At 37.7% G+C, this 60,000-nt stretch overlaps 2 protein-coding genes across 2 annotated transcripts; one reads left to right on the top strand and one right to left on the bottom strand.

Moving 5' to 3' along the window:
* Nucleotides 1–15,491: 15,491 nt before the first annotated feature.
* On the bottom strand, nucleotides 15,492–44,481 carry LOC144970532 (vacuolar protein sorting-associated protein 37A-like). The gene is made up of 10 exons (XM_078910274.1): nucleotides 44,248–44,481; nucleotides 29,047–29,121; nucleotides 25,747–25,861; nucleotides 25,346–25,434; nucleotides 24,558–24,830; nucleotides 23,487–23,614; nucleotides 22,911–22,969; nucleotides 22,137–22,299; nucleotides 21,262–21,311; nucleotides 15,492–20,379 (listed from the first exon to the last, which is right to left on the bottom strand). Exons 1-10 carry the CDS (start codon nucleotides 44,343–44,345, stop codon nucleotides 20,308–20,310), a joined length of 1,122 nt encoding a protein of 373 aa, XP_078766400.1. The 5' UTR covers nucleotides 44,346–44,481; the 3' UTR covers nucleotides 15,492–20,307.
* Nucleotides 44,482–44,542: 61 nt separating this feature from the next.
* On the top strand, nucleotides 44,543–51,156 carry LOC144970533 (uncharacterized). Its single transcript, XM_078910275.1, has 3 exons — nucleotides 44,543–44,789; nucleotides 49,554–49,697; nucleotides 50,926–51,156. The coding sequence occupies exons 1-3, from the start codon at nucleotides 44,558–44,560 to the stop codon at nucleotides 50,973–50,975; spliced, it is 426 nt and encodes a 141-aa protein (XP_078766401.1). The 5' UTR covers nucleotides 44,543–44,557; the 3' UTR covers nucleotides 50,976–51,156.
* Nucleotides 51,157–60,000: the final 8,844 nt, after the last annotated feature.

Genomic DNA, 60,000 nt, shown 5'->3' with positions numbered 1-60,000 from the left:
AGACTCTCGCAGACCGGTGATAAATCATTTTTTTTTTGGCCGCAAATGCTACAGTAAACTTCTTTCTCTATCTTATTTTTGCTAAAAATATTTCAGAGTGGGTATATAGGCAGCAGCTTCTTATGGTTCACACTATTATGTTATGACGATCGACCCAATCAGCAAAGTCCGGTCCGCATTCGTGCACCGTCGCGAACCCGCCTGGTAGCATCGTCACAACACACCTTTCGACTAGATGCTCTGCCGTTTCGGGTTCTTGCCCACAGCGTGGACATATTGGACAGGAAGTTAGACCCCACTGATGTAACGCACCGGCCGTTAGGCAGCTCCTCGACCGAAGCCGATTCGCAGCTACCCAGTGTCTCCTCTTACTGGTATCAAAGCCTGGCAACTTCTCACCAAGCTTAGAGGAGTGTAGGTCCCCGCCCCCACGAGGGATTGAATTCGTCCAAACCGACTTCCATCTCGTATGTGCAGCTCTGTCCGTAGTCAGGGATTCTGCGTACAAGGGTTGCCGGGACTTATTTCGGCTCGAAACGGGGGCACCGTTCATTATGCGCATGAGAGGGGTAACCCCATTCCCTCTCTCTTTGATCTTACTCAGCCAGTTTCCCGTAATGGTCTCCCTCCGGACGTCGGGGGGCTGGATCGCTGCCATTATCGGGCCCCATTCTCTAGGGGTTGTTGCTAGCGTTCCCGACACTATGTGCATCGACTTGCGAAGTTTTACATCCACCTTCTCAACGTTTCTGCTTCTACCCCACACTGGAGCGCAATACTCCGCGGTGGAATAGCATAGTGCCAGGGCGGATATTCTCAGGAGCGCTTGGCTAGCGCCCCAAGTCGATCCCGCCAGCTTCCTCAGAAGACTGTTGCGTTTCTCTATCTTCCGGGCAACCCCTTCGAGATGAACCCGATAGGTAAGGCTGCGATCCAACGTCACCCCTAAATATTTTGGACGCGGCTCATATGGGAGTGGCTGGTCCCCGACTAGGACATTCAGTTTACGGGTGTGCCAACCACTACATAAGTGAAATGCAGTGGCCACGGTTTTTGAAGTGTTCATCTTCAGGTACCACTTGTCAAAGTAGGATTTGAGTCTGGTGACGTCCTCGCTGAGTACGCTCTCGAGACGGGTCCACACTTTACTCTGAGTAACGAGTGCCCAGTCGTCTGCGTATCCCAGCCTCAGGGAGGAAGTGTTCGGCATATCGCTAATGTAAACGTTAAACAACAATGGCGCAAGTACCGACCCCTGAGGGACCCCATTCTTCAATTTCCTTACTTTGCTCGTGACGTCTCACAGCGCGACGTGGAATTGCCTTTCCCCTAAGATCGAAGAGAACAACTTCAAGGTCTTTTTGTACCTTATGATTTTTGCAAGTTTGAGCATTAACCCATCGCACCAGACCGTATCGTACGCCGCTGATAGGTCTATAAACACAGCACCTGTTTGCTGTTTTCTCTCGAACCCGTGCTCAATATGCTCTGTAAGGGCAATGACCTGCTCCGTGGTGCACCTCCCCTCCCTGAAGCCTGCCTGCTCAGGTGGCAGGCAGCGTCTAGGACCGGCCCCCATCGGTTTAATAGAACACGCTCCAACAATTTGTAAAGACAGCTCAGCAGCGATATGGGTCTGTAACTGTCTGCCTCCTTCGCCGGCTTCCCTGGCTTCAGGATGGCAACTATCTTCGCGTGCTTCCACACTTGTGGAAGCTTTCCTTTTGCAAGGATGTCAGACATTGCCTCTGCTAGCCAGGCCTTGCCCTGGGGCCCAGATGCGTCACCATATCGGGATATACACCATCTATCCCTGCTGCTTTGCCGTTCTTTACTTCGCTAATGGCTGCACCCACTTCTCGGGGACTGAACGGGGCCGTCCAGTCCGACTCCTCCGCAGGTAGCGAGTCCAAAATCGTACGGTACGCCTTGCGGACACCGCGCTCAAAAGCCTGATTAGGGACCCGCTTACTACGGTTCTTAATATTCTTGGCAATTGTGTCTGCCTCGCATTCCGGTGCAGCCTTCGCGAAATTCCGATCTGGGTCCAATTTCTTTATCAAACGCCAAGTGTGGCGGCTGGAGTGTGTAAAGTCGAGACTTTCCACGGTCTCCTGCCACCGTTGCTTCCTTCCCTCTGCCAGAGACTGAAGTAGTCTATCGGCTGTGTCCTGGGACTGGGTCTGCTGGTACTCTCGGTACAGCTCTTCCGACTCTGCTGTCCAGCAAGGGGTGTAGAATTTCCGTTTGCCCCGTGGAATAGAGCGTTGAGCGCTCTTAACCAGTAGCCTACTAAATCTGGTTATATTCTTGGACTTGGGAGGAATGGCAGGGCAGACCTGCTCGATATAGGAACTGAATTCCTCCCAGTCAGCCTTCCTGAAATTCCATCTGCAAAGTGGGAGAGACTGCACCCTCGGTATTGTCACCCCAGCTGTGACAAGAACCGGCCTGTGCTGGCTATGCGGAAAGTCCTCGAGGACTGTCCGCTTCACCTGCAGCGGTTCACCGTTCGCGCCTTTCGTTACGAGGGTGAGGTCTGGAGTATACTCCTTCTTATGGCGGGTACCCCGGAAGGTACCCTTGGCTGTAGGATCGTACACTAGGTGTAGATCATTACAGTCCATCCATGAGCGGAGTTGTCTTCCTGCCTCGTTGCAGTCTCGGTAGCCCCATTCGTGATGGTGGCTATTAAAGTCTCCCAGACAGACGGAAGGATGGCTGACCACCGGTACCGGTGGTGTAGTCCAAGTCGCTCTAGGTGGTTTGTAAATATTATGCAAACACAGTACACCTACTTCCACGGAAATTCGGTTCACCCCATTGCTGTCCGTTACGCTCTCAATAACCCTTACCTTCGATGGCTCTTTAGCGTAAACGCTAACCCCTCCTTTGAGCCTGGAAGTGTCCTCGCGTTGGACCACCGTATAGCCTGGGATCTGGAATCGGGAAGATTGCGCTCCTGAATAAAGGTGGGTCTCCTGTAATAGGAGGATATCTACGCAGTGAACGGCCAATAGCTTTGATAAAAGCTCATTTTTTTGCCATACTCTGGCTCTCGACGTTCAGGGACAATATACGCGTCAGTTCGCCATCCCCGCCGTCGCATTTTCCGATCGGCAGGCCGCGAATCGATTGATGCATGGGACGTTTGCTTTTTTCTCGGACGTGCCGACGACCCTGGCGACACGAACGCGGTATTATTTGGCTAGGCGGCAGACCGCTTCGCCATTGACGGGGGTATATAGGCGGATTCCATTTTGAATAACGGGCATTTCGAACTATATTTTAAAGGAAAATTATTACGTTATTATTATTAGCAGGCATCTAGGCGATCACTATCGTATTATTACTAACAATCAATAATATTATTATAACTCTTATAATTACAATTATTATTATTATTCATTCATCATCATCATCATCTCATCATCATCATCATCATCAATATCAATAATAACTAAGATTTTTTTTCTTTACTCAGATGAATGGTCATACTGAAAACAAGCATTGTCTCAATGCAAATGGCTAATGGACTCTGCCCAGCGACATCTATAGTTATTATTATTATTATTATTATTATTATTATTATTATTATTATTATTATTATTATTATTATTATTATTATTATTATTATTATTATTAACAGTGCTGATCAAGAGTAAGATAAATACACTGATATTTTATGATTATTACTAGTATTAGTATTACATCGATATCACGTGTTTCAACTGATTCACAATGATCATTTCTGTTATCCACGATGCTTCAGTTGTTCAATAAGCAGACCATTTTCAACAAATTTCCATTTTAAATAGTATTAGCTATCTGGTCGGCGTCCTTTTTTTTGTCGCAGCACTGGAGAGAGAGAGAGAGAGAGAGAGAGAGAGAGAGAGAGAGAGAGAGAGAGAGAGAGAGAGAGAGAGAGAGAGAGAGAGAGAGAGTGTGTGTAAGTGTGTGTGTGTGTGTTTTGGTGTACATAAAACTAATTTATGCAACGTTTTACCACGAAACAATTTTCATTTTACCACCTCAGTTTAATCTCTCATCAGTTCTCTCTGACAATTGAACTTTGAACCTATAACTTTAAAGAGTTAACACAGCTACGTCATTCCATCTCCACGATTCGCACCTCACCGCGATATTCTTTTATGTTGACTCGTGGTACAGTCAACGGGGTTGAGAGAAGAAGATAGATATTGAGTGACATCATCAAAAGCGACGTGATCAAAGTTGGCGGATGGTTGTGTAACATCAAAGACCAGTGACTGGTCTACAAGGCCTATCATATTCGTGGGTATGTGTGATTTGAGTAGGAGGAGCTTTCTTGACTTTGCTGATGACCGAGTGGTGGACAATTGAAATTAGAATTGTCCTTATTCAGTAGCCAATTGGAAATGGGCAATTGTAAAAAGCTGATTGGACGCTCAATGAAAAGAAAGCAGTTTGAGGGACATGAAAGGATTTGCCGGAGAGCGTGGAGTGGGGAGGAGTAAATTATATTGAATGAATTGATAGTAATTTGGGGCGTTGGGAAGTTAAATAAAACTCTCGGAAACAGGTGATGAGTCAATTCTTTGGCCGCAAATGATTCAGTAAAATTCTTTATTCTTTCTTTCTGTCTTTTTTTAAAATTTCCTTTCTGTCAGAGTGGACATATAAAAGCGAATTCCAATTTTTTTAAACGGGCATTTAGAACGATATTTTAAAGAGAAATTATTGCGTTTTACCAAAATTGGCAGGCGTTTAGGTGATAGCCACTATATTATTTTCATGAAAATGATCATGATCATCATCATATATTATTATTATTATTATTATTATTATTATTATTATTATTATTATTATTATTATTATTATTATTATTATTATTATATAGTTTAGATCTATACAAACGTCAAAGGAATGTATATAACATATATTTCCCTGAGAATTGTCAATTGCCATTACTAAAATCAGTTCGTTTTGATCATTTGATCAACAAACCCCTACAATTCGGTGATTACGCATTTTTTTATTGCTGTCAAAAAAGGATATTGCTGTACAGGTGAGCGGATATCTCAACAATGCTTCATTCCAAAACAACTTTGATTATATATTTCTACTCTGTGAATATTGATGATTATTGCAGTATTTCTCATTTATTTGTATAAACTCAGATAACTGTAATTATTGATTATATCGGTTGAAGTAATTAAAATTTCTGACCCATTTTTATGGTTATTTCCTATAAAATCTAATCCCAAATGATCTACTAAAATTATATCAAATAAAAGTATGTTATGACTCTAAAATATCTTATTGCAACATCTAATAGCATCTTTACTACGCCACTTTGAACTTGAGAAAAAAATCATCAAAATAGGAAAAATTGCTCAGTCGCCCTTTCGGCACAGGCCGTGACTCACCATCTGTTATGAACTAGCGTCCGGCAAAATTTACCTGTCGAACTAAAGTGAAAGCAGTAAACGGCTGTGTGCTGTTGACCAGGGACCCCTTGTAAAGCGCTTTGAGCACATTTAGTGGATATTCTCTATATAAAGTTCATTTTTTTATAGCTTTATCATTTAAAGTTTAAATCGGGGTCGTGGATAGCTCATCCGGTAGAGTCACATTCACCCCAGCCATGTGGAGTTGTAATACCAGTAAGGTCGTGGGTTTAGCCCCCATCACCAGCGGGAAGTTTTTATTCTCTGTTGTCTTCTGGAACTTTCCTACTCACTTCATTTCTTGTTATTATCAACATAAGTGCCAGCTCCACTCACTTTTCTGAATTAAAGAATATGCAGGGGGATAGAAGACACAGCAATTACCTCCCTGTCCATTATGGGAGGCCGGGAACCCCAACCAGACGTCAGTCCTTGGTGTCAATCGCTCTGACAGAACCAGCATAAAGATTATGCTAAAGTGCCTTACCATAGTGGACAGGAGGTCAATTGCTGCCTTCTACCCCCCCTATATGTTTCCCAACTTGCTTTCCGTCTTTGTCTTGGAATGACATTTCTTGGTTTTGTCCTGGCCGGAGACCTTGGTTGGGAGGGAAACAAATGCATTGTAATTGCATTAGTTTTGGAGGATGACTTTTTTTTTCCTTTGTAAATCATTTCTCTGTTATGTATTGCTGGTTTTTTTTTTTTTTGGTTTGAATATATTAATGGGTTCTAAACGTTTATTTCTCTAAGTGGGATCTCGTGCTTATATCTGGATGAGACTTAGTGATCTCAAACTAAGTACACTGATAGTATGCTCTTGGAATCTACATCTGGTCCCTATTTGAACGATTTCCCCTTTTGTCTTACTTGTGTGCTTTTAATTGTAAATCTAGAATTTTTGGACTATCCGATCTTCTTCCTTTTAACTGGCGCTGAAATGACTAATGTGTAGCAAGTGCCGAAAAACCTTTAAAAACAAACAAAAAAACAAAACGCCTTAACTGATTTCTCATCAACCTGACCTTACCTCAAATCTCTCAACTCCAGGAGGTGCATAAGACCTGAACATTTTCCTTCCATTTCATCCGGCTACATTCCTGGGCCTCTAGTCAAGGACAGAATGGACTGTGAAATAGGCATTCTCTGATAAATTGCTTCAAAATACCAGATCATCTTCATATACTTATATTTCAGAAGTGGGTGTTCCAATGTCTAATATATCCAAATTCAGTAGTTTAGATCTCAATATCCATCTACGAATTTCTAAAACAGACAAACATTATGGTGATTGGGCTTTTAAAAAAATAGGACAATAGACTGTAGAATTCACTTCCCTGACATTGCAATCTCTAAGTGGGCTTGAAAAATAAAAAAAACAACAAAACAAACAACTTGAGACCATAGAATTAAACGAATGAGAATACGTACGAAGCCTAAAAAGTGTCCACCAATGAAAGCATTCAGCGCCATTATATCTTGGGCTGGAAATGTAAGCATTACCATTCATCCGGTCTCTATGTCAACATAACGACACAAGAAAAACAACAAACAATATCAAAATCCACAATAAAATGATTCAGAACTGTTGCGTATATATACGGCACAATGAAGCTGTCAAAAAATGAATGTGTGTAATCATGTAGGCCTATTATAATAACCTATAATGTGTTTTCCAACCACCACATCATCACTGTCACTACTACTACAACCACCATTACCACTTCATCACTACCGCAATTACTACAACCACCACCACTGCATCATTATCACTACCACTACACCACCACCACATCATCATCACCACTACAACGACCACCACTCCATCATCATCACTACCACCACTATTACAACCACCACCACCACATCATCATCACGACCACTACAACTGCAACAACCACCACCACATCATCATCACTACCTCTACTACTACAACCACCACCACAATATCATCACTAACACTACTACTACAACCACCAGTACCACATCATTATCACTACCACTACTACTACACCACCACCAGCACATCATCATCACTACCACAACCACCACAACCACATCGTCATCACTACCACTACTACTGCAACCACCGCCACCATATAATTACCATTACCACTACTACTACAACCACCACCACCACTACTACTACAACCACCACCACATCATCATCACTACCTCAACTACTACAACCACCACCACAATATCATCACTACCACTACTACCACAACCACTAGCACCACATCATTATCACTACCACTACTACTACACCACCACCAGCACATCATCATCACTACAACTACTACTACAACCACCACAACCACATCGTCATCACGACCACTACTACTACAACCACCACCACCATATCATTACCACTACTACTACAACCACCACAACCACATCGTCATCACTACCACTACTACTGCAACCACCACCACCACCATATCATCACCACTACAACTACTACTACAACCACAACCACCACATCATCATCACTACCACCACTACTACTACAATAACCACCACATCATCATCACTATCACTACTACTACAACTACCACCACATTATCATCACTACCACTACTACTGCAACCACCACCACCATATCATCATCATTGAAATATTTTTTTTTTAATTGAGCTTTATATAGTGCAATATCTACTAAATGTGCTCAAAGTGCTTTACAAGGGGTCCCTGGTCAACATTTAACATGTAGGACGGGACATGACGCCTGTTAGGCGATATTACATTTTTTCGGACAATGACAACTCTGTTAACGACCAGGTACTCATTTTACACCTGAGTACGGTGAGAGAATGTGAATAAAGAGCCTTTTCCTAGGACTCAACTATGCGCCGAGCGCGAGGCTCGAACCCAGGACCTTCAGATCCGAAAGCGAGTGTCATACTACTAGACCACATAGCCGCATCATTACCACTACTACTACAACCACCACCACCACATCATCATCACGACCACTACTACTACAACCACCACCACCACCACCACCATATCATTACCATTACCACTACAACTACAACCGCCACCACATCATCATCACTACCACTACAACTACAATCATCACCACCACCACATCATGGTCTGACCTTATTGCCTAGGACGTATTCATTAATAGAATTAGAATGTTGTGTGGTTTTGACCGTGAAGAAAACCTTAAGAAGTCATATTTATATCATTTTAGAGACATCGTTTTGAATAATTTTGAGTTAAACGAGCGAGCAGAAAGTTATTTTCTTAGATTTCATGAACGGCCGATCAGCGCTTGTTTACTATAGTAACGCGATTCACAGCCAATGTCTCAATGGCGGATATTTTTCTCATCGAGGCCGCTGGTTGGTTAGCCAATAAGAGCACCGTACGGTTTCCATTGGGTAAATTCCTTGCTTGAGACACACCTTTTAACTAATTTGCCTTGTTTGTTTTTAAGGGTTTTCCCGGACGCTTGTAACACATTAAAGTCATGTCAGCTCTTGTAAAAAGGAAGAAAATGGGATAGTAAAAAGTTCTAGAATTACAATATAAGCATCCAAGAATAAGGCAGACAAAGGGGAATTGGTTCAAATAAGGAACAGATGTAGATTCCAAGAGCACATTATCAGTGTACTTAGTTTGAGATCACCTAAAAGTCTCAACCAGACACAAGCACAAGTCCCCACTAAGAGGGATACACTCAAATGTTTACAAATCATATATAATACATAAACAAAACAATACAGTGCATAACAGAGAGATGATTTACAAGGAAAAAAATATCTCCCAAAACTAACTATACATTTGAATGTTTCCCTCCCAGCCAGGGTATCTGGCCAGGGCCAGGACAAAACCAAGTAATCTCATTCCAAGACAAAGACAGAAAGCATGTTGGAAAACAGACATAGGGGATAGAAGACACAGTATGTACCTCCCTGCCCACTATGGCAAGAAAAGGTAAGACAAATGACAAAGGCCACTCCGGTAGGTCAGAAAACCCCGTCCAGAAATTTGCCTTAATGGGTCATGTTTGTAATTAACTGATTTTGCCAGTGGCGTACAAATGGGGTAAAAACAAAAATATAAAAACAAAATATGTATCATAGAAGTTTGCAACACATCTTTATGATCAATACTCGAACATTTCTCGTTCTTTTAGATTCTCACTTAGTCATCTTTAAATAACGTTTAGAAAAATTTCATTAGACAATATATTAGTTACACTGTAACTTACAGACATTCAACAACAATGAATGGACAAACGAGCCATAGACAAATGAGCCGATAAAATCATGAAGCGTGAATAGATGGATCGGCAGAATAGTGTCTCATCTTGTCAAAAGATTAAACTGATGTTAACCAGTTAACTGCCATATTGTGGAAAAACTCGAATTAAAAATAAGACCTTGTGGGGTCCCAGGTTTGAGAGTTTTTGTCCAGATGAGGGTCATTGAAAATTGAATGATATTTGAAAAAATGAATTTTCAGGTCAAATTTTTTTATCAAGTTTTTCTACAGTCCAGCAAATAACGGATTAGGTGAGGTTCATATTTATAATAAATAGTGATAAAACAACACAAAATAGAACAGAAAAAGGAACAAAGCAATGAAATCAATAGAGAATAAAATATATAACTCAGACATGACACAAACCAATCCTCTCCCTGCGACTAAGCTTTCAATAAAGAGTGGCCAATAAGTATTTCAATAGATTAAGCACTGTTTAAAATTACGTACGTAAATCTTGTTTTGTTTTTAAGGATTTTATGGCGCTTGCAACACTTTTAGGTCATATCAGCGCCAGTAAAAATATTATAGATGTACAATTGAAAGGACTGAAGGAAAAAGTAAGACAAATGGGAATGGTCGAAATAGGGAACAGATGTAGATTCCAAGAGCACATGATTAGTGTACTTAGTTTGAGATCATCTAAATGTCTCACCCAGACACCAGCACAAGATCCCACTAAGAGGAAAAAATAAGTACATAACAGAGAGATGCTTTACAAGGAAAAAATTATCTCCCAAAACTATAGCCATACATTCGACTGTTTCCCTCTCAGCCAGAGCCAGGGCAAAACTAAGTACAATCCAGTCCAGATAATTCGAAATCTGATTAACCGAATTTCTTTTAAATCGAAGAAAATACGATGTAATGAATTATTTTCTTCTTTTTCTATATAAAATATTCATGGTTTAATTCGAATTCGAACAGTCGTTATTCTCTTTATTCGAAGTGCAAGTGCTTGCCCATCACTAAAAAAAAAAAAAACTCTGGAAGGTCGTAACGAACTGCCTGTTCCCCGTATCCACCCTCCCACGCGTTTTAATGACTGAGCTGACTAATAATAATAATAATAATAATAATAATAATAATAATAATAATAATAATAATAATAATAATAATAATAATAATAATAATAATAATAATAATAATAACTAGACCCCTGAGGCATGTAATGGCGTGTTGTTCCCTCTCCGTCCCACCCGCCCTCTCTCTTCTTTCTCCAAATTGACCAGCTGTCTCGCGTCATCCCTCTCTCCTTCTCGCGCTCTCATCACTAAGACTAACTTGTGGTCTGCTGGCTGCTGGCTAACAAAGGGGGTTGGTTATAAATAGATCTAACACACAGTGATAACATAAAACTCATCAATCTAATCAGTGTACCGTAAGTGTAAATGGTAAGAGGGAAACCCCCTTTTGTCAGGGGAGGTAACTGAGTAATATAACCCTGATACCTGGAGTCAGGTTTAGTTATTTCCCTTGTTTGGAGACAAATCGAATTCTGATAAATAGAAGTCATTTGCTTTTCCCACCCAATTCGAATTATCAGGACTGCACTGTAATCTCATTCCAAGACAAAGACAGAAACCAATTAGAAAACAGATACAGGGGGATAGAAGACACAATAAGTACCTCCCTGCCCACTTTGGGAGTATCATTAGTTTAAGCACTGTTTAAAATTACGTACTTCAAAAATCAAACGAATTAGGTTAAAATGGTAGGAGACAGGGAAGCTTGGTTTCTTGAGCACAACCTTTATTCAGCATGGGAGAGTTTTTGTTGTTCTTTTTAATGGTTTTACAGCGCTTGTGATTCATTTAGGTCATATCAGTACCGGTAAAAAAGAAAGAAAAAGGGATAGTAAAACATTCCAGTTTTACAATTAATGTTTGTTTGTTTTAAAGGGTTTTTACAGCATTTGCAACGCATTTTGGTCATTTCAGCGCCAGTAAAAAGGAAGAAAATGGGATAGTTGAAAAAGTTATAGATTACAATTGAAAGTACAAGAGAAAAGTACGACAAATGGGGCATTGGTTCAAGTAGGAAACATGTAGATTCCAAGAGCATACCATCAATGCTGTCAATGCATTTATTGACCTGACAAAGGCATTTGACCTTGTTAGCAGGAAGGGCCTTTTCCAGCTGCTAAAGAAGATTGGCTGTCCTCCTCAGCAGCTTAGCATCATTGCCTCCTTCCACGACGACATGAAGGGCACCATTAGCTACGACGGTGGAGCCTCTGAACCCTTCCCCATGTGCAGCGGCGTGAAACAAGGCTGTGTCCTCGCACCGACTTTGTTTGGTATATTTTTCTCCTTACTGCTGAAGTTCGCATTCAAAGAGTCCCCAGAAGGAGTCCACTTACACACCAGAAGTGATGGGAAGCTGTTCAATCTGGCACGGCTGAGAGCAAAGACCAAGGTCCGCACAGTCCTCATAAGGGAAATGCTATTTGCAGATGATGCAGCTCTATGCGCGCATACCGAGGAAGACCTTCAGCGGCTGATGGACAGGTTTTCCCACGCATGCAGGGAATTCGGGCTGACGATCAGCATCAAGAAAACAAATGTAATGTGTCAGGATGTCCCCTCTATACCAGCAATTTACATTGACAACGAGGAGCTAGAAGTCAAGGATCACTTCACATACCTGGGCACAACCATCACCAGCAACCTCTCACTTGATGCAGAATTAGACAAGCGCATCGCCAAAGCTGCCGCTGTCATGGCACAACTGAGCAAGAGAGTGTGGACCAACAACCAACTCACTTTGAACACCAAACTCAGAGTATACCAGGCATGTGTACTCAGTAGCCTACTGTATGGCAGTGAATCCTGGACAACATATGCCAGACAGGAGAACCGCCTGGAAAACTTCCACATTCGCTGTCTACGACGAATTCTCGGCATCAGGTGGCAGGACAGACTCACTAACAATGCAGTGCTAGAAAGAGCTAACTCCCTCAGTATGCATCTCATGCTCTGCCAGCGACGTTTGCGATGGCTTGGTCACGTACACAGGATGGACAATGGACGCATACCCAAAGACATCATGTACGGTGAACTAGCTTCTGGACGGCGACCAACTGGCCGTCCAGCTCTGCGCTTCTATGATGTCTGCAAACGAGACATGAAATTGACAGGCATCGACTCAAACACCTGGGAGTCGCTTGCTGACGACCGCAGCGGCTGGAGATATGCGGTGATGGAGGGAGTGAAGAGAGGTGAGGAGAGGAGAAAGACGAAGTTTAAGGAGAGGAGAGCAAGGAGGAAAGAGAGGCAGCAGATCCAAATACCAAACGCACAGTCAAACTATGTGTGCAACAACTGCGGTAGAGACTGCCATGCAAGGATTGGTCTGCTGAGTCACACCCGTCGTTGCTCTCAACAAGACTGATGAGACTAAAGTCATACAGGGCGCAAACCATCGTCTCTCGAGACGGAAGGATGCCTACTACTACTACTACCATCAATGCACTTAGTTTGAGATCACCTGAAAGTCTCATCCAGATACCCACCAACGCAGAATCCCACAAAATACACGCAAAACAAAAACGATAGCAGTACACATTGAAAGGAAACAAAAATTAATCTTTCAAACAATAACAAAGGAACTTGGCTTTCAGAAAAAGTAAGACAAAAACAGGTAGATCCGTGCAACAACAACAATAAAAAAACCCCAATCTTGTGCACAATTAAAAAAAAAAAAGAGAGAAAGAGAGAGAGAGAGAGAGAGAGAGAGAGAGAGAGAGAGAGAGAGAGAGAGAGAGAGAGAGAGAGAGAGAGAGATGTTTATGTTATGCCAAAATACACATATTGGTGGGACTAATAACCGAATGCGCTCTTGGGCTTGATATTCATTGTTGTATTGGACAATATTTTGCATTGATTTGAGAGTATTTCCATTACAACAACGTGACCATAATAGTCCTGCAAATAGGTAGCACTCGTCGGTTATGCTTTTAAAAAAATCATTCAACTGTGACACTAGTCCCTATGGTGGATAATATTAAAACAATATTTGAAACGAGTGTGAAAAAGCAAACAAAATAAAAATGAAATAATTTTGATTTTAGGAGTTATATATAGCAATCACAACACACCTAGGTCATAAAGCTGTCATCTGCATTTTTTGCCAAATTGGGACCTAAAATTTGCCAAAATTTGCCAAAAAACCCCCCAAAATTTGCCAAGAAATTTGCCAAAAAGACCAAAATTTGTGGAGGAAAACTAAGCGTTTCAGTAAAAATTAACACGCGATACAGAAAAAAATTATATAAAAGACAATTTATTACATTTAAGGGCTTGAGAAATGAAATGACTGTGATTAGCGTTGTTACAAAGATTTTAAAGGATCATTATCCGTAGAGAGTAGCTTCCCTTGGTTTGGGCCCAGGCAAAGCTGCAACATTTCTCAAGTTTCGCACTTTTTTTTTCGTTATTTTGTTTCCGCTTCTTTTTTTTTCCCCAAAATTTGCACGCGATTTGCCAATATTCCCAAAATTTGCCACGATTTGCCAATTTTCCCAAAATTTGCCACGATTTGCCAATTTTGGGAAATTTGCCAAAATTTGCGGATCGCCCTGATATTTGCGGCCACAAAAAATGCAGATGACAGATAAAGGTGTCAATCAAAAGAAATGCCCTTCAGCTTGTCAAAATGTCTCAAGCCAAAGGGACAGAACTCCCAGGTTCAGGAAGTGGCAGATATACACCTATACAGTTTTTAATTTGTTTAAGTTTTCGTTGTTTGTTTGTTTGTTTGTTGTTTTTAAGGGTTTTTCAGCGCTTGCAACACATTTAGGTCATATCAGCGCCAATAAACAGAAGAAAATGGGATAGTCAAAATATTCTAGAGTTGCAATCAAAGCACCCAAGAAAAAGTAAGACAAGTGGGAATTGGGTTCAAACAGGGAACAGATGCAGATTCCAAGAAATCATATAGATTGGCATGCCTGATAATAACCCACCAGCCAAGGCAATTGACATTCCTGAGAGGGATTTATACCCATCTCTCATCTATTCTGAGATCTCCACTGTATCAACCACAAGTGTTTGAAGGTTCAATCTAATATAGTACTCATGCCTAAAAGGATAAAAGTTCTAGCATGTCTCGTTAATATCATTAGTCAATTCATTTTTATATAAACAAGTTTGAGCAAATATTGCTGCATGAAGTTTGAAGAAATAAATATCGATAGTGCAGCTATGTGGTGTTGTGGTATACCACTCGCTTTCGGATCGGAATATCCTGGGTTCTAGTCTTGGAAACGACTCTTTACTCACATTCTCTTACCATACTCAGGTGTAAAATGAGTACCTAGCCATTAACAGCATTGTCCCCGTCAGAAAGAAAAATGTAATATCGCCTAACAGGCATCATGCCTCGTTCTACATATTTTGTGTTGCTGTTGGTCAGGGAGACTTTGTAAAGCACTTTGAGCATGTTTTGTGGATATTGCACTATGTAAAAGCTCAAATTTCTTTTTTTCTAGTTAAATGAACTGGAAGCTTTGACCTGTTTTCATTGATTAAATTGAAGTCTCCATTCCATTTAACTTTCGTTAAAGACAAGTTTACAATGTAAAATGACTTCAAAATAATATCGAGGATAAAAAACATTTTAAAAAAACAAACAAAAAATGAAAATAAAAATTTCTTTTAAAATCACCAAAAAACAAAAAAAAAAAAAAAAAACCACTTCCCACATGGACTTGCGATTACCTGGACATCGATGACCACTTTCATTCATCAGCTTGTGTAATTTGTGAAATAAATGAACATGATTTCATTTATGATTATGGCAAAAAGCTTGCAGATTATTCACAGAAAAATAATCAAGGTGCATGGAATGAATTCAAAATACAATAATGACAATAAATTGATCAAAACAGAAACATGAATTCTAATTATGTAGTATTTGTTGCAGCAAAAAGAAGCATAACGAGGGCATCTGACTCAAACATTGCAAAAGTGCCACGCGTGGTAATTAAAAAAAAAAAGATTATATCAAATCCCAACCCCAACCCTTGTGACCAACATAGACCAGCCACAATCCCATTATTTGTTGGAAATAGTCATGTGATTTAAACATACATGTTACCTGTTATCATAGAAGCCACATTGTTAAATGGACCCTTACCATTTGGGGGTAGCGTGGCTCAGCCATACGGTCTTCGCTTCGTACCCGAAAGGTACCGAGTTCGGTCACCGAGATGTGGCCTTGAGCACGTCACCTCTCCCTAGTTCAATTTGCAGCGCTGCACTGTGGCTGATGCCTGTGTTATTCCAGTCTTCTCTTGGAATTGGAATAGCCCAAAGAGAAAATTTCCCCATATGGGATGAATAAAGGGAATTAAATTTTAAAAAATTAATTATTATTAAAATTTTTATTTTTTTTTCAAAATCCATTCTCTGACACTTACAGGGTTAGAGACAGAAGCCCTCAATAATATATTACACAAAAATGATTTGTTAAAACGACAGTTTTGATCCAGCTACTATAATCATGTAGTTATAGTCAAATGAAATGATACATCTTTACCAAATGAAATGTCCAGAAAATTGTTTATTCAGATCTATTTCCATCTACTTATTATAATAAAGTTAAATGCTCTGTGAATATATGCCCAAAGAGAAATCTATCTCGTTTGTTTTAAAGGGTTTTACGGTGCTTGCAACACATTTAGGTCAGTCATATCAGCACCAGTAAAAAGGAAGAATATGGTGTAGCAAAAAGTTCTAGAATTACAATTAAAGTACACTCAAGAAAAGGCAAGACAAAGGGGAATTGGTTCAAATAGGGAACAGATGTAGATTCCAAGAGCACACTATCAATGTACTTAGTTTGAGATCACCTAAAAGTCTCATCCAGACACCAGCAAAGGTCCCCACTGAGAGGAATACACTTAAATGTTTACACATCATATATAATATGTCAACAAAACAATACATTGTATAACAGAGAGATGATTTACAAGACAAAAAATGCCATATCCCAAAACTCTTAACTATACATTTGACTGTTTCTCTCCCAGCTAAGGTATCCAGCCAGGGCAAAACCAAATAATCTTATCCCAAGACAAAGACAGAAAGCATGTTGGAAAACAGATATAGGGGGATAGAAGACGCAGTAAGTGCCTCCCTTCCCACTATGGGAGGTCAGGAACCCCACCCAGAGAAATCTATCTTCTGTGTCTCTTCTGTGACCATCCAACTGTTGCAATCATAATGGAGACAGGATCCCCGTAAAGGACAATCAATAGATAAAATGTAATATATACTAATATCTAGATATAGAGAGACGATTTTCAGGATTAAAAACAAACAAACAAAAAACATCTCAATGCTGTTTCCCGACAAACGTAAAACATATCTGTCACACAGTAAATAATTGGTCTTATTCCAAAAAAGAGGACACAAAAGTCACAAGAAAAGAACAAATAAATCACCACCCCCCCCCCAAAAAAAAACAACAAAATAACCACCCTACCAAACCAAAATCACTCGGAATACCTGTCTCCCAACTAAAGAAGTAAAACCTATCTGTCAAACAGAAAATGTCCCTAAGCAACAAAATGGTCCAATTCCAAAATTAGGACACAAGAAAAGCACAAAAATGAAAGCAAAATAAAAAAAAAGCAAATCACTTCTAATCAATACCCGTCTCCCAAGACATGTAAAACCAATCCGTCACACAACAAACGTCCTCGGGAAAGGCCTGGGCTAAACGGAACGGCTCAATTCCAAAAGAAGGGGACACAAAACCATAGGAATAGGACCAAAAAACCCCTTAACAAAACACATGTAAAAAAAACAAAAGACAAACCGAATTCCAATACTGGTCTCCCAACAAAAGTAAAACCTATCTGTCACACTCTGTCAACACCGTTTCATAATGCTGAAGAGCTTACTTGTCTTTAAAAAATCAACCAAACATCAGCTGGTACATTGCAGGGTCAGACAGTTCCCTTAGCTCAGGGATTCTGCTTATACCCCTACCATTAGAATGTGTGAATATTAAAACCCTGAACTACCAGCACAACCCCCAAAATCAACAAAAAAAAAAAAAATACGACTAGATGTGCAAACAGGTATCACATGACATGAAAGACAATTCCATTTTAAAAAAAATTAAGTATAATTGTAAGGATAAATAAATTTAATTCTTGTCTAATTTTTTTTTATTCTAAAAATCAAAAACTACAGACCACTCCGGATAATCGCAACAGTTCCCAAGAAATGGAATTAATTCTATATTAAAGTCACTGGTTAATTACAACAAACTTTCGGTTAATCGCAACGAATTTTCGCCTCAAAAAGTGGTAAATTCACTAAATCAATCAAACAAAATATCATGATTAAATTTCATCACGGATGAAATTTTGACAGGTTGAAGAATTGAGAGTGAGCGGGATTTAATGCTACAGTAGTGTGTCACCACTCTATTAGAGTCGAAAGAGGGTGGGGCTTTGCAGTATGGGTTTGTGATGTCATCTATGATGTAAAATAGGAGGGGAGGGGCATAGTCTTGACAACAGGTAGACAATGACAGTTGTAAAGTGAGACTGAGTGATATCCTATGTTTTAGGATTGACAACTGTGCATTGTGCCCAATGATTTTTGTGAGAGCTTATTGTCTCTCATCTTGGCTAATCTTTGACTCTTACAAATGTTGAGAACAAAAGAGTGAAAGTTAATCCAATCTGAATAAAATGTTGGCTTGCATCAAAGCTGCTTTTGGTTGACAAACCTATACTGGGCTGCCATATTGTTTTTGTTTCAATCAAATATTGCTCAGTCTGTGGTGGACTAAGAACAATATTTACAACTGGTTTCAGTTTACCATATATATGTGTAAAATGTTGCAATTGTGGACAGGAAAGTCAACTTCGGTTGATTGCAAATTCGGTAATCGCAACATTTTCGCCGATCCCAAGGTGCTGTGATCATACTGAGTGGACTATATATATAAAAAGCAATGCTCCAGAAAAACTCTCAGAAATAAATCAACAGGGAATCAGTACGAACTTTCTTATAAATTTTAACATGTCTTAACAAGTGTCTTAATTTTCAATATTTTGTACATTTCTCTCTAATGACTCTATCCAGTTACACATGTACAGCCAAATACAAACTAAAGGTAACATGAAAAAGCTTTCACAATTTTAAACAAGTGTCATAAATTATCAAAAAGCAACTTGGTAGAAGAACAGAACAGAAATGAGAAAAAACAAGAAAATCAAAAAGCGAAGAACATGTTTTAATAAAAGACATTTTCAAAAGTGGTGCAAAGAAGTACATAAATACTAATATATGTAGTACTATTCACCCATAACTGTACAGATACAACATCTCAAGTTCGAGTCTTTAAAAATATCTGTAAAGGCAATAACTCAAATGAAGCCTTTACTGTGAAGACAATCTATGTTAAAAAAAAAATTAAAAAATTTCAAGCTTTCGAGGGAAAACCCTTGTAATTAAAAGAGAGAAATTACAATTTAGGCATCATACATAAATTAAATAGCATTTATGCATCCCATAATAGAGTCAATGACTAAATCATAGGACCTGAAAATACAGTTTTATTCACATTTGCCAATGTGTGAACACTGACAATTAATTAAGTTCCTTTCTCTCTCTCTCTTTTGCTCAGTCTCGAGTTGTCCAAAATTAACCCTTCAAAAGTGTATTAATTTATTTCAAAATATAAATTCTCCCATTTTGTTGGCCCCAGCATTTTCGCTTCAGAGTAGCCTGTGCCACATTGATTCTGCTACTGTTTTATTCAATACCAAGATTTGAATAAACTTAAATCCTACCAAAAAAGGGTTAAGGGGGGTGATGCGGCCAAATAATAAAGGCATTGAGGTCCTGGTTCGAGCCTTGCTTCAGGCACAATCATTTTTTTTCCCCCTCGGGTAAGATCATCAACTCCCCAATTAGCTCAATTTGGAAAACATTCATTGAATGCCTATATCTGACAATGCTCCTAGAATGGTGTAATTTTATTTTTTTCCACAAAACGTTAAGAATAACAATGATCAGTGGTATAAATCTGGTGGAAGAGTTAGAGAAAAGTGGAAAGGCCTTGGGGATTTTCCAAGACATATTCAGGCACTGCTTGATCTCCATAAGGTCAAGGCCACATTGTTCTGATAGGGAGCTACTTTCATTGATTCCCAGAGGTGTAATATTATTAACTATATCCCATCCGATCATTGAATAGAAACAACATTTCTGAATGACAACAGTATAACTTAACACTGATGCAATATAAATATATATATTTTATGACAACAGAAAAAAACTAAAAATATGCAAATGAGTAACATTGTCATTACAAAAACAATGTGAAAAAGTGTATAAAAATATCATTTATCTTTCCAGCTAATAAAAAAAAAACTATTTCTAAAAATGCTTTAAAAAATATTGAAAAATAAAAGGTTACTGGATCTAAAGCTTTATAACAATGTCCAAAAACGACTCTTTCCGACAATTATGCTAAACGGGAAAAATAAAACAAATGAAAGAAAAAAAAAAAAAAAGCGAAAAAATAATATAAATAAAAAATTAATACACTAATAGATGATGACACAAATGATTTCCTAATACTGGAACCCTCTGGAAATAATAATATGATTTAGCTTTTCCTCTTTGGCTCTTCGTAGATGACACAACTGAAATAAATGACAAAAAAATATATCTGTATATCGATATAGATAAATTCATGGTAAGAGGTAGTTTAAATAACTAATGAGAGCTATTTATTCCAGCAAGTCACCCTATAATGAAAATCCTTTTACAAGTCACCCTATAATGAAAATCCTTTTAACTGGTCAATGGAAATAATGAAATAGTATCTATTATCTATTATACTCGAAAATTATCATGTTAATAAAATTATAACATCTATAGCGAACAAGCTATAACAAATAGGTGCTTTTATGAAACTCATGGGTAAGCCCATCATTAATATAAAGAACCAGTCTGCATGGGGGATCCCATCTAACAGAGTAGGTATCATCCAATAACTCACAAAAAAAAAAAAAAATCAACAAAAAAACAAAACAAAAAAAACCCCAACAAAATTACAAAAACAACACACACAAAAAAACAAACAAAATAGATTTAATAAGATATGCCCAAGATTAACTGATTACAATCCAGGAGATTTGTCGGAGGCTGAATTAATCCCTGAAAAACTAAGAAAAACTGCAGTGCCCTCTGTTCTAAAGTCACAAGATCTTGACAGCCTCAAAACTCTGGCCCAGGACCATGACCAATGGAAACAATTAACAACTTGGATGGAGAGAGCAGCTATACTCATCAAGGTTTTTATAAATCTGTGACTGAATCACACAATTCTCAGCAAGCGTCATTCAGACTGCGAGGCTTACTACTACTACTACTACTTTAAAGACATAGAAGAGTATCATATTTTGGTGCAAAACAAGAAGATGCTATTATGTTCCAGCTATTGGTTTTTAATTCATTTTCTTCCACTTTGAATAAAAAGACAAAATTCAAACTATGAAAAAATGAATTAGCAAAGCACTTACCGTCCTTTTTTCCATGAATTTTTTCATAAATTCATCAATATTCATTTCCTCTGAAAACAAAATGTAAAGAATAAAGTCACAAACTGATATTAAATTCTAATAATCACAGTAACACAATACTGGACCAAAAGCAACACTAAATCAGATCTGCCAAACCGTCATATTCGTGTGGCTATGTGGTCTAGTGGTATGACACTCGCTTTCGGATTGGAAGGTCCTGGGTTCGAGCATCACGCTTGGCGCATGGTTGAGTCCATGGAAAAGGCTCTTTACTCACATTCTCTCACCGTACTCAGGTGTAAAATGAGTACCTGGCCGTTAACAGCGTTGACATTGTCCGAAAAATTGTAATATTGCCTAACAAGTGTCATGTTCCGTCCTACATGTTAAAAGTTGCTGTTGACCAGGGACCCCTTGTAAAGCGCTTTGAGAACATTTAGTGGATATTGCGCTATATAAAGCTCAATTTTTTTTAAAGCTCACATTCCAAAAGTCGAATCAGATCGTCAGAAAATAGGAATTTGTTACAAATGGATAATTTCCTCTCAAAATTACCACCATTTTGTCATCAAACACATGAAGATTGCATTCTGGCACTGCTGGCAACACGATAACATGTATTAGGCAATGGAATGGGGATGGGGAAAGAGAGGGCAATTAATTTTCCTACTTATCTCCCTCTTGGTAAATGTTGAAATTATTATTCTCCCCCCCCCCCCCACTGCTTATCAATATCACTTTCTTTTAAAAATTGGAATTTTAGAGACAATGGGGTGGTACAGCGGAAAGGAAGATTGAAAATAGGAATAATTCTGTCATAAGCAAAAGAGTTGGCAGGTAGGCATAACCACAGGACAACTCATCAAAGCCCTTACGATTTAAGAAACTTTCTGCAATACTTTCCGACTCCTCATCGGCCTCCATGACAGCCACTTTCAGGTTGGTCTGGATGTTGGCAGGGTGGTACTGGTCAGACAACGCCATGTGTTTCTCACTGCCCGTCTCAAACTCACACTTCAGTTTCTCCAACTCAGCATTCTAAAAATTGAACGGAAACAAAATAAGCATTCACAAAACTGAGAAGAAATGAAAAAACAAAACAAACAACAGTAAAAAGATTTTGAAACTCTATTTTAATCTTAACTTTACAAAATAAAAACATTTCTTGTCACATTAACTTTTAAATTACTTTTTGACATCTGGTTCATCCCAACATAATACTGTTTTGAGAAGATGGGTCACAAATACATGAATCACAATATAAGCGTTCAAGGTTACACATTGTTTTGTGTGCTGGTATGTTACATATCATATGTTTGTTGTGAGTAAATTATTCAATTGTATGGCACCTATGACACAGCGGTTGTTTACGAACTGAAAGCGAATGGAGACGAAAATGGATGCTCTCAGTTTACAGCCTTATCAATTTGACCCACCACTGTTACAATGTGAAGATAATGATGATGATAATTTTGATGACACAATCGATAATGATGATATTGATGGTAACAGGGATATCAAATATATGAAATATTATTCAACTCTTTTTTTTTTTTAAGAGAGTCAATCCCATCACTTGAACATTCTTTTTTTTTTAAAATGAGATAAAAAGAAAATATCTTGAGAAAATATTATGAGAGAAATATTACCTTTTCATTTACACTCTCTCTAAGCTGTTCTATATCTGGTTTCTTAGCCAGGTTCAGCCCTGCAATAGATGTGTGTATATTTTATAGTTGTAAAAACTTGTGACTAAATTATAATAACAAATAAGGGAAGTGATCAATTCATTCATTCAAATTAACTCTTGAACCCAGATTCTTCCTTTAATCGACACTGGGAACTAGTAGAAATCTTCAAAAACAAATAATTCAAACATTTGCATGATGAAATTGTTGTCATTGGATGTAGTTAAGTAAAACAGCGAACTCAGACACAAAACAAAAACATCACAGCCCCCACCCCTACAAAAAATAAATCAGAACGACTCAATAAAACATAAAGTACCCCAGCTGCAATGATAGCTGAAATTGCATTAATTTAGAAATTAAGTATGTGAAAATATTATGAAAGCTAACACAGCAAAACCAATCCAATATCTATTCTCTACTTCCTTTTGTCAATGACATCCTTAGATGTTTCCCACTAATGACCAAAACACTTTATTAAAAATGTCAAATATTGGTAATCCAAAATATTCAAACAGACAAAACCAAACTACTTACGGGCTAGTTGTACACAAGCCGCTGAGAGATTCTCTCGCTGCTGGGCAAAATTGACAAGATCTGGAATTTTCTGAATCATTTCAGTGATTTGATTGTCATCTTCCACTAATTCTTGCAACTCCATCAATCTAGAATAAGAAAATAAAGCAATGATATTCAAAGGAACTCATTAATTATTATTAGTGACAAGTTCAAACCTGGTTTGTAAACATTTTCAGGCTTTTATTCATTAAGAACTTCATCGATGGGTTTTTTTTTTTTGTTTTTCAAGAAAAGAAAAACAGTCAAGATTGATCCAAGTGTATTAAGGAATTGAAAAAAAACCCAATAAAACCCAATCAAACCTGGTTTGCAAACATTTTCAGACTTTGATTCATAAAGAAATTCAGGTCGCAGCAATTACAATGCAGGGTTGCCAATTCAGGAGGCAAAAATTTACTTAACTTTTACGTTTTAAACATGCAGACCAACCCCTTTCTGAGTGTTGAGCTCCAGTAAAAAGACATTATGTACTTACTTTTTTTCGGATTAGCAGGTGATTGGAAAATATACTGAATTTCGTAAATAGGTATACACGGAAAATTGGCAACCTTGACAGTGGAATCCACATAAAGTCAACACTCTTGAAATCAACACTTCTGATTGGTTGAAAATTTTCTGTTCTTTATCTAAAAGTGTTCCATTAATAATTGATAAAGTCAACCCTACTTAAAGTCAACCAATCTTTCTGGTTCAGCACTTTTGGCTTAATCAGGATTCCACCGTAATATAATTAACATTTGTCTTTTGATGACTAAAAGCCAAACCTCCAATTTTCAATGTTGTTTGAGGACATTAAAAAGTTGAAGGAGAATACGAATAAGAGTATTAAGTTAAATTACAGTCATGTCTCTCCAATCTGAACAATTCCATTCCCAGCATTTTGTCTGGATTACAGAGGCATCTAGATAGTGGAATCAGTCCCTAAAGTGGACAAATAAAGAAGGAAAAAATCCGTTCCAAGGCAACCTGTCTGGATAATGGAGTTCTGGATAAGAGAGATGCGACTGTAGTATCAAAATACATGCTTACTTCATGTCTTTCAAGGCTGGAAACTCTGACATAATGTTGGGCATGGAAAAAGCTGGAATAGTTACGGGACTTGGATCCTGGCCTCCATCAGACATGACTCTTCGAGGAGGCAGAGGTGGTGGGTTGGTGGAGAGGCCAGGCTGTTGTTGGACTTGGTTGGCATCAGGGACTATTGGGTAGGGTGACAGGTTGGCGTAAGTCGGCACATGTTGCTGAGGGCCGTTCATGGCTGGGACACTGGACTCTATTGTAGGATTGTTAGATCCTAATATACTACAAAGGTGTAATAAAAAGAGAGAGAAAACAATTTAGGAATTTATATTTTTACTTCCATGCTTTAATTCTGTATTGCTATAACGGGATGCTAATCAGTTCAAAAGAACATTTTGTTTTCAAAAATCTTCTCCTCTACCTTTAAAATATCAATCCATCCATAACATAAGAAGAAAACAAACAAGTAAAAAAAACTACCCCCCCCCCCCCCAAAAAAAAAAAAGAACAAAGCAGAATTGTTTTTTTAATCTGTACATAATGGAGGTTAACAGTTACAAAATAATTGTCTTATTAATGCAGATACGTGAATTGTTTCTAGCCAAAAATAGCAGGATTATCCTTAATCTTCATGATGTTCAAGCAAATGTTTTTTTGCAAATCCCACTGTTTGCATGGCGAGAGCTGGCTAGAAAAAAAGAATCGAATATTATATATCTCCATTAATTTTTTCTTTCTTGTGATGTTTGCAAAGTTTTTTTAGTTTGTTAATTGACTGATATGTATCAGTTACTTACTAATGCTGTGGCACACAAGTGGGGGGATTTTTCTTGAATTCCTCCATGATTGCTTGCACTGCTAACCCAAGGTCTGAATGCATGGTAAACTGGGAAAAAAAATAAAACAAAGAACGATTATAAAACAGCCTACCTTATAAATCCTCATGAAATACTTCAAAGTTTGAACTCAAAAACATGTTTTTTAAACCCCCCACAAAACTGCATCTCCCAAACTACTACGACAGCTGCATTGGCAATTTCCAAAAAAAAAAATGTATGCAGAAATAAAAATTCATTATGGTGAGACAATCACAAAATCTTAAAAAGAGAGATACACAGTAATGGTTATACAATCAGTTTTATACAATGGTGAGAAAGGGGAAAGAAATGGATGTCAAGTAGATAAGCATTATACTTACATTATTGATGTTGGGACAACCTACAACCTTCATCTGGGCATCCACCCAGCTGTGAGTGACTGCAGGCTGAACTGTTATCACAGGCTTTTCACTAGGAAATTGCACAGGTAGGTTGCTGGTAAAGAAAAAAACAAAACCTCCAAAAAATATGGTGATGAAGTTAAATCAAAAACAAAGAGAAATCTTTTGCATTGATGCTTGTCTATACCTGATTCCCATAAGAAAGTCCAAATTCGATAGTGTTTTTTTCTCTCTTTTTTTTCCCATCAACAATCCAATACCATCATTGTAATTTGTAATACATTTCAAATGAAACATTTCCAAAGGTTTATACTTCAGGTTTACCGACTTTTCCGAGACAATTAGGGACCATATGTAGGTAATCTTGGATTTAAATAATGATGATGATGGTTGTAGTGGTGATGATGATGATGATGGTCTTTATAGAATAATAAAATATGATCGAAATTTTGAAAATAACTGGTAATTAGGGAAATTGGGAAAGAAAATATCTGAAATTTCACATTAAAATCGGGACAGGTCTGATAAGAGGACCATTTGAAAAACACATCTGAAAATGGGCTTAACGTTTGAACCAAAACACATTATTTCTATCTGTAAAAAGAGAAACAGAAGAAAATTAGTTTTCTTCCTCGTTGGAAACCTTAAGTACCACCAATAAATGCAATGTTGAAAGCTATTGTTTTAGAGATGGCAACTCCAATCACAGAATGGTCATAGCTGGAGGTAGGAGCTGTTGTTCGCTTTTTATTTACCAAAGAAAAAAAACCCTTCAGAAATCCATTATAAAAATAACCAAAATTTTCGGACATCTCTTGTACTTGTAAAAATAAACTAAACAGTCTTCAAAAGGCACAAAGCCATAGATGACAGGTAAAGCTGGTCTCGACTCCTTCTCACTAAAGATATTAATCCTAAGTTTAAGTGTGACTGCAGGCTATGTTATTGGAAATGCATCAAAAAAGAGCATACTATGTCATGATGTGGGGATGAATCGATGAAGGTGTGTATTGAAGAGCAAGCACTAATGCAAAATAAAACTATGCAAAAGTGTTTATCATCCCTAAATAATCAACCCAGTTGCTCACAAGTTATGTTTCTAGACAATTTTTTTCCTGTTTTCGTTTTTATTTATATTTACACTGTATCTATTTTTCTTCATTTTTTACTTCTTTGTCTGGCACTTTACCATATATACTTTTCATAAATTTTCTTGACATTCAATTAGGAAGGTTGGAAAAAACAATGTTGATAAGAATTACCGGAAAACTTTTTAGCAGAAGGCTACATTAGCTGTTCTCATCAATAATATTGAACCATTCATGACAAATAACGACTATAAAGGTAAAAGTAGACATTCCAATGCATGATGATACCTTTCAAAACAGGGTCGGAATATGACCAATTTTTACAGGTTCACAACTTTCCATGACTGGACTGGAGACCCATCAGCTCTCATGATTATCAAATTAAAACTGTTAAGGTTAAGAAATTCCTTTAAAAAAAGCATAACTTCCTATCCTAAACTTCAATCTATTAAAGAAAAAAAAAAACAAAAAAAAAAAACAAAACAAGTCATACGATGCTAAACGATAACCAGCATGGTTTTAGATCAAAGAGATCATGCATTACTCAACTTTTACAGGTGATGGAGGATTTTACCAAGTTAATTGATCGTGATCAATGCATTGATGTTGTTTATCTTGATTTCCGCAAGGCTTTTGATTCTGTACCTCATGAGAGATTATTCATTAAACTAAAAACATATGGATTTAAAGGGAATATCTTTAACTGGATTAAAGACTTTCTTAATAATCGAATACAAAGGGTCATTGTCAATGGTGTGGGGTCGGATTTTAAGAATGTAATTAGCGGTGTACCCCAAGGAAGCGTATTGGGACCACTTTTATTTCTTTTATATACAAATGATTTACCATGTGGCATAAATTCAGCCTGCAAACTGTTTGCAGATGATACAAAGATCTATAGTACAACTGAACATCATAACATTCTACAAAATGATATATTTTCACTTTTCAAATGGTCTACAACATGGCATTTGGATTTTAATGTTTCGAAATGTAAAGTATTACATATAGGAAAAAATAATCCATGTCATAATTATTTTACCGATACTTCTATGTCAAGTCTACTTTCCTTTGTGCCTTATGAAAAGGATGTGGGAGTTACTTTTGATTCACATTTGAATTTTGATTTACATATTGATAATTGTGTAAGCCGTGCAAACAGAATGATGGGAATAATATATAGAACCTTTATAAGTCTTGATAAAACCACATTTTTATATTTGTATAAATCGCTCGTTCGACCAATTCTAGAATACGGAAATTGCATCTGGAGCCCATTATATAAAAGACAATCTATTAGTATTGAAAGTGTACAGAGGAGAGCTACCAAAAAAATTTATACAATACAGTATTTATCTTATAAGGAAAGGTTAGAATTTCTTGACTTACCCAGTTTGAAATATAGAAGAATTCGTGGGGATTTAATTCAAGTTTATAGATTGGTACATGGTCTGGATAGGATAGACTTTTCTGATTTTTTTTCATATTCTAATATTACTTTTACTAGAGGGGACAAGTTTAAGATTTTTGTCTCTAGATGCAAAACAAACATAAGACAAAACTGGTTCGGTATTCGTATTGTTCAGAAATGGAACAGTTTGAAATTTGAAACAAAGAATGCAAAATCTATGGATTATTTCAAGGCGTTAGTAGACAGGGAATTATATGATGGGAGATTTACATATGACGAATAATACTTGTTTGCTCTGCTGTTGACATGGCTTTCAATCTTGTATGTATATATTATGCATTATTATATTATTATGGTTATCTTCTATACGCGTGTGTATGTGTGTGTGTGTGTGTGTGTGGAGTGTGTGTGTGGTTGTGTGTGCGCTTTGCATGTCACGGTTAAAGATATATGTTTGTACACCACATGAGTACATTTAAGTTGAAATACTATCTTTACCACGTGTATCGTTATTGTAATATTTAATCAATAGATTTATGGCATTACTAATTAATATTAAGGGCATTCAAAGGATCTTATCCTATTTTGCCCTATACCACATGTTATGTTATGTTATGTTATGACTTTAAGAGATTTTGAAGGAAAAGTTTTAAAACTTTAGAAATATGAGTTTGAAATAAAACAAAAAAAAAAAACAACAGAAGATCATTAAAATAAAACAAATTTTTAAAAAACATGAAAAAATACTGAAAACAAGAACAACAAAATGACAAGCCTTACATAAAGATAGTGATGTTGATCCCTCCCTGGGGTAAAACAACTCTGTATTCAACATCTCGGAGAATTTCAATTGCTCTGAAAAACAAAACAAAAAGCAAACTTAGCATAATATGAGAGTAAAATCTAAAACGAAAATGAATTTCAGTTGCCTTCATGTGATTGATAGCTGGTGAGAGTAATAAATGATTGGATTGATAGTGACAAATAAAATTAAAAAGCAGCTGTTCTAGACATAGCCAATGGAAATGGCCACTGATTTGCATTAACAGACAGATCTGAACATTTTTACGGGTCGTACAGCACCTATGTTTTAAGCCAATATATATATAAACATAAAGCTCAAAATGGCGATGAAAAGAGTAAAAAAAATTGTGGTGATATTGTTGGAAACCCGCCAACTGTCGGACATTGCACAAATCTGTATCAAGCCTTCAGATTGAGAGTTGATTTGTTTTGATTAGTGAGAAACAGTAACAGAAATAATAATCTGTAATCTCTCTCACAGTTGCCTCTCATCCTGCATCGTGCGGCGATCGGGAAAGATTGGGTTTTGTATTAGAATTGAAGGTTTGTGCGTTACTAAACATTAACCAATCTGAATATTCCCTCCCTGTAATTCGTTCGCCCTTATGTACAGACACCCCTTACCCTATTGTTTGTTTTGTTTTTAAGGGTTTTACGGCGCTTGCTACACATTAAGGTCATATCAGCGCCAGTAAAAAAAAAGAAAATGGGATAGTACAAAGTTATAGAATTACAATAAAGCATCCGAGAAAAAGGGAAGACAAAGGGGAATTGGTTCAAAAAAGAAACAGGTGTAGATTCCAAAAGCACACTATCAAAGTACTTAGTTGGAGATCACTAAAAGTCTCATCCAGACACAAGCACAGGTCCCAACTAAGAGGAATACACTCAAATGTTTACCAATCATATAATATAATATGTAAACTAAACATAATACAATGCGTAACAACAGAGAGATGATTTACAAGGAAAAAAATATCATCTCCCAAAACTATAACTATACATTCGACTGTTTCCCTCTCAGCCAAGGACTCCGACCAAGGTCAGGACAAAACCAAGCAATCTCATTCCAAGACAAAGACAGAAAGCAATTGGAAAACAGATAACAGGGGATAAAAGACACAGCAAGTACCTCCCTGCCCGCTATGGGAGGTAGGAACCCCACCCAGTCCCTTACCCTATTGAGTGGGATTAATTACTATAATCTCATAGTACGAGTCCCAGATCACTTAATCATATACAACACATATCACTTTAAAATTACATTAGTTATCTTACAATTTGTCGAAACGAGTCTTTATCTAATAAACATTTCAATCATTCCATTTGTGACTTGATAATTTTAAAAATGTTTTTTGTTTGTATTTTTCTCCCTGTCACCAACCGATAACCAAGAACCAACGCTCGTGTGAACTTAATAATTATAAGGCGGATAAGAAGTAATAATTTAGAAATTTTGAATAACCAGCCTATTTTTTAAAAAAAATGAATTAAGTAGAAAAATGGATGTGTTAGTGAGTTATTCATTACATGAATTCCATTTTTTTCTTGGGATTTTTGGGAAGAAGTTGATTTGAACCTACTGCGTTTTTAAAGCTCTCCGCTTAATAATAACAATAATAAAATTAGACTCATACATAATATTAAAGAAAAATGAAATATTATAAATCTAAAAAAATCAAAATACAGTATTTTCCTTGGAAATAACCCATTAAAAATTTTTTTTTTGGTTCATTGGCAATACAGTTCTTGATTGAAGGCTTTATTGTCAAAGATGCTGGTTCAATCTTATGTTCACTTAACAAGTTCTATTTAACAAGAAGTAGAAGCTTAAATGATATCTGAGAACATTTGAAGTATAAAATAAGCTTAGATGCATAATTCAATGCAAATCTTCAAAAGTGGTGTGAAAGGTTTTAGTGAAAACCAGTGGTTCATAACCAACTGAAAAGATAAATATAGTACAAAATGCGACGCATCAGCTGAAGTGTCCCATGTAATCAGATCATATGTATGACAGGAAAGTGACACATGTGTATAATTGTCACCTTTGAAAGAATATTAAAATGGTGCACCAGTATTTCGTAGTATCAAAAGTGAACGTTCCGGTGGTGCAATAAATGATAAAGCTGGCAAAGACTCAAAGTGCTGGCAGGCGAGTATTGTAACTTAAAAAAAAAGGAATTTCAGGCATATGCTGACGAACTTTCACCCATGGGCTTATGGATAGCGCTATTATTGAGTTCACGATAGCCTTGAAAGTATATTTACCTCCTGCTTATCTTGATTTTAATTAAGGTCACATGTATGGGCCCTGTAGCATTTCGGCTACGACTACAATGAATAATGTAGGATGATACCCAACTTGGCTGATGGTTTTCCGCGGAAATCTGTGAATTGGGGTCAAAGGTGGAATTTCCCCCTTTTAATAATTACACCCCCCCCCCCCCACAAAAAAAATTAAAATAAATAAAACAAAAAAAATCACAGTATTGGCAGTGAGAGAGCTCATATATGGTGAAATATATACAGGTGCAGTTTCCCATTCTTCATAAGTTACCTAGAATATCAATGATGAATTATCATCTCCACTGCTCTAAAGGTGGGGGCTTAAAGGCAATTGTTTAAAACTCTCTTCCTTTTCTGCGTTTCGTCACCATCAGTACTGAATACTGAACGTTGTTCATTATTTTAGTGTGAAAATATTTCTTTAACAATAGCCATAACCACTTGGGTTATCAGATCTGGTTACTTTTTGACCACCCTGCATTATGCGTACTCTAAAATGCATCAACAATAACATCAACAATGATCATTTCAACTATTAGAAAGAGGATAACCCGATATTTCGGCCACATCAGAAGGCACGAATCACAACAGAAGACCATTGCAGAGGGAAAGATAGAAGGCAAGCGTGGTCGAGGACGAAGAAGGACAAGCTGGCTTGGAAATGTCGCAGCGTACGGAGGAAGCCCCATAAATCAATGTGCGAAACTCGCAAATGAGAGAGCTGGCGAACCATGATCTCCAACGTCGTGTCCGACATAGAACATCAGTAAAGGTAAAGGTAAAAATGCATCGGCCTTCCATTTCTGATGCTGCTATTAAACTTTTAGGTCTTTATACCAAAGTTTACCCTTGTCATTTCTCAAAACAAAATGCGACTCGAGTAAGCTTTGGTTTCAGTTCCAAGGTAGTAGGCTAACATAACATTCAAATTTTCTAGGATTTCTTGGCGCCGAAACTTTGTAGGTCAGCAGATAGGGTAGACGTTTCAACCTCTTCTTAGCAGCCAAATATGTTTAACTAGACAATTCAGTAAAATCTTTAGAGTAGAAGAGTAATAGTAATAAATATTGTTATTCAAAATGAGTCAATGCTTGAATTAAAAAAATAATTTGAATATTTCTAGGCAAAATAATACAAAAATCCAAATTAAAATAATAATAGTAATAATGCTGAAAACTTATATAGCGCTATAACTCCGAGACACCAGACTCTAAGCGCTTAAATTACAAATTACTTTGGCTGAAACATACTCATTCACACACACAAGCACACACACACACACACATACACACACACAACACAACACACAACACAAACCAAACCTATCTTGCTTCTCATACCATCTACTAAAATCGAAACAAATATGTTTTAAGCGAACGTTTAAAAATAGACAAAGATTCTTTTTCACGAATGCTCTGCGGTAAGGCGTTCCAAATAGAGGGTCCGAAATGAGAAAAGGATCTCATTCCAGCATTTTTCCGAATTCGAGGGACAACTAGTTTTGTGGAACCACTGGCCGAACGTAAGGGGCGGGGTTTTGAATATCTTTCAATTAGTTCTGAAAGGTAGGAAGGGGCAGTACCTTCAAGACAACGATACACTAAAACACAAGCTTTGAATTTAATTCTTTTCTCAACAGGCAGCCAATGCAGGTCATGAAGTAGAGGTCCGGCAGAGTCGCACCTACGCTTCATAAATACTAGTCTGGCAGCGCTGTTTTGGACAATCTGAAGACGTTTCAGATTGTATTGCGAAACGCCAAACAACAGAGCATTACAATAATCCAATTTCGATAGTACGAGGGACACAACCAGGTGCTTGGTCACATCCTCAGATATGAACCGTCTAATGGAAGCAATCTTTTTTAGTTGGAAAAAGAGAGATCTAACCAAATTATTAACCTGATGCTCCATCGACAGTCCAGAGTCTAAGAATGTGCCAAGGTTTTTCACTTTGTCAACAATTTGAATAGAGGCATCCCCCAACTTCAAATCTGTTTCACTTTTCCACTTCCTGTTCCCCACATACAGCACCTCCGTCTTATCATCATTCAGTTTCAGTCTGTTCTCATTCATCCATTTCTTAACACTTTGGATACAATTTTTACTATTGGCTGATACTTCTTGTAAATTTCTCATATTGGAAACGCAGTACAATTGCGTATCATCAGCGTATTGATGGTAAGACAGACCAAAACTTCTGATGATTTTAGACAGAGGGCCAACGTACAAAACAAAAAGAACGGGTCCAAGTACTGAACCCTGGGAACCCCACAATCAAGAAAGATTTCCTCCGATCTATATTCATCCACCGTAATAATCTGTTTACGATTAAACAAATATGACCTAAACCAATCAAGCGCTGCACCAGACACGCCATAAGTAATTTCAAGACGTTTGAGAAGAAGATTGTGATCAATAGTATCAAAAGCAGACGATAGGTCAAGCAAATTCAGCAAAGAACATGAACCATTGTCTATAACAGAGAGGAGATCATTAACAACCCTAACAAGTGCGGTTTCCGTCGAATGATGTTGCCTATAAGCAGACTGAAATTTTTCTTCAAGACAATTATTTTTAAGATGAGACAGTAATTGTTTCAAAACAAGCTTTTCTAAGATCTTAGAGAGAAAAGGAAGATTAGAGACAGGGCGATAGTTTTTTAAGTTCTCTTTATCGAGATCAGGTTTTTTCAAAAGGGGTTTGACATGAGCAACTTTGTAAATGTCTGGTACAGCACCTGACTGCAACGAATTATTAACAATACATGTAAATGGTGTTAAAATTACATCAATGCATTTTTTTAAAATGGCAGTATTTAAGGGGTCTAAATCACAACTTTTAGTTGGAGACGACATAATGCAATCACGTAAGTCAGCTTCAGTAATCTTTGAAAAATGTGTTAACGAATCACCATGAAACTTGTCAAATGTTGTAGGGATCGATTCAGATGAGAGTTCCTTCCTGATGGTATCCGTTTTTTCTTTAAAATATTGACCAAAGCGAGTTGGTTGATATGCACGATCGATTAAAGATGGGAGAGCTGGTTGCGTCTGTTGTCCCAGCAGTTCCTTGGTCAAGGCAAAGAATTGTCTCGAACGTCCCACGTTTTTGAGGCTTTCTTCATAGAATTTCTTTTTGGCCCTGAAATTGACGGCTTTTGCATCATTTCTAGCCGCGATGTATCGCTTCTTATCGACAGCATCTCTGGACTTGAGCCATTTTCTTTCTGCCCGCCTCCTGGCTAATCCATTCAATTTTATTTCGGTATTATACCAGGGTGCTTGACGTCTCACTTTTACTGCTCTAGTTGTTAAGGGAGCATGCTTGTCCACCGTACCAACAATTGACTCGTGGAGACCATTCGCATCATGTTTATTTTTAATGTTATGGTCAAGGTCTTGTTTAAAAATGTTCATGTTTATATTCTTCAAATTACGAGATGTTATCATCTTTTTTACTTCGTGCTTCATTGGAAATAAAACGCAAAACACAATTAAATGATGGTCAGAGATTAATTTATCAATATTTGAGACAGGTGAAGAGAGAGAATGTTCAATGTCTGTAATGACATGATCTATTGTGTGGCCATGGTTGTTTGTAGGACCGCTTACAAGTTGAATATAGTTGTTTGTGTCAATAATCTCCCGAAATACTTTCGATTCATTTTTGTTTCCGAAATAATCAATGTTAAAATCACCCATAAAAATATTATGCTTTTTGTTAATGGATTGCATAGACATAAATTCTCCGAACTCAGATAAAAAATCAATTGTTGATATTTTGTTTTGTTGGCTTGGTGGTGGGCGGTAGACACAGTGAAACGACTTTTTAAAATTATTTTCATGAATGGCAAATCCAGCGTATTCAAAACTTCTAAAATTATCATGGTGAAATGATATCTTGTCAAAGAGTGACAAGTTGTAAATAATTGCAATACCACCTCCTTTCCTCCCAATGCGTGGAAATGATTTAATACAAAAGCCTTCGGGTGTAATTGCTTTCATAATTGGATCATCATATGAATGATTAAGCCATGTTTCCAAGATGACAAAAATATTAATTTTATGATCTTCAATAATGTCGATTATGTCTTGAGTTTTATTACGACACGATCTAACATTTAGTAATCCAATTTTTAAACTGGTATGATCACTACGTGCAGGTTGTTGTTGTTGTTGTTGTTGCTCAAGACGGTGCTGTTGCTGCGAGTTGTTGTCATGGTGGTCGTTAATTTCATACTGACTGTCACGGACAGTGTTGACATTTGACAAGGAACGGTGAGGATTACTCATTGAAGTGATTAGATTGGATGGGGGACGAGTGTTGATAAATTGAAGCGAGGATCGAGGTCGTAGGGGGAGCGGGCGTGGGGTTGGCCGATGACCAATGACGGTGGTTATAGGGCGTTGTTTTCGTCTACCCCCTCTGAGTCTGTTCACAAAATTAGTATTATAAATAGATCGATGTACACGGTAGTTGTTAAAAGTTGTAAAATATAGCACAGTGAATAATGTCGTGAACGGATTTCCCAATCTCGTTCACGATGTAAAAAATAAGGAAAAAGTTCAGAAAAAGTCTCCACCGAAGTGGGCGTTCTCCATATATGTAGAGGACATATATGGGCGGTTAAAAAATGCTCTAGAACACCTCGGGAATCGTCCCGGTCTAGCCTGATTCTTATAACATACCAAAAGTATGGCAGATCGGATCTTCGGAGATGCTACGATAGGCAAAGATAGTATGTCTGCTTAGAAGAAGGCTGTGGTCAAGAGAAAGAATGAAAGGTGTCGCGAGCTTTTAAAGGGTAGAAATGATGACGTCACGTTTACGCGGGAGACAGTGAACGAACACAACATGAAGATTACTCACAACAGCTCGATCGAGACACTGACAGTCCTGTCATGACAAAACACTTACAACAACAACAACAAAAACCTATCACAATAATCAGTTACATAAAATCTTCCCCACATTCCTCCCCCTCCTAAAATGCTTTCCCTCCTGAAGTTATACCCGATATAGATGAAAAGTGGGAAGATCTCATGTTTGCATAAGTTTGTCTGGTCCCAAAACATTACTTAAAATATCTATATCAGAACATAGTACTTATGAAAGTTGGACCAAAATTAATAAAAGATAACTTGTTAGGAGGGATATAATATTTTAAATTTCATTGGGGATATAAGCAATCAAAATTGTAAGGCAATATCAGTGGTTGTTTGCTGCACTTGTAAATGGCTGGATATATATATCCCATTTTTTTTTCTTTAAAACAATGCAGCTGAAAATAGAGCTTATTTAGTATTTACATTATTGCTAGCAGGCCAGGGAATCTCTTTATTAATTAATAGACAGGATGACAATCACCAGGGATAATGTCAGAAATAAAACAAGCACGGTTGGAACCATGTCAGTTACCAATTCATGTTAATTCCTATAATACAGGTCCTGTCACAAGGTGGTAACCATCATCATTTTTAAAGCTTATGCTTCTGACTCACCTGATCGAGGTAGTAAAATACCTTCTGATGTACATGCATAATTCCCTCCCTCGCCTGCTTGAGGTGATCACCCATTTGTTCATGTTATCAGTTCATAGGGGTACCACATGGTCGTCGTGGTACCCTCATGGGCTCTTTCTCACATCTTGGCTTATTCTGGTTCCATCAGGTTGGGTCGGGTTCTAGAGCCATTATCAGATGGGCCTCTGGGTAGCTCTCTCCCCTTCTTCGCCTGTGATTCCGAGGGGTACCATCCCTGGTATCATCAGGTCTCTGGGTTCAGGGGGGCTTACACCAGGTATCATCAAGCCTGTGAGTCCGAGGGGTTCCAACCCTGGTATCATCAGGTCTTGGGTTCAGGGCACTTTTTTAGCTTTCATCAAACCTGTGATTGCTTGGGGTATCATCAGGCTCCCTGTGCATGGTGTCTGCTCCTGGTGTCTCTAGTAGTCCCTTGTGCCCTTGAGTCATCATGATGTGAGAAGTTTCTTAGTGGGGAGGTGAAACCTCTACCCTTTGATGGGGAGGTGAAAGTGTCACCTCTACCCCTTCTCCTTCAGCCTTTGGTTCCAGTCTAGTATCATCCGGCTGAGCTTCTCTGGCATTTTCTTTGGAATTGAACCCCTTCATCACTGTCACTGCCATGTTGACAGTGTGGCATCGACTCGTTGCTATTCTGCTCAGTTGATACAGACTGTGATGTTGCTCCAGACAGTCATACATACTTTCTTGTTTCTTTCCATGGTCTGGGGTTTGTCTTTTTGTACATAGCAACAGATATGAGTCATGACAGAGTTAGAGGCTTCTTGATTGACCTTTCTTCTTAAAGTTTGTGTCTGTTTTTTACACATAACACTGCACCGAAGGCGAAATCTGCAATGATGCTGGCAGGACTGATCAGGATTGCATTCAGTTATAAATTATTATAATTATTATTATTATTTTTTTTTTTTCTGTCTTCGAAGTGCACTTTGTTGCCTCTTCTAATTCCATAGTCGAATTTCATCTATTCAACTCTGTCTTCAATGGTTTCCTAGCAGTCTTGTGAGCTTGCTTTAAACATAATTTTTAACATTTCGCCAATAATTACCCCTCTTCCTTTATGGGTTTAGGCATAAGCTCACATCCTTTGTTGTAAAATCTATCTATCATTGACTGCACTACAGATGATGGAAGCAATTAGTAATACATATTCTTCCTAGGTATGTAGCTTCATAATGTCACCATTTTTTTTTTCTTTCGTCAGAGAGCGGTGGTTCAGGTCGTGTGCCTTTAAGGAGGCTACCCATGCCATGTCTAGTTTATTCCTTGATTTGAAATCTTTATCAAGGAAATAATTGACCTGAATAAGAATTCTTAACTGCTGCTCATGTCATTACTTACACTGTGGTGGTGATTGAAGTGATCTGATTTGTGAGAGTTATTTTGCATCTTTGTTGAGGGTCATAGAATGCCATTCTCAACTTATGTCGTGGGTATCCCAAATGGATTAGAGTTGTTAGGTCCTGGCCTCTCATATTTACTTTTATATTTTAACCACAGTAAGCAGCCTTAAGTAACACATTGACATCACTGGAGGGTGGCAAGAAGATATATATGACTTGTGATCTCACTCTCTTTGCTCTTTCATGCTTCTTGATGTCATGTACTGGATATGCTTACACACAATTTCAAAATCTCTTGAAGTGGCAATTTCAGCAGGTTTATTCTCCATCACTTCATTCGTCCAAAGTGGTCATTGTGAAGTAAGAAGAGATTCTGGCTTATTGTATAATATATTATTGTGCAGTGTCCACCAGTCTTGTCTGTTGGGCATGGAGCTGAGATGTTTTAAGTTTGAAAGATGATCGTCAAAATATTTTCCAAGGACAAGGGTATCATCGAGGAAGGCTAGTATCCTTTTCTGGTTTAACCCTCTCAGCACTTGATTATTCTAGAATATGTCCTAGGGTTATTGAACAGTTCAAGGGGAGTTTATTAAACTCAAGCGTCCTTGGTATGTACGGAAAGCTGCTTTGTGCTAGAAATCTTCATGAACTGGGGATCTACCAATAAGCCAAATTGGATGCACAAACAGATCTGTCTTCCGTACCAATAGTGCCATTGCAGCAGCCCAGCTCCAGGTTGAGGGTTGTATTACCCCTGCTTTAAGCATCTTGTCTAACATTTCATCTTCTTCTTTGGTAAAGTGAACGGGGGTACGTCGCAAGCCTAGTTTAATTGGCTTTGCATCTCCTGTATCAATGTGGTGTTGTATTGCTTGATATTCCCACAGCAATTGTTCAACTTTACCTAGTCTCTCATCTCCCAGAATGGACGTCACTCTCTGCCAGAGATCTATAAGTTTGTCTGGTAGTTGGATCGGCTGGCAGGAAGTGCTTGATATGGAGCATTCCCCCTCCGTTTTTGTCGTGGGGTTGCTGAGTTCGTCCACTTCTGTTAAATTCAGCCAGTCATCTTCGTCATCCTCAATTATATCTCTTGCTTCCAGGGGAAGCAGTTGTCCTATTTCCGTCCCCTTTTTTATTTTTTTTTTTTGAGGAAGCATTCATCACCTGTGTTGATCAAGCACACTGTAACAACTGGTTTGGTTACATGCAGGGTATGGCCCACAGAAATTGGCAGATTTCTATATGGTTCCAGGTACATAAATGGTGAATTGGGCAGATAGTCTAACTCAACATTAGTGATTACTTCTGACTGGGCTGGTATGATCAATTTGTGGGGAATGGCAATCTTGATAGCTGTTCGGTTTCCATCATCCACTGGTAAACCTGTTTGTGCCATGTCACACTTGGGACTTACATTTTCAGTTGAATTTGTTGCAAGAGGAATAATTTGATTTTGACAAAATAATTGTTGTTTTTCCACATCAATCTTTGCCCTTAATTTCCTCAGCAGGTCTATTCCTAATAGCATTGGGTCGAAAATGGGAGCAACATAGATATGAGTTAGCAGATGAATCTCTCCCAATCGCAAGTGTAGTGGTCCCACTAATTTTGCAGAGAAGCTTTGATCTTTACCTGCTGCAAACATCTTCATGGACTTCGTACAAGTGGGGGTGGGTAGGATTTTATTATGGGTGTTTTCAGAGATGATGGTAACATCTGCTGTGGTATCCACCACTGCTTGTACAGGGACGTTTTCAATTGTACATTGTACTTTAAGGGCAGATTCTGACTGTAACCTTGCAATACAGATACATTCTTCCTCAAAATAAGGTTTTACAATCTGTTCTGGATCTTGGCTAGACCGATATTCATTGGCTTCCGTTGTTGGTCTGCTGGGCAAGGTTTTCCTTAGTTTCTTCATGTTTCATAAAATTAGTACAGTCAGAAGAATAGGGACACAAATTGCTCATAGTCTTATATCTGTGTTGTGCCTCAAAAACTGGGTCCTCTTTAATTGCCCTTGCTTGAACTGGGATCAATTCCGGGCTCAAACTGATCCCTGCTCGTTTGGCGCCTTGTCTTCCTTTGGGCGACCTTTCATGGAGCAGTCTCTAGCATAGTGGTCTTGACCTCCACATGAAAAACAGGCACTTGATGATGGGGAATTGGAGCGGGATCTTGGCTGGGCATGTCGAGCGCCTCTTTGCATAACCTCCAAGACTTGACTTTGGAGTGTAATGAGAGTGTCTAATTTACTTTGGGTTTGTTCATGCATTGATAACATCTTTTTGAACATTGCCTCAACACTCATCTCAGTCTTCTGCTGTACACCAGCTGTCTTAATGCTCGTGTTGCGAGTCACTGCTCTAATTTGGCTGTAGTCTTCCAATTCCTCAGATTCTGACCCAGATTCTTCATCATACACATTCACCGCTTGGATAGAGGGCTCTCTGAACCGCACGGTGTTGCTGGTACTTGGTCTATCCTTTCGTGCACGCCAACCAACTTGCTGAGAATTTTTAAAAAGCTTATATGTTCTCAGGGTTTGGTCCATCATGGTGCACTCCTGACATGCAATATATTGGGCTGCCTTCACGTCATATAGTCCTGTTATAAAATGGGCTACCACTTGGGACTCTAAATTGCGGGGGGACTGTCCAGGAAATGCCTGCAGTGCCAACTCCCATAGCTTGTCAACATAGTCTAAGACATCTTCTTTTTCAGCCTGCGTAGTGCTGTTGAATTGTATCAGAGTTGCATGTTGTAGCTGCTGACCACCAAATCAATTTCTCAGGGTGTCATATGCATCTCGTATGTCTGTAAAGACTATCGACTGATGGATCCGTGAAGATAATCCGCTGCTTTTCCTTCCAGGGCTAGGCCCAGGAAAAATAGTTGGTCACGGAGATGTTGAATATTATGATAATTCAGAAAGTTCTGAAAATTATATTCAAACGTATCCCATCTTTTTGTCCCATTGAAAGAGATAGATTTAGGCAGCTGTACCTTGGACGGGGGTGGCATAAGTGGGCCTCCACTGCTCATGTCTCCATGATCCGTGGAATTGCGATCCGCAGGTGGGGCCTCGTAGGAATGCATGTAACTAGTCTCATCCCTCCATCCTCGTCTTTCCCTGTGCATGCCTGCCTCAATTAGAGCATCCTCCTGTTCTAAGGTTCTTCTCATAGATGGTGTTCTCCGTGGTAGCCGGCGGGTTCGCCTTACTTTGTCTCTCGCATATCCACAATCCTCTCTTTGCGGGCCCATTGATGTGAGACCCTTGTTTGAGAAATCTTGAGAGGATGGGTCCAATGTGTGAGTTATAGATTCAGGACATTCAGAATAAGGCACCTTGTCCATGTAATTTTGACAACATTTAGCTTCATGAACGAAAAGAACCCGCTCCCGGTCGGATGCCAAAAAGGATGTTGGGTAATGGTTTTCGGTAGGCTGATCGTGCCACGCATTACGAATGGTGCGTTTCGCATTGTTACAAAATGTCGGGTTCGCAACATTACTAGCACCTTCTTGAGGATTGCTAGTAGCGTCATGTTCAGGATACGAACCTGCAGCTTTAGTTGGGGTCTGCTGTGCAGACAGTCCCCTTCGTCTGTCTCCAGCACCAGACGCATTATCATTCGAATCCATTTTATTTGGGGAACTGTCGCGAGAGGTACCAGGGGCATGTTCACCTGGTTTCTCAAAAATGCACGATTCGGAAACCGAAAAATCAAAAAGTTCTAACATGTCACCATTACTGATCTTATCTATCACATCCTCCTTAGTGAGTAAACCGTTACGTGCTCGAATGTCAAGCAGAGTTCTAGCCAAAGGCTTGCTTATACGAGATGACCTTAAAAGGTCCTTAGCAGTAATGACATTAATCATTATCTTTGCATCCATTTTGGATTAAACTGAAATATGATATTTATTTCAGTTAAAATGACAGACCAGTTGATGCAAATCAATTAAAGCAATGATAAAGTCTGTAAACTTGGAATACTCTCAGATCCCTTCTCACTTGTATACAACACCTACACCACAGCTGATAGATTTCACTATTTTCACTGTTTAATCACTGGGTTAGAGTTAGAGGTGGTTCTTATCCAATTTAGACACTGACCAGGTGTCTAAGGCAAGTGGATATGTTTACAGAGTCTGGATGTAAAGAGTTCAGAGAAACATCCAATATATAGGGGGTTTAGGAGCGTGTAAAGCTGGAAAATAGTTTCTATGTTTGGTGAGTAGAAACACTTTTACATGGCTGCCTAAGCTTTGACTTTGATCATCTAAATAAAGGCAGATGATACTAACTGTTACTGTTACCTTTTGTTTAGAAAAGCACAGTGAGATTGTTAAGCAACAATCTTGGCGCCAATTATTTGTATATTATTCACAGAAATAGTATTGTTGATGTCAAATATTGGAAAGTATTTAAATAGACTTGCAAATAATTTAGCTCACATGCAGGTTGAATTCCAATCTTTGTTGAGACATCAGTGTGGGAGTGAAAACCATGACCCCAATAATGGTTCACCAAGCTAATTCTTTGAAGTGAATTGATTAAGCCCTCATGCACTTTCAAGTAAAATTATTTAATTGTACTCACCAATTTTGCTCCATTTTGTTGAATAGAAGTCACAATTGCACAATATTATTGGCAAAAATAAACGAAAGTTGAGCTCGAAGTCTCGATGAAAAAATTGAGCTGAGCTGAGATCGTAATTTCGCCAGTTCAAAAATAATTGCCGACCCCTATAAACGGCTTTCCTCCCTGGTTTAAGCAATGAAAAAACACAACTAAACCAGGGGAACTCAATTCAAGGCGCTATACTTACAACACAATCAGATGAAACAAGTTTTTAGATTCATAATTCTGATTTGTTTACAAGAACTCTTTACCTTGAAGAAGTCAATTCCCGTGCACTGAGTGCTACCATACACTTTAAAAATGGCAGGGTTCGGAAATTAGTCGCAGCGCCAATTGTCGTGAACGGATTTCCCAATCTCGTTCACGATGTAAAAAATAAGGAAAAAGTTCAGAAAAAGTCTCCACCGAAGTGGGCGTTCTCCATATATGTAGAGGACATATATGGGCGGTTAAAAAATGCTCTAGAGCACTTCGGGAATCGTCCCGGTCTAGCCTGATTCTTATAACATACCAAATGTATGGCGGATCGGATCTGTGGGAAGATTCAACGAAAGGCGAATAGTATGTCTGCTTTGAATAAGGCTGTGGTCAAGAGAAAGAATGAAAGGTGTCGCGAGCTTTTAAAGGGTAGAAATGATGACGTCACGTTTACGCGGGAGACAGTGAACGAACACAACATGAAGATTACTCACAACAGCTCGATCGAGACACTGACAGTCTTGTCATGACAAAACACAGCAACAACAACAAAAACCTATCACAATAATCAGTTACATAAAATCTTCCCCACAATAATCTGACCTGGCATCCCTGCTAGACAGGGTGAGGTGAGAACTGAAGTGATAGCCAATTTTAACCTCAAAAGTGGCCAAATAGAACCTCACACAAAGCCAAACATTACTATTGACTTTGACTCCCTTAATAATCGGGGTTTGAGGTTGATAAACAGATAAAAATAAAAATAAAAAAGACTAAGAAAAATTGTTATTGATTTTTTAAAATATAAAATTATTAAATAATAATCAAATCACGATTCTCCTCAACCTGAGTGACCGAACCAAGCCGTCCATTGGGCCATTCTCACCCCGCCCCCGGGTGAGAGAACAATTTTCTACCTTCTACTTCTATTTCTTCATTTTCGCCCCGGGTTTGAGTTGGTTAAGATGATAGTAAAACAAAATACCCACGTTCATAATGTAATTGTATTACGATTTGTTGAACTGAGACCCTGAGGAAAAGACGGAGGGACACATCATTTTTACATTCACTCATTCACCCCGGACGGACTCTTCTACTCTTGACTTGCAATTCGTGACAATTCAATTCAATTCAATACTACTTACCCAACCTTCCTTAGACTTTCAACTTGTTTCGACTTTTGTGCCTGGAGATTTGTGGCAGAAGGTCCTTTATTTTTACCACCTCCAAATAATCGATTCATGATGCCTTGATTTCTTTATTTTACATTACCATGACTAATAATAGTCGTTTTTCCTATTGTGTCTCGAAATTATTCCTGGAAGAGACAGTAGTGACAGTCACAATGAACGAGAACGATTATTACTTGAATTTTACTTGGAAGTTGGAATCAAGTTCAAGCAGTTAGATCTAGGTATTGGTGAAACTCGTTTCAAATGGAAATATCAAAACTCCATGTACTTTGTGTACCTTCTTTATGTGTGCAAAAGGTCACAGAAAAATACTGAGATTTTGTTTTGTTCTGTCTCGGATTTCCACTCTGCAACAATGTCAGGGCCAGCAATAAATCGAAAGTTACCTGTATATGATCAATTTAGACTTAATAGATATCATGCCGTGGGTATTATGATGACTATTGGAGGCTCAATGATGTACAACATGCTCTCAAAAATGCCTCGCTCTTCAGGTTCGTTACAGTTACACATTGTGACATTTAACATTACATTCATTCAGATTCACATTCTTCTTACTTCTTACAATTACAAAGTAAAAGTAGACCTCTAGTTAGTAAAGAAGTAGTGTGACGAACTCCTCAGGTAGATGCTAGGGAGACTAAGAATTTGGTTTCTCCCAAAATCAACAAGATTATGGTCTCCCTAGTCTTAGCCCGCCAAGCTTTCCAGTTTCCAGTTTTGGCTAGGGAGACTGGACAAGTTTTTGGCTTACTGGTGTAAATGTATGTGTAAGTAGAAGTAATTAGTAAAAAAAACAACAAAACCAACGTTTATGGAACTGTTACAGTTATTTAGTTGATGAGGCGAGATTTTTTACTTCCTATTTAATAAACTATTTATTAATTTATATGTTTGTTTTTGCTGCTGCTATATAGACTAGACCCAGTCTTGTTTTATTTTTTTATTTTTTTCTTTGTATAGTTTTTTTTCTACTAAATAACTAAGCCTTGATTGTAATAATTACCTATCATGCCTTCCCCCCTCCCAATAAAAAAAAAGACGGAGTGTCTATGTACACGGTAACCGGTAGTGCCGCACGGGTTTTGGTTATCGAGAACAGGAACACCTGGAACATAGCTCAACCCGGAATATACACCAGTAACACGTTCCTGGTCATGTTTCTGTTACTGTATGTGTGTATGTGTGTGTGTAGAGAGAGAGAGAGCATGCAAACCAGCCTACGTCCCTCCCTCCTCCCTCTCAGTCTGAACCTCACGTCTGTCTATGGTTGGTACCACAAACACGAGTACGCACATGTACCTGTGTTATCTATGTGCCGTACTACTTAGGACATGACTGATACGAAACTCTTCGACTGGAACAATCGCGAATCGCTCCAATTTGGAGCAGGAACAGGTTACGGACCAGGAACAATCGTACCAGGAACATGAAAATGTTCCGAATGCCCGCCGCTAGTAACCGGGCACCTAGCCTTAGGATCTCCGTGTGCGGTAGCATGGTAACCTTGTACTTTGGGAGGGAGGGGTGAAGGGGGCATTGAGTTTGGTGCACAGTAACTTATGAACTTGATTTCTCTCATTCCTAACCCCCCCCCCCCCCCCTTGTGTATATGTGTCTTATAGGCAGAACGTAAGCAGTAGCTGGGCTGCCAGACGGTCAAATGCCTGATTAAATTGGCCAAACAGAGAATCTATGGTTTGGTATTAGACACCCACTACCTGATATCTTGGATTTTACTCCATTAGCCTAGGCCTAGTGAGATACAAATCCTAGACTACATTGTGTATTTGCAATCCGAGCAGAAAGTGTTCGTTTTACCATGAGATGCGAAGGGAAAGGGATGACACTATGACAAGAGAGGGAGAAGGGGAGGGGGGGGGGGGGCATTGGGGAAGATGAAAGAAAAAATGGGTCGCCTGATGATGTAGATCATCAAAGAGGTGTTACAGAGGTGCTTTACTATATGTAGTGTGTGCAATTTTAACCTCGTAACATTAACAGTAACACTGATTTTTTTTTTTTCATCTAGATAATAGTCTCCCTATTGTTATTGCGGAATATATTGTTTCCACCAATTAAGCTATAACTATAATCAAATAGCTTGTCTTTTAATGATAACATTAAGACTAAGATCTGGTGTTGGATGAAGTAAGATTGAATCTCGCCTTTAACGGGTTAAATTGTATTGTTTGATTTTTAAAAATAACACACACACACAGAGTGAGGTCCATCCATTGCTTGTATTGCTGCGGCAAACCAGTTACCGGAGTTACCGCTTACGTAGATCCTGAGGCTAGGTGCCCGGTTACCGTGTACGTATATCCTGAAGTTAGATGCCTGGTTACTGTGTATGTAGATACTCCCAAAAAAACCAAATTGTCAGAAGAGAGACTGCAAGTTTCGGTTGTCCAACACAAAAATGAATTTAGTATTCTCTTTTTTAATAATAATATTCTAGACCATCATATTTTCATTTATGGAACTGTTTCTTTATTTTGTGGAGTGGATTTTTAAAATTTTGTTTTGTTTTGTTTTTTATTTATTGTTTTGTTTTGGCTTGGTCTCCCTGGCCAAAATGGTTAGCTTTAGCTAAGATGACCAAGATTTATGGCTCTGAAGGACTACTTCTCTTTATGTTGTGGAATTGATTTAAAAAATTTTTTTTTTTTAATTTTGTTTATTTTTGTTCTTTATTTATTGTTCTGTTTTAGTCTCCTTAACCAAAATTGAAGGATTTTAAAAACAGAAAAGATAAGAAAAAAGAAAACTTACTGATTTTTGTATTGGATGGACAACTCTTTCTCCAGGTAGGGGGGGCATGATAATAATAAGACCTGTAAATTCTCAGTCAATTAACTGAAATCAGTCAATTCGAAATTCAAATATTTTAAAAAAGGAAAGAAAGAATTGAATAAAGACAGAATTCATGAATCGTAGTCGAATGACCGTAAAGTTAATAAGAAATGTTCCACAGTGCTACGCATAGCTCATGGGCCGTTTAGATTAATGATGAATATAATATTGCCAAGGCTAAGCGATGCTTTTTAGAATTGCCGTGTATGAACACATCCCAGTGTATTTTCACACAGCCTTCGTGAAATTATTTTTTCACTTTCCAAACCTGTCGTGATCCCAATGGTAGCCAATTTTAACTGAGCCGCTGAGCGATAAATTTTACTGTTTCGTCTAAGCCAAAATTGACCACATTTACCTGGAGGACAGTAACAGTATGAAAAATTAAAATTAAATTTTGATTTTTTCGCTCAGAATTACGACTATGAAGAGTTTCAGTCAATTTTTATAGAGCTCATTTACAGGTCTATAATATTATTACAAGGCCTAAAAAAACAACGAAGAAAAACAAAGAAACAGGACCATCAACAAAAACAAGCTGATCCCCCCTGTCTAGCCAGCAATAGGTAACTGGGTCTGTTAGATCTGGCAGAAATTACTTTAGACAGACTAGCATCTTATCCAAAGGATGACAAGCAATTGATATTAACCGTTTCACACTATAGAAACTGGGATAAACTCCAGTTCTATCGCAAAGTACTGTCCACCAGATCTAACAGACCCAGCTATCCATAAAAGTAAAAGAGAAAAGGAAAGAAAAAAGAAATCTTAAATTAATTTTTGAGTTTGACAGCTGATAACTTGCATTCTCTCTTCTGACTTTTTAGGGGGTGGGGGGGGGGGGGGGTGTATGATAATATTATTACAAGGTTTATATATATAAAAAAAAGACAAGCAACAAAAACAAACAAGTGATAAATAAATAGAGGAAAAAAGCTCGCCTCTTTAACATGAACAGTTCCATGAACGAAAATACTGCTTTACACCTGGAAGCTAAATTCTTGAGCTCCCTACCCAAAATGGCCTGTTTTGGCTAGAGAGACCGTTTCTAGACACTTCCATGAACTGATAATGAATGTTTGTTGGGGGTCCTGAGCACTCGCTTCTCACTGTCTAATTTTGGGCTTTGATAAAGGAGCGAGGTCCCTGCCACCATCTTGCTTTGTTTACACCAGATGAGTTAAGTGTTCAAAGACTAAAAATGAGCCAACTTGTTTTTTTTTTTTAATCTGTAACCTGAATCCTTTCTAGCATCCAAAAATGTAGCCACATTTTTAAATTTCATTTTAGTGATGAAATAAAATGGATAATAAAGTTTTAAAATAAATATAAATTTTTACCTTTAAACTGGATACCACTGTGCCAGATTCAGAAGAAGATTGTCCATAAAAAAAAAGAGTTAGTCTTGAAGTCTGATTCCAATTCTGACTTTTCACTCTTCTCCCCTCAATGTTGGTTTCTTAACATACTTGTTGATCATGAAAAAAATTCAACCCTCACCAAAAAAGCCAAAATACAATGCTTGCAGTCGAGATAAATGATTATTTAAATAGATAGGCACATGATTGTAAGCTGCGCAGAAACTAATAAGACTATGCTGTCACTGCTCATGTCAGAAAATTTACGTCACCACGACTCCTCTCTTTATTCCCTAATGAATAACACTGTGTGGTTAAGTAAACTAATACGTATGTACATAATCTCTCTTTGCAAGTCAATGAGTCAGAGAGTGGCGAGTGGGATAAATTTATCTGTAAGTTACCAGGTCAAAAAAAAACAAAAACACATGAGTTAGCAAATTTCATAGATTTGTAAAAAAAAAAAGTTCTTATAAAATGCAGAATTTGTGAAAATTTAAAAGCACAAGACAGAATAAACAATGGTTGTTGCTGGAATCATATTTAAAGTTTTAAGAGTGTATTAAAAAAAAATTGCATTGGGGTCGGCCTAAAAGACCCATGAGTGTTGATAAAGGTTAATAATAACTTGGATCTATGAACTGCATCTAGAGTTTTAGCATAGCCAGGGCAGACATCGGAACAGAAACACACAATCTTGAGTCTCACAACCACATGATGACAGTTTGAAGACAGTCGATTACATTTATGTCATGCATTGTTGTTTTTTTAAACAAAGTATGTGAACAGATTTCAGTTTAATTTCCCATCTTCAAAGTCACAGGGAAATAAATCAATACAGAGGTATATTAACATGTTTTTCCTTTTGATTCAGAGAAATCACTAATATTAATATGCCAAAGTTACAAGTATAGTTATCTTAAATATTTGAAATGTCTGCCATAACCGTTTTCTTTTTCCATACTTTTTACATGATGAAATTTGAAATCAATCATGTTTTTGATTTTATGAGTTTCATCTTGTATGTTTCTTATTTATCTCCAGGTTTGTTGAGACATGGTCTTGCTCTTGCTGCGGGATATTATGGAGGAGAAAAGGCCTCAGAATTTATAGAGAAAAGACGGAAAACGAGGGTTTTGATTTTGGAAGACTACATTCGCCTGCATCCTGAAGATTTTCCTGTTGCGGGTCAGTAGTCAAGCTTAATTCAACCACTGATGATATATAGGAAATATGTATAAATAAATTGAGTAAGACTCATTATTTGTTTGAAAAAAAAAAGGACATTCATATGATTGTGCATCCTTTCAAAGTCAATAAAAGTTATACTGAGCAAGTGAGCATCAAGTATAGATAAATAGATATAGATAAAATATAGCAAAAGACTTATTTATTGTTAAAGTTTAACAATTATTTTGTAACTTGTATCCCAGTTTTTGTAAAGTGAAACAAACATCTATAATGATGTGTTACCCTTAATTTAGGGTGCCAGTCTGTTGCTAAGTACTATCCATGTTTCAGATCCTCGCAAACTTTGTGGTTTAATGAAAGTGTGGTAGGGTGCTTATCAAAGCATGGGCGATTAATAAGACTGGCATAAACCAAAGGGTGGGATAGCAAGGTTTCTTTTTATTTATACAGTAGGATTCAGTACTATATTTTATGACAATAATATTAATATATAAGCATGCAGGTTTTTGTTTGTTTGTATGTTTTTTGTTTGTATGTTTGTTTAAATCCCGGACATAAAAATGGTAGCTTTCAACTTGGAAACGCTGGGAATAGGCCAAATTGTATCAACATGAAATCCTTTTTATTAAAAATTATTTATTTCCTCACCCTTCTAAATAGTGCGGATGGTGAATATCTATCTAGATGTCGACCGGACCGATTAAAAATCAAGTTATCCGTCAATCTGGTTTTAAAAAAGAAGTAGTCCTTAAGAGTTATTAGGCCCACTGAACTGGAGTTTATTTCGGCTTCTGTAAACAATTGCTTACTATCCTTTCGGTAGGACACTAGTCTATCGCAAACTACTCTCTGCCAGATCTTACAAATCTAGCTACCCAATCAGTGTGGGTTGAACAGTGAAGTCAGAAAAACTTTTTGACTTGGGATCAATCTTGGTGCCTTTGCATATGAGGCACGTGCTCTACCAACTGAGCAATTGGAACCCCAAATCTGGTTAAGCATCCTGTGTTTTTTCTTTGTTTTATTTTTTTTATTTATAGAGATGGAGATGGGACCAAGAAGTAATACGGAATTATATTAAAATCAGCTTTTACAACCTTGAATTATCCGTTGTCAACTATAAGACACAGCCAAGGACAGCTATCTCTAAAGCCCTCCTTGGACACAGCTTATATAAAAAATATTAAATTGTCTTTTTTTTTCTTTCTTTCTTTCTTTCTTTCAGAGCCAAAGAAATATGCAGATGTCCTTATGCCATGGGTTCCTAGGAGATAAACGATTTATACATCCTTTGATTTATTTCATTGTACATTTGATTTCATGTTGGGGGTTTCAGTAGAGAGGTTGTGCTTTTTCAAGAAAATGGCTGTTTGTATGGAGTGAGTTTGTATGACTGTTGCACATGGAGCACGATTCCCTAATTAAATTGTTAAAATAAAAATTATTCTTGAATGAACTAGTAGAATTTATAGTGTTTTTGCTTCTAATATTCTACTTTTTGAAGAAGAAAAGTTTGTTTCATTTGAGTAGTGTCAACTGGAATTCATACGTCTAATTATACTGATAATGTGAATTAAAAAGATATCAAATCAAAAACTACAAGAACACAATTTTATATGTTGTTTTTTCCCCCCTTTTGTTTTAGTGTGGGTGTTTATGTAATTACTTTAAATTCCTGTCATGTGACATAACCTTCATGTCCAAAGAGATGATATGTTTTACTAGAGCTTTTATATAGTGCAAAATCTACTAAACATGCTCAAAGCGCTTTACAGGGGGCCCCTAGCCAAACAGCAACACTTAAAATGTAGAATGAGACATGAAGCCTATTAGGCGATATTACAATTTTTTTCCAACAGAAACAACGCTGTTAACAACCAGCTGCTCATTTTACATCTGAGTACGGTGAGAGAATGTCAGTAAAGAGCCTTCTCCAAAGACTCAACTATGCGCCGCTAAGAATGGGTCTCAAATCCTGGACCTTCTGATCCAAAGGCGAGAGTCAGACCAATAGACCATATAGCCGCACATAAATTACAGTCAGATAATGTGAATGTGAAGAATCTTAAGAGAGGTTCCATAGGTGGTGCTTTGTTTTACTTTCATTTCTACTTTCTACCCAACCAATTGAAATAAATTGCACTTTAATTGGTCGGTCAAAAAAGACAAATAAGATGTGGAAAGCAGTGTGTCCTCTTCGGTCAACAGCGGGTTCTTTCCTTGAAACATTGGCCACCCAAGACAAAATCGGATCGTTTTTTTTTCCTTGTTTATTTTTCTTTATTGTTTTTTTTTTTCTAAACTCCTGAATTCCTTTTATGTAGTTGTATCTGGATGGTCCTTTTAGGTGCACATCACGGTGGCTTGCTCATGGGTTCTTCTGTTCCCTCTTTGAACCAGTTCCCCCTTTGGCTTGCTTTTTCTTTAACTTCAGATTTCTACAATTATTCCTCTATCATCTCCCTTTTTTTTTACTGGTGTTGAGATGGCCAAATAGGGACGGCGTGGCTCAGCGGAATGGTATTTGCTTCATACCCGAAAGGTATTGAGTTCGAACACCCATCGCGCTGTGTGGCCTTGAAAAAACTTGAGCTTTTATATAGTGCAATATCCACTAAACGTGCTCAAAGCGCTTTACAACCAACAGCAACACTTAACATGAAGACGTGATTGACGCCTGTTAGGCGATATTACAAATTTTTTTTTCGGACAAAGACAACGCTGTTAACGGCAAGGTACTCATTATACACCCGAGTACGGTGAGAGAATGTGAGTAAAGAGCCTTTTCCAAGGATTCAACTTTGCGCCGAGCGATGCTCGAAACCAGGACCTTCCAATCCGAAGGTGAGTGTCATACAGCAAGACCACACAGCTGCACAAGTCTTTGCTCAATTTGCGGTTTTCGCCTGGGTTATTCCAGTCTTCCCTTGGAAAAGATCCTAAAGAAAAATTTCCCCTTAGGGATGAATACAGGGAATTTATTATTTATTTAATAATATTTTATGAGTGTTGCAAGCTTTGAACGTTTAATGTTTTTTTTTTTTTTCTTTTCTTTCTGTTGTTATTTGATTTTTTGAATTGAATAATTTGAAAATACAAATCAGCATTGTATTGTCCTTATTGATTTTACCTTTGATCACAGGGCAAAAGTCGAATTTTGTTACTTCATTTATTTTAAAACAGTTGAGCACACAGATTACCAGCTGATATGTCTAAAAATAAATACGATTGTTCTGATCGTAATAGTTACATTTTGCTCGTTGAATTGATGGTGCCTATGGTATTTTGTTAACCAATTAACTTTCTACCTCTAGTAAAACATGCTTTTAAAAATTTGGCCAGAAAACTCTTCCTTCACATATTCATCGATTTAAAGGACCCATGTGAGGTCCCTGGTTTGAGAGTTTTTGCCAAAAGAATTCATTTAAATCGATCGATATTTGAAGGACCAGTTTTCTGGCCAAATTTTTGAATTCATGGTTTTACTGGTTAACAATGAATATTAAAGGAAAAAAAGATGTCTTATGCAAATTATCAGTAGATGTATACACCATCATATCGTGTCCCTATCATAGCATGTTACTATACACATACTCATAAGATTAATGCATGGCATGGAACGAAATCCACCAAGACATTCCTGGGGTCGACAAAATAAAATTACTTCTGACCACTATATTATTATACTATAACAGCACGCTCTAACTCTAAGGGCTTTATAATGGGTCCCTTGCCAACAGCAACAAGTAGGACGATATATAACGTCGGTTAGACATTAATACAATTATTTTGGACAGAAACAACGTTGTTAAGAGCCATGTACTCATTGTACACCTGAGTACGGTGAGAGAATGTGAGTAGAGAGCTTTTCTAAGGATTCAACTATACGCCGCTCAGAGTAGGAATCGAGCCCTGTGCCTTCCAATCTGAAGACCACCTAGCCAACCATCCAAAACTAATAATGATAGGACCACACAACAATAACAGTGAGATGATTAACAATGGAATAAAATATCTCTTTAAAAGGGTACTATACATTTGATAGTCTCCCTCCCAGCTAAATATTTCGGACATAACCAGGGAAAAAACACCAAGCAATCTCAATCCAGAAAAAGGGTTTCATGGCGCTTGCAAAACATTTAGGTTATATCAGCGCCAGTAATAAAAAAAAAAGGAAAGAAATGGGATAGTGAAAAAATTAAAGTATCCAAGAAATTCCAAAAGCATACCATCAATGTACCTAAAAGTCTCATTCAAATGTTTAAAAGATATTTTCAACACAAAAATGTAACGATCAGTCCATAAAAGAGAGAGGATTTACAATGAAAATCCTTGCATACTTTGGACTATTTCCCTCTCAGCCAAGGATTCCGGAGAGGATCAGGACAGAACCAAGTAAACCCATTCCAAGACAAAGGCAAGGACAGAAAGCAACTCATAAAACATATATGTATAGGGGATAGAAGACACAGCAAGTGACCTGTTCACCATGAGAGAGCAACATGGAAAGGGAAAGAGATAAGAGATAAAAGACACAGTGAGTGACCTCTCTTTCCACCATGGGAGGTCAGAAGACCCCATCCGGGGAAAAATAAAGAAATAGGAAAGATGAGAACGGACGTGGAACACAACAGTCAGCTGGAGAAGTACAATTCTCCTCCCCCCCCTTTCCCCATCCTAAAGAATTCAAGAATGAAAAATTGAACACGTGAATCTTTAAATTCAAATCTAAGAAAACAATGTTGAGTTCTCAATTTTAATACAGCATCCATACTCATGTAGGTACATCAATAGTATGAAAAAATGGCAACAATAAACGAAGGCAAATTAAAAAGTTGACAAAGGTTCCTCAAGACGACTTTTAAAATGTCAACGCTGGTATGGAGAAATGCATTAAGATCAAATATAGGATCCCTTTGAATCCATAAAATCTCAATAGAGAGTGGTTTGTAATAAGATTGACATATCAAAATATTGGAAACCAGTACTTAGTTTGATTTCCTCTTTTTAATTTTGTCTTCAGAGGTTAGGTGAGAAATACGTAATCAATTTTAGTTGAATAAAAATGTATTTATACCCCAGTGCTTCAGCCAAGAAAATATTCAACTTTTAATTCATACAACATGTTTGGTAATAATTGTTTTTTGTTCATTTATTATTTACGGAATCAAAATTTTTATATCTATTAATGTTTTGAGTTGACAAGTCACCGATTTGTGTCATAACATGACCAAAAAAAAAAAAAAAAGAATATAAATACAGACATAATGTTGAAAAGTTCTAACATATTCATAGTCGACAACTCAGAGTCCAGTAGCTGCATTTAGCTAGAGCTTCAGATTCAATAATTGTTTTTTTATTTTAAGGGTTGTACGGCGCTTGCAACAGATTCAATAAAGATCCGGATAAGAATCCTCATTTTGCTATTATTTAAAAAGCCATACCTATGTTTATCAAGCCATAAGTGGGCAGCTAAGTCATATTCAAATTGGCAAAAAGTACATTGTAATATGATCCACACATAGCAAGCAAACTATTCTCACCAAAATACAGGAAAACCTGCAGAAACGGGAATTAATTTGGATTCCAAAGGCGATTCACGTTTCAAATTAGGGAATAAATTAAAATTGAGTTCTTTTACTTCAGGAAGTGATGTTAAATTTAATTTAAACTGATTTATCTAATAATCTGATAATTGAATTTATTCACAAGTGATACAAAATTATGGCGAAAGAAAGATCTCTCTTTTGTTTGCAGGAGTTAAGCTCTAAAAAAATCAATGAGATAACATATTTGTCACAAACACAATTAGACGTCTATAAACACATATTTACATATCACGAATTAAAATTTTATGTAAGAGTGAGGCAGTTATTCTATAAGTTCTATGTGTAATAACCATTTAGATGGTGCCAAAAAATATAACAAAAGACAGAAAAAGAAATGTTCGAAATATTGATAGTGGTGATTTCTTAAAAAGATGCCTAACATAATGCCACATCTAACAGTATAATTTTAATTTTCAAAAATACAATATATGACTAGAGCAATATTTGCAATATTCAAAATGTTAATGTCTAAACTAAAGAAGAAGATCAAGAAGAAAAAGAAGAAGAACAAGAACAAGAACAAGAACAAGAAGAAGAGGAAGAAGGGGATTGAGAAGGAGAAGGGAAGAAGAAGAAGAATAAAAATGAAGATGAAGAAGAAGAAGAAGAAGAAGAAGAAGAAGAAAAGAAGAAAAAGAAGAATAAGATGAGGGATGGGGAGGAGGAGAGAAGGATGGGACGAGGAAGAGATTGGGAAGAATGAAAAATAAAAATAAAAATAAGTAGAAAAAGATGGAGAGAAGAAGGGAGGGAAGGAAAAAATGGGAAGAAGAGAGAAGAATGGATGGGGAGAACATGGAAAGAGAAGTAAAGAAAGAGAAGAAGGGAAGAAAAGCAGAAGAAGAAGAAGAGGAAGAAGAATAAGATGAGGGAGGGGGAGGAGAGAAGGATGGAAGAAAGAGATGAGAAGAATGTAAAAGAAGAATAAGAATAAAGGGAAGAAGAAGAAAGAACGGAAGAGAGAAGAGGATGGAGGAAGAAAGAGAAAGAAGAATAAAAAAAGAAGAAGAAGAAGAAAAGAAAAGAAGAAGAGAAGAAGAGGGATAGAAGAGAGAAGAGAGAAGAAGAAGAAGAAAGAAGAAGAAGAAGAAGAAAGAAGAAGAAGAAAAGAAGAAAAAAAGAATAAGATGAGGGATGGGGAGGAGGAGAAGGATGGGAAGAGGAAGAGATGGGGAAGAATGTAAAAGAAGAATAAAAATAAAGAAGAAGAAGAAGAAGAAGAGCAGCAAGAACAAGAAGAAGAAGAGGAAGAAGGGGATTGAGAAGGAGAAGAAGAAGAAGAATAAAAATGAAGAAGAAGAAGAAGAAGAAGAAGAAGAAGAAGAAGAAGAAGAAGAAGAAGAAGAAGAAGAAGAAGAAGAAGAAGAAGAAGAAGAAGAAGAAGAAGAAGAAGAAGAAGAAGAAGAAAAGAAGAATAAGATGAGGGATGGGGAGGAGGAGAAGGATGGGACGAGGAAGAGATGGGGAAGAATGAAAAAGAAGAATAAAAATAAAGTAGAAGATGGAGAAGAAGGGAGGAGGAGAAGCATGGGAAGAGGAAGAGAAGGGGGGAAATGGGAAAAGGAGAATAAAAATGAAGAAGAAGAAGAAGGGGATGGAGAAGGAGAAGCAGAAGAAGAAGAAGAAGAAGAAGAAGGTGAAAGAGAAGCAGAAGAAGGTGAAAGAAAAGCAGAAGAAGAAGAAGAAGAGGAAGAAGAATAAGATGAGGGAGGGGGAGGAAGAGAAGGATGGGACGAGGAAGAGATGGGGAAGAATGCAAAAGAAGAATAAAAATAAAGAAGAAGAAGAAGAAGAAGAAGAAGAAGAAGAAGAAGAAGAAGAAGAAGAAGAAGAAGAAGAAGAAGAAGAAGAAGAAGAACAACAACAACAAGAATAAGATGAGGGAGGGGGAGGTGGAGAAGGATGGGAAGAGGAAGAGATGGGGAAGAATGTAAAAGAAGAATAAAAACAAAGAAGAAGAAGAAGAAGAAGAAGAAGAAGAAGAAGAAGAAGAGGAAGAAAAAGAAGAAGAAGAAAAAGAAGAAGAAGAAGAAGAGAGAAGAAGAAGAGAGGAGGAGGAGGAGGAGGAGGAGGATGATGGGGAGGAGGAGGGGGACGAGTGGTCATAAAATTTATACAACACCAAAAAAAAGAAAATGTTTAGAAATTTGATAAAGGTGATATCTCTATGTTATAAATTAGGCAATCATCATTATAACATACAAAATGAGGTGAATGGATATCAAAATCATATTGGTGAACCTTTTCCTCAAAACAGTTTAGGGTAAATTTGGCTGGTATGGAAAGTGTGAAAGAAAGGAGAGAAAATAAATGAAAATGACAAATTCATTTTATCTTTAGCAGAAGTGCACATTACGTTACTACTGCATTTGTAATTTCAGGATATGAACTTTCACTCTTTTCACTTAATCTCTAACTTTGGATTCAGTCACATGAAAATGTGTCATCTCCAATTAATCAAACCACAAAAAATATGGTTTCTTCTATAATACATCATAATTTCAAAACGTTGGAAAGGACAAAACTGTATTCCTTTTAGCAGAAGTGTTTATCATTTCACAACTGCATTAATTATCTTTACAACAAGCTTCCTGACAACTGAAGGCATCCACCCAGACCATGCAGCCGTATACATAAGGACAATAGTGTGGCGCCCGGGATAGGGCTGCTATTCGGGCACCGGGTTTGGATCAAATTTTGTCACACACCGGGGCGAGCAGCTCATGTGGCTCGTTGGCTCGATACCCGGGATGGTCTCGTGACGGTCGACCGGGATTTACACCTTTGCCCTCCCGTGTGCCTCAAGCCCCCTCACCAACTGCAAGGTAAAGATCCACGAGGGGGACAAATTCAATCCCTCGTGGGGGCGGGGACCTACACTCCTCTAAGCTTGGTGAGAAGTTGCCAGGCTTTGATACCAGTAAGAGGAGACACTGGGTAGCTGCGAATCGGCTTCGGTCGAGGAGCTGCCTAACGGCCGGTGCGTTACATCAGTGGGGTCTAACTTCCTGTCCTTTATGTCCACGCTGTGGGCAAGAACCCGAAACGGCAGAGCATCTAGTCGAAAGGTGTGTTGTGACGATGCTACCAGGCGGGTTCGCGACGGTGCACGAATGCGGACCGGACTTTGCTGATTGGGTCGATCGTCATAACATAATAGTGTGAACCATAAGAAGCTGCTGCTGCCGTATACAGAGTGCATTCATGGAAAGAATGGGACTGCTGCCCAAATGATGCCATTCAGGAACCAAAGAAGAACTGCCAAGCGGAGTAAATCTCCCCAGGAAAGATTGGTTGACACTGAACCGGGCAAGGTCTAAAGTGGGGAAGACCAAAACAACCTTACAAAATTGGGGACTTTCTTCAGACTGCCGATGTCAATGTGGACACACGGCTCAAAACATGGACCACATCCTTCACTAGTGTGAACTTGGACCACATATCAGTGATATGGACCTGAGAGGCTGCACCCCTGAAGCCATCCAATGGATCCACCAATGGCGCGACACGATATGATGATGATGATGATGATGATGATCTCCAATTAATCAAACCACAAAAAATACATAATACATCATAATTTCAAAACGTTGGAAAGGACAAAACTGTATTCCTTTTAGCAGAAGTGTTTATCATTTCACAACTGCATTAATTATTTTTACAACACGCGTTTTCACTATCACCACTTCAACCATAAAAATATCTTAACTTTAGAATTAGTCACACTAAATCGTGTGACAATATCAAATTCAACAAGCCAAGAATGTGATTCAAAAATTAAACATTTTCTCTGAGTGGTCTGAGCCGATATAATTGAGAATTATGAAAGTTTTGAGTGGCAGGTCACCAGACAGTATGAAAATAAAATTGGATCAATTGTAAAAAGACAATATAAAATACAGCCCCACAAGTATATGTGGATTTTATATATACAATGAGATTACATATGTATGTCCTAAATACATTATTATAAACACTCATCAAAACTATATACATTGTCACTAAATATCACAATTTAAAAATCTATGTTAGAAAGTGGTAGCATCTTATAATTTGTGCGAGCAATAAACATTTAATGGTTATTACAAATCATTAGAACTTGTTGGTGATTTCTTTAAAAGATGCCAAATATAATGCCATATCCAATTACAATGAATTTCATTTTGTTTAAATTCCATATATGACTTTGCTTAATTCAACATCGTATTATATATTTAAACAAGTAAAAAGATAAAAATACTTTTGGCCCATTTCCTTATAGAAATGATATATTTCTTCCTCGGCAAGGAGCAAATAAACACACAGTCCAACTGGCAATATATGTTACTTCTAGAAAAAGAAGAAGAACAACAACAACAAGAAAAAGAAGAAGAAGAAGAAGAAGAAGAAGAAGAAGAAGAAGAAGAAGAAGAAGAAGAAGAAGAAGAAGAAGAAGAAAAAGATGAGGGAGGAGGAGAAGCATGGAAGAGGAAGAGAAGGGGAAGAGGAAGAGGAGGGGAAAATGGGAAAAGAAGAAGGAAATGAAGAAGACGAAGAAGAAAAGTTGAAGAAGAAGAAGAAGAAGAAGAGAAGAAGAAGAAGAAGAAGAAGAAGAAGAAGAAGAAGAAGAAGAAGAAGAAGAAAGAAGAAGAAGAAGAAGAAGAAGAAGAAGAAGAAGAAGAAGAAGAAGAAGAAGAAGAAGAAGAAGAAGA

The sequence above is a fragment of the Berghia stephanieae genome, chromosome 4, assembly GCF_034508935.2.
Source record: "Berghia stephanieae isolate SIO BIC M18660-M18661 chromosome 4, UCSD_Bste_1.3, whole genome shotgun sequence".
Taxonomy (NCBI): Eukaryota; Metazoa; Mollusca; class Gastropoda; order Nudibranchia; family Aeolidiidae; genus Berghia; species Berghia stephanieae.
The sequence above is the reverse complement of the archived record's forward strand: the minus strand, read 5'-3'. Positions and strand labels throughout refer to the sequence as shown.

Excerpts from the sequence above, each read along its gene's own strand:
- LOC144970532 (XM_078910274.1), bottom strand. The coding sequence starts at position 44,345 with ATGAATCGATTATTTGGAGGTGGTAAAAATAAAGGACCTTCTGCCACA. Across the intron at positions 29,122-44,247 it reads GAAAGTCTAAGGAAGGTTGG|AGCAATTGAAATTCTCCGAG; the intron begins GTAAGTAGTATT and ends TTTGTTTTTCAG. Across the intron at positions 21,312-22,136 it reads TGCAGAAAGTTTCTTAAATC|AGGAAATGAATATTGATGAA; the intron begins GTAAGGGCTTTG and ends TTTTGTTTTCAG.
- LOC144970533 (XM_078910275.1), top strand. The coding sequence starts at position 44,558 with ATGTACTTTGTGTACCTTCTTTATGTGTGCAAAAGGTCACAGAAAAAT. Across the intron at positions 44,790-49,553 it reads AAAAATGCCTCGCTCTTCAG|GTTTGTTGAGACATGGTCTT; the intron begins GTTCGTTACAGT and ends ATTTATCTCCAG. Across the intron at positions 49,698-50,925 it reads TGAAGATTTTCCTGTTGCGG|AGCCAAAGAAATATGCAGAT; the intron begins GTCAGTAGTCAA and ends TCTTTCTTTCAG.